The 60,948-nt window shown below is 39.2% G+C and overlaps 3 protein-coding genes across 3 annotated transcripts in view; all 3 read left to right on the top strand.

Moving 5' to 3' along the window:
• Positions 1–284: 284 nt before the first annotated feature.
• On the top strand, positions 285–17,305 carry LOC128608406 (MORC family CW-type zinc finger protein 3-like). The gene is made up of 18 exons (XM_053626066.1): positions 285–377; positions 2,507–2,579; positions 3,188–3,320; positions 3,500–3,723; positions 4,371–4,524; positions 4,811–4,958; positions 5,903–6,031; positions 6,156–6,275; positions 10,827–10,924; positions 11,123–11,218; positions 11,630–11,752; positions 11,874–11,948; positions 12,097–12,136; positions 13,095–13,160; positions 13,236–13,325; positions 16,652–16,730; positions 16,814–16,871; positions 16,957–17,305. The coding sequence occupies exons 1-18, from the start codon at positions 339–341 to the stop codon at positions 17,303–17,305; spliced, it is 2,094 nt and encodes a 697-aa protein (XP_053482041.1). The 5' UTR covers positions 285–338.
• Positions 17,306–22,745: 5,440 nt separating this feature from the next.
• LOC128609189 (MORC family CW-type zinc finger protein 3-like) lies at positions 22,746–48,417 on the top strand. The gene is made up of 29 exons (XM_053627656.1): positions 22,746–22,822; positions 26,440–26,539; positions 31,859–31,931; positions 32,536–32,668; positions 32,858–33,081; positions 33,786–33,939; positions 34,228–34,375; positions 35,318–35,446; positions 35,571–35,690; positions 38,543–38,640; positions 38,839–38,937; positions 39,388–39,516; positions 39,653–39,730; positions 39,921–39,960; positions 40,234–40,300; positions 40,382–40,436; positions 40,520–40,901; positions 44,016–44,134; positions 44,263–44,308; positions 45,076–45,178; positions 45,272–45,345; positions 45,456–45,522; positions 45,690–45,774; positions 46,040–46,150; positions 46,378–46,480; positions 46,613–46,729; positions 46,828–46,882; positions 47,052–47,140; positions 47,530–48,417. The coding sequence occupies exons 2-29, from the start codon at positions 26,501–26,503 to the stop codon at positions 47,659–47,661; spliced, it is 3,069 nt and encodes a 1,022-aa protein (XP_053483631.1). The 5' UTR covers positions 22,746–22,822; positions 26,440–26,500; the 3' UTR covers positions 47,662–48,417.
• Positions 48,418–56,747: 8,330 nt separating this feature from the next.
• LOC128609192 (MORC family CW-type zinc finger protein 3-like) overlaps positions 56,748–60,948 on the top strand; it is a 17,026-nt gene continuing 12,825 nt past the window's right edge. The window contains exons 1-3 of the mRNA XM_053627661.1: positions 56,748–56,833; positions 59,981–60,053; positions 60,664–60,796. Coding sequence (XP_053483636.1) covers positions 56,795–56,833; positions 59,981–60,053; positions 60,664–60,796 — 245 coding nt within the window. The 5' untranslated portion in view covers positions 56,748–56,794. The remainder of the gene's footprint in view (positions 56,834–59,980; positions 60,054–60,663; positions 60,797–60,948) is intronic.

Here is a 60,948-nt window from a genome sequence, read left to right as displayed (position 1 = left end):
AGTCTGAAGGTTAAGGGTTACTTAGATTTTTGCTTCTTCAGCATCAAAAAAAAGTCTAAACATTAATCTTATTATTAAACTCAGAAACAATATAACTGTCTGGTTGTGATCATAATAAAAGGCAACGTGAAAGGTGACTTAATTCCCAATGAGATTTCTAACCAATCACTGACTGTAGAATTAGCATCCACTCTTTGTGGTGAGTCATAGGGGTGGAGTTTCATTAAAGTCAGTAAAAAAGTTGATGCCTATTTCCTGTATTTCAAAACTGCTGAAGAGTCTCCTGATCCTTCATCAGAAGCTCACTTTGGAACTGTTGACAGCAGATTCATATAAAGATGGAAACAGTAACAAGTAGAGGAATACCTTTAAGCTCGGTAAGTCCTTATTTAATTAGGTTAAACTATAACCAGCTATCTTTTTGTGTACTGTAGCAATAAATGTTGAAATTAATTCATATAAAACAGGTGTAATTTTAATTTCATATTAAACAGGTGTATTTTTCCATTAATTCCCCTGCACATTTAATTTGAGATGTGAAAACTTCAGCACTATGACATCAAGATAAATAATTGAGTTAATTAATGATAAATAAGTGAATTTTGTTAAGTAAAATGGTTTGAATTGAACAACTGAAGCATACCTGTCAGGTTACAGTTTCCTTTCTCTAAACCTTGTTTTGCATAGGATAACTTTCACTTTCATTTCATCATTACTGTACTTGGGAAGTGTGATTGTTGTTCAGACAGGAACAATCAGCAGAAGCTATGTGGTGGGCTTTTAAAGTCTAGATGCAGTATGTATGCAAAGCATATCTGCAATGTAAGAGTGCGCTGGTCCATTTAAAGCTTTTAAAACCAACAAAAAAAAATATCTTCTCAATCATTCAATTAACTAGAGATAATGAATGGAAACTGAAACTGGAATAATATGATTCTTCTTCTTTGTACCTGAAAATAAATGAGCTACAGAATTTTGAACTGGTTGTAGATGTACAACAGATGACAAATGGCAGATGTCAGAATATTTTTTTCTAGTTCACAAAAGAAAGGGTTTTGAGCCGAAGCTGCTTTTAACAAACTGATTTACTTGTCAAATTTTAGTTCTTAGTTAAACCTTAAGGTTGACTCCCAAGTGGGACAACAGAAAAGTGTTTGCCCTGTTCATCAGAATTCATGAGTTTGAATCCTGAGGATGCTACAGTCGTCTGTGGCTGGAAGCCTCTCTCTCCTCTGTCAATCACAGTGATACTAGCTAATCATGGGCATCTGTGAGCTCATGTTTGCAGAAGAGGACAGACACACTCTCCTCCAAGTGTGTTACGTTGTCCTGTGATGCAGCATGAGAGGCAGTTTACAGATATGGCTAGATAACTTCAATTGTCTCAGAGGAAGCAGATGTTAGCCTTCTCCTTCCATTGGTTGGCAGCTGTTGTGTGATGGACGAAGCTGGTTGATGGGTGGGATTTGGTAAGTGACCAAATTGTGAAGAAAATGGAGAAAAATAAGGTTTTTTGCTTGGTATGTGACAAAGTGTATGAGAACCCAAGTTTCCTAAAAAGTACATTTGGGCAGACTGAACAATGTGACCTGTTTTGTTTTCATTTAGAAAAAAAATACTTTTAAAATTACAATTTTTAACATTGACTACTCACTGAGCATCTTTAGAAAGTAGAGGCCACCAGAGATGTCAGAGAAAGATACAGCTGTATGTTTATGTACAGTGTAATGATATCATGTTTATGTATAGTTTGTTCCAGTGAGAGCATGTACAAGAAAAAAAAAAAAAACACGTGGGAACCTCAGAAGTGACCATGGTGGTTAAGGAAAAGTGGTTGCCTATGTTGAGACAGGAAAATTAAATTGAGTACACTGCTCCAGGCACTCGCTGAGTAGAGTATGACCTACATTGTCAAAAGTGGCACTTGAATAGAGTAAAACCAGAATGGTGCGACGAGTAACAGGTCATAGGTCACATTTTAAGTTTCTGTACTTTAAAAAACAGACTGGAAAACTTCATTATTTCATTATTTTTCATTATTTAAAAATTATATAAATTGATTATTGATTATGTGGAGTTGTACTAGACTTCATATGAGAAACTGTATATTATCTGAGAAAGAGAGAAAAAAAATTAAATCAAAGACTATAGTGCATAATTAACCAAAGGAAAGGTCAATAGTTAAAGGTTTAATGTAGGATCTACAGTATTTCAATCTTCATCATTCACTCATCTTCCACCTTTGATCAGTTCTCATGTAAAACAAAGAAAAAAAGAAGAAAATCCACATGCTTTCACTATCATTTTGTCATTTTTTAAGCAGGTTAACTTATATATTTTTCTCAAAACATTTTGAGACTTTGTAAAAGAAATGAAAAATGCTACTAATTGCCCTTTATAAATCTGTAAATCTAGAGCACTAAACAAATATTGGAACATTTATTCATCATTTATAGCAGCTTTATGTGTCATGGTACTTAATTATCATATTTGTTTCCTCCTAAAGATCAGTCCACGGTACTTGCACACAAACTCCACTAGCCACACCTGGCCCTTCAGTGCTATAGCAGAACTGATCGGTGAGTCAAAACTGCTTCTTTATTCTTCTTTCCTTCATCCAACTGATTACTGAACCCTTTTTCATAAAGAGTTGAAATCTTCTACTGGCAACGTTCTAGCTGCTTGACAAGGACAGTTCTAGAGATTAACCCTTAGGGAGGATGTACAATATGCAGAAAACAAGGAAATAAAAATACTTTTGCATATGAATACAAGAAGAAGTAATTTGTGCATATGCTTGTGCGTGCACATACATATGTGTATGTGTGTGTGTGTGTGTGTGTGTGTGTGTGTGTGTGTGTAAAGTTAACTGGTATTGTGGGTAAACATCAGTCACTTACCCCCAACAATGAAACACTGAAAATGGGGTCATGCAATAGACTGGCATTTGTTCCAGCGTGTATCCCGGCCTCGTTACCAGTGTTCCCAGGATAGGCTGTGGATCTACCACTACCCTGAACAGAATAAAGAGGTTATGGAAGATGAAATGAATATTAATTATTTTGTTTTTGTTCAAGGTTAACTTAGGTTTATGCTTTTTAGAGCTAAAACATGTAAACAGAAAGGCAAACTGTGCCTTAGTAACATTGGATAGTATCAGATTTGTCCTGTTTTGTTTTGTTGACAGACAATGCTTATGACCCAGATGTCAGTGCAGAACAACTCTGGATTGATAAATCAGTGATCAAAGACCAGGACTGCCTCATCTTCATGGATAATGGAAATGGCATGGATTGTGACAAGATGCACAAAATGCTCAGGTAGGAGTGTGTTCATGAAGCCTGTGTTATCCTTTAGAGGGGAATTAGATCATCTAGCAATTCACTTTAACTACAAATTTGTTGATGTGTAAACAGTGTATAGTTTCTCCTTTTACTGACAAAGCCCTCTCTCTCTCTCTCTCTCTCTCTCTCTCTCTCTCTCTCTCTCTCTCTCTCAGTTTTGGCTTCAGTGATAAGCAGACAATAAAAGGCCATGTTCCGGTGGGTCTTTATGGTAACGGTTTTAAGTCGGGCTCCATGCGCTTGGGGAAGGATGCCATCGTGTTCTCAAAGAAAGACGACACCATGTGTGTGGGTCTCCTGTCACAGACTTACCTCAAGAAGATAAAAACACAGAATGTCCTAGTGCCTACTGTCATGTTCACCAACACCGGACAGACTGATATCCTTTACTTAGAACCAGAGAGATAGATGGCTATATTTAATAGGAATGGTGGATAGAAGCATTGAATATAAAATTGAATATAAAATTATATATATATATATATATATATATATATATATATATATATATATATATATATATAACTCTGGCACTGACACCTCTACTCTGCGCACTTTGCTTCATCTGGAACTCAATTAATGGATCTTGAATGGTAGCACTACTTGTATTGTTCTCTGCTTGATATATCACTTTGCTTGTATTTTCTCATTTGTAAGTCGCTTCGGATAAAAGCGTCTGCTAAATGAATGAATGTAAATGTAAAATTTATAATGCATTTATAACTGCAAGAGATAAGATTATTAAAAAAAATAAATTAAACAATGTATAGTCAACCACATAACCACTTAAACTGTTACATTGTTCTTCATTTTCTTCATTTTATATTATAGCATATTATGCAGTAACTGCGATGACTTGTTCAGTGTATATAGTAAAACTAATATGAAATATATGTAGTTATGAGGGTGAGGAATGTGCAGGAAATACTGGGCCTGCCCGTGGGATAGGAGTATAAAGGTAAATTGATGCTTTCTGAGAATTTAAAGGATCCTCTGTGTAGTTTGGTCCTTAACCTCGCTGCTCACTCAGTGCTTCACCGGAGCATGCAGAGTGTCTTCATGATATCCTGACACATTCTCTGTTTAACACCAAGGAAGAACTGCTGTCTGAGTTCAGTGTCATTGACGGATTGTGCACCAACTCAAGCGGAACCCGCATCATCATCTGGAACCTACGCAGGTGAACATGCCGAGAGCTTGATTTCTTCACTTCTTCCTAAGGATGTGATGGAATACAACATTTTAAAGTAGTAAGGAAGTCTAATATAGTTATACAGCTAACATTATGCAATAACATTATAGTTTTCATATCATATCATTATTATAGTATGATATAAACGTGTCATGTCACTTGAAATGTGCTGCAAAAATGTTTAGACAGCGTAGCCTACCTTATTTTGCTGAGGACCACGGGCAATATTGTGGGTTGTCAGAAATGATATACATCACCAATTATTCTGCTACAGAACACCTTCAGAAGAATTAGAATTTGATTTCATGAAGAACCGTCACGACATCCGGATCCCTGTTGATGTGTACGGGAGAACCGGGGAGACAAACAAGCGGCAGGCAGCAGGTGGTGTGTCAGTGCCTGAGAGTGAATATTCACTGCGGGTGAGAATTTTAACAGGAAATATTACATATATTATATATGACTATTATATATGACAATACGAATATTGAGTTATTGGAGATCACTGGCTGAGTTCACTAAGGTAAGAGGGGTCATTTCAGAAAGCAGGATTTCAGACTTGCTAGCATTAAAATAGATATGTCTTAATTAGGCAAAAAATACTTGTGTCCTGGTTGTACACATGGATCTAAGTGCAAGTTGCTATTAGCAATTAAAATCATAAGGCAAACTGTGGTCAAACAGAAAGATTGAACATCAGACAAACATTTCAATTCAGGTCAATAAATGTCAAAGTGAAAGGAGAAGTCAGAAACAATACTCAAATCACACAGAAAAGGCAAAATGTCATAAGGAGAGAAACTCACAAGGAGTTATGGAAACCGGTCAAGTATACAGTGGGTATAAAAAGGGTACACACCCCTGTTAAAATTGCATGAAGTAAAATTTTATGAAGTAAAAAAACAACAAGATGTATCGTGTCAGACCATTAATTTGGTGAAACAATGTGAAGGCCATTATGACCAAGTGGAGAAAATGTGGCACTACAGTGACCTTACCAAGAACAGGATGGTGCTCCAAAATTTATGAAAAGTAATCAGGGAAGCTGCCAAGAGTCCTATACTATTATTAAAGAAGCTACAGGAACATCTGTCAAATACTGGTCACTCGTTGCATGTGACAACAATCTGTCATATTCTTCACTTGTCTGGGCTAAGGGTTAAGGTGGTTAAATGGAAGCCCTTTATTCAAAGAAAAAAAATGCGTGATTTGATATGCAGGTGAGTGAGAATGTGTTAATATCTGAACTGAATTGAGATTTTGCAGCAGCTCCTCCTCAAATCTCCAGGTGCAGTTTAACTCAGGAGTCAAGAGTAAGTTTAAACACTAATCAAGTCTGTTTGTTAATTTTTTTTTCTTGATTCAGGCATACTGCAGTATCTTGTACCTGAAGCCAAGAATGCAGATTATCATTCAAGGGAAGAAGGTGGAAACTCAGTTTCTCACTAAGAGTCTAGCAAACATCTGGACGGACACATACAAACCTGATTCTGTTGTATCCTTATGCCAAATATTACAGCACCAGAATGTAAAAATATACCCAATGATGCACAAGTACGAGCTACTTATTAAATTATTCAAATATTTTAAATGCCCTGATCCTTAAGTCTTTGTCTCAGAATAAGGCAATAACAATCAGATTTGGCTACAACACCAAGAGCAGAGAGCACTACGGATTGATGATGTACCACAACAACCGTCTCATCAAAGCCTATGAGCGTGTCGCCTGTCAGCGCAAGGTGAGGATTATACATTTTATTTAATGCTTAATGTATTTTATATTCTTAAATCATTTGCATACAGGAACAGAATAGAGAGAGAACAAATCAAGAATAGAGAAATAAACACATATTCAGTGGGGGAAATAAGTAGTGAATGCATCAACATTTTTTTCAGTAAATATATTTTAAATGAGGCTATTCACATGAAATGTTCAACAGACATCAGTATTCACTCAAGAAATCCATAAATATTAAGAATTCACAACATTAAAGACAACATTACATACAAGACCTTGTCTGGAACAGCACCCTCCTACCTCAACTCTCTCCTGAAGGCTTACGTTCCCTCACGCAATCTGCGATCGATTAGCAACCGACGCTTAGTAGTGCCTACTCAGCGTGGCTCAAGATCCCTTTCCAGAACCTTCACACTAACTGTTCCTCGTGGTGGAATGAACTTCCAACCTCAATCCGGACCGCAGAATCTCTCACCATCTTCAGAAAACAGCTAAAGACCCACCTCTTCTGTGAATACCTAACCAACTCATGAAAAAAATAAACTAAATAAATAATAATAATAAAAAATTGCACTTACACCTCCACTCTGCGCACTTTGCTTCTCTAGAACTTAATTATAAATCTTGTACGGTAGCACTACTTGTATTGTTCTCTGCTTGATATATCGCTTTGCTTGTATTTCCTCATTTGTAAGTCGCTTTGGATAAAAAACATCTGCTAAATCAGGGGTTCCCAAACTTTTCCAGGGCAAGGCCCCCTAAATGGCATTAACATTTGACCGATGCCCCACTTTTGCAAGATGTCTTTAAAACACTCAGCAGACTTCTGAATATACCCCCCCCCCCCTTTTTTTTTATTAGTAATTACATCTTACATCTTTACATTACATTACATCAGGAATTGGTTGATTGTGTGTGTTTGATTGTGTATCTGAGAGTGAGAAAGAGAAAACAAACATTTAGTTATTTTTCACACCAAATTGTTGAGGCCCCCCGGGCGCCCCCAAGGCCCCCAAGGCCCCACTTTGAAAACCACTGTGCTAAATGAATAAATGTAAATGTATGTAAATGTAAAGTCCATAAATAAAGATATGTGTAATAAAGTGGAATGACCCGGGAAAAAAGTATTGAAAATGCCAAGTAAATGCCAGGTCTCCAAGGCAAGGTAAGGCAAGGAACCTATCTGTGCAAATTAATATCAGCTGGGTTAGTAAATTGATGGTCTATAAAAAGGCTTTTTGTTATCAAGGTGTCACACAAGACACATCTCATGATGGGTAAAAGCAAAGAGCTCTCCCAAGACCTTCGCAACCTTATTGTTGTGACACATATTGATGTTTGATTGAGGCTTCCAGTAAACAACATTAGGGCCATTATTTGCAAGTGGATGCAACATCACTCCGTCATCAACCGGCCAAGCACAGGAGCTCCTCGCAGGATTTCTGACCAGGGAGACAGATGAATAGACAGAAGAGTAGCCCAAGAGCCAAGGACCACTTGGAAAGAGCGCCAGAAACACTTGGAGGCAGCATGTACCATCACCACAGAGAAAACAATAGGCAATGCACTCCACGGCACACGCTCACCCCGCAAGACTCCATTACTAAAGAAAAGGCATGTCGAAGCTTGTTTAAAGTTTGCTACAACTTATTAGGACAAGCCTATTGATATACTGGGAGAGTGTAGTCTGGTCAGACGAGAGCAACATTGAACTTTTTGGCTGTCATACTACACGCCATGTTTGGAGAAGAAATGGCACTGCAAATCATTCAAAAAACACTATAACAACAGTGAAGTTTGGAGGTGGAAGCATCATGGTGTGGGGCTGTTTTTTATCACATGGTACTGGCAGACTTCATATAATTGAAGATGAGATGTGGGTGGAGCTTCCAACAGGACAACGATCCAAAGCATACAGCAAAGGAAACTCTCAATTGGTTTCAGAGGAAAAAAAAAACAAGGTTTTAAAATGGCCCAGTCAATCACCTGACTCGAATCAAACTGAACAAGATTTAAAGACAATATGTTTAGAAGAACGGGTCAAAATCACACCTGAATACTGCAGCCGATTAATTTCTTCATACAGGAAGCGTCTTGAAGCCGTCATTACAAACAAAGGCTTCTCCACTAAGTATTAAATAAATTTCAGTTAACGTGTTCAATACTTTTTTCCCTGTGTCATTTCACTTTATTGCATATAACTTCATTTATGGACTGTAATGTTTAGATTTCTTTATATGTGTGGATTTCGTGAGTTAATACCAAAGTCTGGTGAAAATTTCATGTGAATAATCTCATTGGAAATATATTTACAGATTTTTTTTTTTTGATGCGTTCAATACTTATTTCCCCTGCAGTATTTACTTTATATTTGATGAACTTCAAAATTAGCGAAAAAAATTGTAATTGTTTGTGTGCTAAAGTGGACACCCTTCAAAACAATCTCAGAATCTAATAACTCATTAGACATTAATTGACTCATTTGGCAAGCCAAGAATTTTCATTAGAAATAACAAATCCAGAACATAACAAATGTGCTGACTCTTTAAACATAGTACTAACACTAAACAAGTAAAACTCCCAAATGACAGCAGGGACCTGCATGAAAGAGTCATCAGAAGAAAACCGTACATACGACTTAATTGCAGAAGTCAATGTCTGAAGTATGCAAAACCACATCTATATAGATAAGCCAGAGGCATTCTGTAAACATGTGCTGTAGATTGATGAAGTAAAAATGTAGTTCTTTGACCACAATCAGTAAAAGGTATGTTTGGAGAAAAAAGGATTAGCATTTAATGAAAAGAACGCTTTGCCAACTGTTGATATGTGTTTATTATGTTTTAGAGTTGTGTGGCAGCCAGTTGCACAGAAAATTCCAGTAAATTCATTCCAGTAAATATAAGAAAATTCTGGAAACAAATGTGACCCAGACTGAAATCTGAAGCTGAAAAGAGATTGACTTCCACAACATAACTGATCCAAAACATACCTCGAAATTCACCATGAACTACTTTAAGAAATGCAAACTGAAGCTTTTGGAATGGCCTTCATAAAGCACTGAATTAACCATTATTGAAGATCTGTGAAAAGATCTTAAACGGGCAATCAATGTCTGCCAAGGGGGGTATTACTAAATACTGACTTTGTAGGGTGTCCAAAATTTTGAAGAATAAAAAAAGTAGACCCTTTTAGAATAAGGGGTTTAGAACCCTGTTTAGAATATGGGTGGTGGCTTCTGCCCTATTCTTGATCTGACAGGACTGAATTGTTTAATGAAAGTCCTCTAAGTTTGCAAGCTAAAGTTGTTGGACATTGCTCCTTCCATGTAGCCATGAGACTGGTTCACAGCTTCAGCTCTGAGATGTTGGTGGGTTTCCTCACATGAACTGTTTGCTTCAGGTTCTTCCACAACATTTCTATTGGATTAAGGTTAGGACTTTGACTTGGCCATTCCAAAACATTAACTTTATTCTTCTTTAAATGCTCTTCGGTAGAATGACTTGTGTGCTTAGGGCATTGACTTGACTTGCTGCATGACCCACTTTCTCCCAAGAGTTTCCGTGTATATTTTGCTGGTATAATTCAGAATTCATTGTTCCATCAATGATGGAAAACCGTTCAGGTCCAGATGAAGCAAAACAGGCCCAAACCATGATACTACCACCACCATGTTTCAAAGATGGGATAAGGTTCTTATGCTCTAATGCGGTGTTTTCCTTTCTCGAAACATAGCTCGTCTCATTTTAACAAAAATGTTCTATATTTGTCTTATCTATCCACAAAACATTTTTCCTGTAGCCTTCTGGCTTGTCCACATGATCTTTAGTAAACTGAAGAGGGGCAGCAATATTCTTTTTCAAGGGAAGTGGCTTTCTCCTTGCAACCCTGCCTTGTACATTATTGTTGTTCAGTGTTCTCCGGATGGTGGACTCATGAACATTAACATTAGCCAATGTGAGAGAGGCCTTTAGTTACTTAAAGGTCACCATGGGTTCCATTGTGACCTCATGGTCTATTACATGACTTGCCTTTGAGTGATCTTTGTTGGTCTCCACTCCTAACAATGGAGGGTAACAGTGGTCTTCAATTTCCCCCATTTGTACACAATCTGTCTGAAAGTGGATTGGTGGAGTCCAAACTTTTTAGAAATGGTTTTGTAAACTTGTCCAGCCTGATGAGAATCAACAACTCTTTCTCTGAGGGCCTCAGAAATCTGCTTTATGCCATGATACACAAACAAATCTGATGATGTTTTAGGTTATATTTATGCAGATATATAGAAAATTCTGCTCAGCTGACTAATCAGAGGTTGGGCCACTGCACATACTTGCACAAGATGAAAACCTATTATGGGTAATTACAGATTATAGCTAATTGTGCTTGAGCACATGTAGACCAATATGCAAGACTACTTACTGTATATCAGGGCCTTTCATCATGCAAGAAAATACATAATCAGATTCAGTTCAGGGGTAATTTTATGAAGTAAACAAAACAAAATTGTCTTTTATTCATGATATTTAGAGTGGTTGTTATGTTCTATTACCAGGCTGACGGAAGAGCAGTGGGAGTTATCGGGGTAATTGAGTGTAACCACCTCACACCAGTTCACAACAAGCAGGACTTTGATAATACTGAAGACTACAGGTGTGTTTGAGTAACATGTCCAGATGACCTATGACTTTCAGGAGTGCAGGAATTAATTATCTATATACAAATGCTTGAATATAGAATGTATACAGTATGAGTATTATCTTAATTATCTTAAGACCACTGATATTTTAGATTGATAGATTTTTTTTAAATCATTGACATAGTAAAGTATGCTATTTTGTGTCTGTGCAGGAAAACCTTAAAGAATGTAGGTAATAAGCTCGAGGAATATTGGAAGCAACAGGTATATGTATATGAGCTTAAAGCTAACTTCACTGAGGATACTGTGTAAGTTTAAAAGTCTCTCTCTCTCTCTTACTCACTCACTCACATGGCCAGGTATTAGTTTGCTGGCCAGAACTATGAACCTCAGGTATTTTCTTTTTGGTTGTGTCCATAATTTGAGTCACAAAGTTGCTGGAAAATATTAATGGTAATTTGGACACATTTTGAATATACTGTCAGACAGGTGGGAGCAGTAGTCAGATATAAAATACATTTCTAATAATATTCAATATAACTTTGTTAAAGTCTTAAACTGCTATGGGCACAGATCAGATATTACAGGTTTCCGGGTTGCGACCATTAAAACAGAAGCAACACTGTTTGTGCGCTGACACATCCTGTGTAAAAGGCCACATTCATTAACATGGGAGCACATTTACATAACTATTAACGCATGATTCTGTGGACTCACAGGCCAGATCAAAGCTGTATTCAGTGTGATAATTGTCTGAAGTGGCGAAAACTTCCAGATGGCATTGATCCTAAAATGCTCCCTAAGAAGTGGTTCTGCCACATGAACTCTGACCCTCAATTCAGGTGTGTTTGTGTATCTCTTTACCTTCTTGCGTGTGTGTGGGTGTTTGTGTGTGTGTGTGTGTGTGTGTGTGTGTGTTTATTTGCTCATGTATGTGCTCATGTATGTGCTTGATTCTCACAGGAGTTGTACAGATGAAGAAGAGCCTGAGGTTTATGATTATGAACAACCCAGAAACCAGAAAACCTACAAACAACGGTGAGAAATGAATCCTCTCATTTCCAATAAATATTTCTACCAAAGTAGACTTCCAGCTTTAATTTGAGGATATTTACATCCAAATCAGGTGAATGTTGAAGGAATTACAGCAGTTTATGTGTAATCTTGTGTATATGTTTTGAAACAGTGAGCGAAACCAGAAGTTGCAGCAGGAGAACATGAAGCAGGTGATGACATACTGTTTTAACAAGGATTGAGAAAAAAACACTACTTGATAGTGATGACTATGTACTTGGTAGTACACAGGCTATCTAGTTTTTTGCTATAAATCATCTGAAGTAAAAAAAGAGAGACTATTTCCAAAAGATTATTTTGTGTTGTATGTGATTCCAGAGCTTTGCAAAAGGATGTGAAACAGAACAATGTTCTCAACCTCCTTTTCTGTATTCTTGGTTAACCATTGTGGTTGTTTAAATATATGAGATTGGTATGATTACCTGAGAAGACAATTAATCCCTAAACTCCACCAAATTATGTCTTTGCTAATGATAGGAATAATTGTGTGGGTTGTTGTGCATTGATTTTACAAGATGAGCCCCAGGAATTATTTTCTTTATTAAGTCAGCTTGTGTATATCTCACACTAAATTGTTTCAGAAATTGAAACAAAATCTAAGATAAAAACAAAGGTAACCTGAGTAAACACAAAATACAGTTCCCTTTTAAAGTTAACTCCACATTACTTTAGCTGAATGCCATGGGAAACGCCCTCGCGCGTGTCTGGTATCTGAAGCTTATGTAACCTGCCATGATGAGGTGATGTTGCAATGAAGCACGCCGCATGATATATATATGGCACCTGTGAACCATGCCGTCAGCCTTATTATTGTCAACTGCATGTCAGTCGTTTGTGTAACGCTCTGAAAAAGACATTTCATTACCTCTTTTTCTTTAAAAAAAAGATAAAGAAAAATCTCAATTTCTGTCCCTTTAGAATAAGAGATGAAAAAAGAATGAGCATGAGAGAATTCATGAAGTGTGATACACCTTGCTCCCGTTTCATCGGGGTTATACTTTCTGTGTGAAGTGTTTAGAGGTGGAGCATGCCAAGCATGCCACAAGTAAGGCATTGTGAACGCTTTACAATTAGGCAGCTCCACTCGTGACTTGCCCTCTTCTCGGCCAGAGTCAGATGGGTTTCAGAGCCTCGCCGATCTGGGTGAGCCGCTACCAAGGCAGCCAGCCGGCTCAGGTCCTGGAGATCTTGTATGGATCTGGAAGAGGGCCATAGAGGAATGCTGCTCTATCTCTTGCTCTGTCTTCCAAGTCTGGGTCTCTGCCGGACTTTGGAGCTCGCAGCGCGACTCCTCTTTCCTCTATGGAAAGCCAAAACACCATCTCTGACACCAAAGAGCCAGTAGGAGGAGCCATTGCACCAAAAACAGAGAGCAGCTCTCAAGCATTTAAAGAGCTGCTTGAGGTGATTACTAGGGCACTTGAAAAACTAAATCTAGACTGGGCCAGGGAAGAGGAAGTGGCTCATAGCAGGCTGGATTAGTGCTTCCTCCCCAGTGAAAATAAATCTCCCTCACACCAAAGAAAACTCCCCTTTTTTCCAGAAGTGCATGATGAAATATCACGCTTCTGGGGAAACCCATGCACTAGCCGTGTTTATAACCCCACGGTGTCTGATTATTCTGCCATCGTGGGGAGTGAACAGCACAGCTACTTAGCTATGCCGAAGGTGGAGGAGGTGCTTGCGAACCATCTCTCTCCATTGACAGCAGGTAATTTAGGGGGATCGGCTCTGCCTTCCAAGCCATGTAAGGCCACCTCAGCATTGGTGGGCAAAGCCTATGTGGCAGCGGGTTTTACTTGTGGTTCACTGCGTACAATGGCAGTGTTGCAGGCCTACCAAGCAGACCTGTGGAGTGAGCTCAACAGTGGGGATGGAATTGGGAGTCTTAAATATCAACTACCAGGGAGGGTTACGTTCACACCCCCTGTTCAGGCAGGCATAACTAATTCTTCTGTGGGCAGAGGGAAGGTTCTTGTCAGTGAGTGCAATGTACATTCTGGGCAACTGGAATGTGGGGGCAGACATCCTGTCAAGGCAGGGGCTGAGGCCTGGGGGTTGGAGGCTCCACCCAGAAGTGGTGGAGTCCATATCACGGAGGTTCAGCCAAGCAGAAGTGGATGTGTTCGCCTCTGAGGTGACAACACTGCCTGCTGTGGTTCACCCTCACTCCTCCTGCACCATTTGGGCTGGACACCATGGTGCACGTGTGGCCGAGGTCGCATCTAAATGCTTTTTCCCCGATCGCTTTGCTCCCACAAGTTCTAGCGAGAGTTCGCCAAAACCATCTACGTCTGCTGCTAGTAGCACCTTATTGGCCAGCTCGAATATGGTTCTCAGAGATAATGTCCATGCTAGATGTCACTCCCTGGGAGATTCCCATCTGCAGGGGTCTACTGTCTCAAGCCGGAGGGCTGATTTATCATTTATAACTATGTAAACTGTGGGTCTGGCCCCTGAGGGGCACCAACTCATAAATTCTGGTCTCACAACTGAGGTTGTAGAGATCATGTTGAACACTAGAGCACCATCCACGAGGAAATTGTATGCACTCAAGTGGGTTACTTGCGGCTTTTTGACTTGTGGTGTGAGGAACATCAGCTAGACCCAGTGAACTGCGCAATAGGTACAATCCTGAAGTTCTTATAAGGACGTTTCTCAGCTGGGTGGGCTCCTTCTACAATCAGGGTTTATGTGACCAACATTTCAGCCAGCCATGCCCTTGTTGATGGAACCTCTTTGGGGCAACATCCTCTAACTTTGAGGTTCATGCGTGGTATCAGGCAGCTGAGGCCTATCTGCAGGCCGCACATACCTTCCTGGGACCTTCCTGTGGGCCTGGAAGGTCTGTCAGGGGTCCCATTTGAGCCCTTAGAGTCAGCCTCTGAGAAGCTTCTGACTTTAAAGGTAGCTTTTCTGCTGGCCCTAACATCTCTCAAGCGAGTAGGAGATCTACAAGCTATCTCTGTTGCCCTTTACTGCCTTGACTTTACCTCTTGAATAGTCAAGGCCTTCCTGTATCCTAGGCTGGATTATATTCCTTAAGTGCCTACATCTGCTGCCCAGCCAGTAGTGTTGCAGGCTTTCTGCCCTCCTCCGTTCCTCACACCAGAACAAGAGAGAATGCACCTGCTGTGTCCAGTAAGGGCTCTCTGTACTGCTGGTCTGCTTTGGCGGTGACAGTAGTGTTGATGCTCTGTCAAAGCAGCACATCTCTAATTGGACAGTGGAAGCAATCTCTATCGCTTATGAGGTACACAGTCTCGATATGCCTCTGTGCATAAGGGCTCATTCCACTAGGGCAGTCGCCTCCTCGAGGGCTTTGTCCAACAGAGTATCCTTACAGGTCATGTGTTCTGCTGCAGGGTGGTCTACGCCACACACATTCATTCAATATTACAGCCTGGATATTCATTCCACCCCGGGCACGAGTGTCTTTCCATGACCCTGGGGCTTGAGTCTTTTTGAACAGGCCGTACCCTCGGTATGACGGAGTGGGTATTCTCGTTCCCATAATGTTATGCTAAACACAATGTGGAGTTCCCTTTGAAAGGTAACGTCTGGGTTACGCATGTAACACTGTTCCCTGAGAAGGGAACGAGGCATTGTGTAGCTTTGTCATACCAGGGCATGCCTGTGAATTGAGTCTTTGCTTCAGATAATTGAGGCTGATGGCGCGGTTCACTGGTGCCATATATATATATATATATATATATATATATATATATATATATATATATACACATACATAAACATACATATATGTATCACGCAACACACTTAATTGTCACGTCACCTGAACACGGCATGATTTTACACAAGCTTCAGATGCCTGTCGCGTGTGAGGCTGATCTCATAGTGTTATGCTAAACGTAGTGTCTCGTTCACTTCTCAGGGAACAGGGTTACATGCGTAACTGAGACGTTTTTTTGAAAAGCTAGCCTAGTATCAAAGACAGACTATTTCCATGGGTGCAAAATGACTAAAGTGTATGTCTTTGCCTAGATTTAGAACTAATTAGGTGAGGTGTTGTGTATTGCTTTAGAAAGATGAACCTCTATCTTTTCTTTTAATTAGTCAGCTCTAGTTATTTATTGATTGTAGAGGACTGAAGCTATGAACAAGGAGGATGCTCTGCTGTTGAGGAAAGTTCAGGGCCTTGTGTGTCAGCTGTTATATAGCAGCATTAATTTCATTTGAAAATACTACTACTACTGCAGCACTTCCCTCAGTTCATAGCAGGGCATCATGCACCCACACATTCACACAAACATGGAGAACATGCACAGAAACTCCTCCCTGAACTCAGGATCTAGCCTGGAGCTAGAGCTGTGACATTGTGCTGCCAAGCATAAAGATTTTCTGAGGTTGTGCATTATCCCTATATTAGCTAGGCTTTGAAATAAATTCACTTAAACATTATATAGAACGGTCATGGTGGATCTACAATGTGGTATGATTTTAGTGAACGTGGTGATAGAAATATGCACAGTTAAAAGGAAAATATGCATAATAAGCATCACTGTGTATAGAGATAATGTGTTAAGGATCTTTATGGATTCATAATTACAGAATCTATGAATTACAGTGTGAGAATTGCTTGATTAATCAAATATTCACAGTTTTCGATAATTCCATATCCTTCATCTGCATGTTTTTCCGCTCAGCAGAGGCCGTCTAGTCCCAAGTCATCCTACCAAAAGAAACCCAGCTCTGCCCTTATTTCCTCTTCTCACACAGGGGCAGGTAAAGACCTATTTTATCTACATGTGTATCCGTCTGTATTTATTGTTTACAATTTTATTGTAACTTGTGTTCTAATCCTTTAGGCTCCAGACCTTCTGTTAACACTTTAGTTGACACTCAGCTCCCTTCTACTCCTGCAAGGTACTCTGTCACTCCCTCTCATGCACCTTCACAATAGCGAGGCATTATGAGTATCCTGAATGATTTAATTTCTCCTTCAATTCAGGCAGAAGAGAGCCCTGGACTCAAATCAAGAGAATCCAGATAAAAAGAAAGCCAGAAGAATAAATTCTGGTCACATTCCAGATAGTCTGCCAACATCCACAGTCTCATCTGAGACTTTTTGTTCACCTGCCATGTTCCCCCCTGATAGTGGTGCTAATGAAGCAGAAAGGAAGGATGTTGAAAAAGTACTGAAGGATGATGGTAATGGTGTGATTGACAAGAGTACAGTGATGAAGCAGCAGAGCAATGAAATCACACAGCCCACCTTTGAAATTAAGTACCTGCAGGCCATGCAGAAAATAAAGCAGCTCCAATCTCTGGTGAGAGACCAAGAAAAAGAACAAGACTAGCTAATGGATATACTAATGTTGTAAATGTTAGAAGGGAAAATGCAACCTAAACCTAAATGCATATAACCTAAGTAAGTCAAAATAAAATGCATTACCAGATGAGGTGTGAGTTTGTTTCATGTCCTATTACTGAAATTCTGATCTTGTCCTTCCCTCACACTCAGGTGGAGAATCTAAAAAATGAGAAGTGCAGTTTATTGACCCGCTGTGAGAGCCTGGAGAAAGGTTTAGAGAGGATAAAGAGAGAAACTGAAAAGGTGATTGTACGTGTAGAAGATCAAGGGGTCCTATTTCCTATTTCCTATCATGAAAAAAGTGCTGCAACTTCATCGGGAGCCTCCAACTCAGGAAGAAGAACAGACTTTGGTACACAGCAGCATGAGACACAGGACAGACCAAAAATAGGACAAGAAACCAGTAACCCACAATTACTGTTTGCAGGTAAGATATCTAGAAATTCTAGCACTATGCAAAACAGTCCAATTATAATACAATCTGTATTATATTTCTGTACGACGAGACAGTTTGCGCAGTTCAAAATGATATAAAACTGTAGATTATCTGGCATTTGAGACAGAAGCCATAGTCTTGGTCTATAACACAAGAACTCAAATAGAGTTTCCCTCTTTCACAAGAACTCAAATACATTTCCCCTCTTTCAGAAGAACTCAAATAGAGTTTCTCTCTTTCACAAGAACTTAAATAGAGTTTTCCTGTTTCACAACAACTCAAATTCTTTCTTTTAGCCCCAGATCAAGAGAACGTCTCCTGGTCACCTTAGTCCCTGCGCTGGACCTACAGCAGGTGAATTATGACTACAAAGCCATCGATGAAATTCTCACTCAGTTTGTAGATGAGAAAGAGTCAACGTCTGCATAGCAGAAGAGCAAAACCTTTTAAAGCACATTAATCATTTGGTTGGTTAATGCAAAATTACTTAACACCCAAGTTCTTAATATGCCTGACTCTTACATATACTTTTGTTTTGAATTATTCTTGACTAGTCATGAAGATTTCAGCAGCTACTATCACTTCAGAAATGTTTCTTATTAATCATTTACAACATTTATCTTTGTTTAGTTTTTATTTCTTGTATTTAAACGTAAACATTGGTATTTTATAAAAATGTGCAAACTATATTTTTAGATATACAGCTCATGTGTAGGCTTTAAGACTTCCTTTTTTTCTATTTCTTTTGAATCAGCAATTGTTTTCAAATTCTATGCTTAAAATGCTTAGAGCAAATTCTATGCTGTGTGTGTATATATAGTGTCTGTATATAACATTGCATGCAAAGTAGGGACAAGAAACAACATGTAAATGAGACTTTAGTGGTTTCTCAATAGCACTAACAAGTTCAGATCTCGTACACAGCACACATGTAATTATGTCTCAAACAGAAACACAAATTAAAGGTGATAAGACTCTTTTAATCAAAAATGCAAATAGTTACATTTGAAAGCTCTCATTAATAATACAAACATAATGAAAACTACAAAAGCAACTTTACATAACATATATTTCTCAGTATTTTGAGGATATTGAGACAAAACCTTGAGGAATAATTATTAAAATAATAATATAATAGAATGGGCTTATTCAATTTTACTCAAATTTAGCAATTTTAATATCTGGCCTTTGGTTGTATTCATTTGCACATGCAGTCACTGTTATTGGAGTAATTCTCAGGCTTATTAAATCACACTGACAATGCTGAATTAATCCATTTGTAGTTTGCACCACTCTGTATTTGACCTTTTTAGTTAGCACTCAAATAGCATATTCATTAAGGCAAACAGAGGTGGTATTCTGCTCATGTTAGACATAATCCTCCACTGACTCCTGTTAAAAAAAATCAGTGTGCACATTTTTTAGGTGTTAGCAAGTTTACACACGTTTTTACACAAGCAAATTTTTCTATATCAGAGTCTCAGTATACCGCATTAAGATTATGATGTTCTATGTGCTCTTTGTCTGTTGGTTTCTTTTCTGTTTTCTGGTTGTTTTTTTGTAACTCAGTGCAACTTTGGTACTTTGAGGTTTTGCTGTCAATGTGTTTTCCACAAATTAAATCAATGAAGTATGGCAAGATAAATGAGTGCCTTAGAAATAATAATAATAATAATAATAATAATAATAATAATAATAAATTACATCTTACAAATCAAATGCTCTTACTCACTCTTACAGTAAAAACTTTCAATTAGGATTAATGCACAGCAATGGCTCTAATGGATTTATTGCCCCCTAGTGGTTGATACAAGAATATCAGCAAAGAATGTGTGCTTATTATGTGATTGTCTCTAATATATATTTTATGTAATGGATATTTAGAAGTGCAAGGGGATGAATTGGCAATAATATTTGACTCAACATATATTATAATAGCATAAACGTTTATACAAGATGAAATAATATTGTCTAGTGATATTAAATAGTGTAGAGGTCGTTTTATTATTCTTATACTTATACTTATACTTATTATTATTATTATTATTATTATTTGATGGTGAAAAATCCTTGCAGTTTTTTATGATCTCTGTTATTTTTTCTAAATACACTATAAATGATTATCTTACACCTGTGTTTTGTCATTTTTAATGGAAAAATCATTACCTTATCACAATAACATTTTGATACTACTCAGAGAAAAGGTACCATATTGGTTCAAAAACTGTATTTTAATAACTCTATCTGCATTTCATTGTGCTTTTCTTTATTTCTGAATTTGCACTGTTTGCAGATTTTTTTTCAGATGGATTGATTACAGCATTAAAAAACCAAAAACAAACAAACAAAAAAACAGTGACATAGGACAGAAGAAAATACATGCTGCCCATAGTCAGAAAACAGTCCAAGAGTATATTAAGTGAGTATATAGAACTTCTTACATAATCAGGTGGCTTCCCAAGGGTCAGCACTATGTTTGTTTATTGTAAGAGTATAGTATCTACATTAAATACACTATTAGTTAACCCCTGCATGTCTTGCAATGTTTAAAATGCGTTATAAACTGTGTGTGTGCAGTGTGTGATGAGTTGAGATCTTGGAATTACACATGTGATAATTCTGTGAATGTTTAGAAAATTTATAAGGAAGGCAATCCAAAATGAAACATTTTGGGCAGTATTAGTCGATTAGTGTTAGTGTAGAATTATATAAATGTTTATTTATTGTGCATATATTTACATTTCGAAACTAGACGTTTTCTGTTTAAATGGTCATGTTGATGTTAATAATTTGTGCATTCAGCTGAGGGGTGAAACAGTTTTAATCCCAACAGTAGGGGGTGTGAATGTCTCCTTTTGCAACTCCTAGAACTTCAATATGAAAAGTATTTACTTTCCTGCTATTATAGCTTTAGGACTGCAATTACCGTAAACAGTTCTGCACTCAAGTCTCCATCAGTGAACAGTGGAGAAGTTCAACAAAACAGACTTCATGTAAAAACTGTAATGAATTTTCCTGGTTACACAATTGCATTATTTGACCATGTAATATTAGGACATTTATAGAAGGGATTTATTTATTTTTAATCGCACTATCCGGTGTCACCCAGATGAGGACCTGTTCCCTTTTGAGTCTGGTTCCTCTCAAGGTTTCTTCCTCATATCGTCTCAAGCAGTTTTTCATCACCCCTGTCGCCTCTGGCTCGCTCATTAGGGATAAATTTATACATTTAAAATCTATCCTGAATTTATATATTTCTGTAAAGCTGCTTTGGGACAATGTCCATTGTTAAAAGCGCTATACAGATAAAACTGAATTGAATTGAACATAGGTCGCTGGAACGTGCATCAACGTCGCCGCCATATTGGTCCAGGCAACTTACGATACAGCAACTCGCCTATTATTATTAATATGTTTATATTATTATTATTGTTATTATTATTATTATTATTATTATTATTATTATCATCATCAGCAGCAGCACATAAATGTTTTAATACTGTAACTGTAAATGTTTTACCGGATCCATAAACTGGATTATCTTTGTAATTGTCTGTTTTGGAGTGTATCTGTATGCTTTTATTGCTATACATATATAGAAAGCAGACTGACTGCCAGTGCCTCACTATTTCATTTGTATTTGCCAATTTTGCTTCATTTTCTCAATGATGGTCAATTATTAGTACTTAAAGATTCACGATATTTTATAAGAATTAATAATTTTCCAAGTCTAACTATAGAGATTCTAAGTAACTGGAGACAGAAGTATTTTGTATTCCACGCAGATCATAAACCATTGAAATTGGTTGAGAATTGTAAACGTTATTGTGCTTTTTATCCAGAAAAACCGTTCACTTGTGTTTGTTTATAGGGAAGTCTTGCCCGGATCAATATGGCGGACGCGTTGACGTATCGAACCAACGGGCCGAAGCAGCCAATCAGGCGTCTGTGTATTTATATGTCTATTTGGCACGTTCATCACTTGGGACAAACCATTTCATGGGGGCGCTAAAATTATATGTAATTTGTCTTACGTTTTATTTTTTTCTTGGGTGTAACGCGTTACTGTAAACTAATTACTTTTCCTGATAACGCAGTAATGTAACGCATTACATTTTAAATGTATGGAATTTGATTACAGTTACTGATGTCAATAAAATTATTGTTAAGAAAACAATATTAAGTAAGATGCATTTTTAAAATAAATCACGTTTTGCTCGAAGATTTTTTCTTGAGCCACGAATAATTCTCCACTCGGAGCGGTTCGTTGCTACGTAACTGAACGTCAGTAAAAGAAGACGGTGGAGTTGTAATTTTATATCTTCAGTGAACAGAGGCGAGACCAATCAGACAGGGTTTACAGGAAAATACACATGTAGACATACTCGTGTCTTCTTGGCTGACGGATCTCGATGGATATACGCTGATTTTTATTTAAGCAGTAAGAGTTGAAACTGAAACAGAAACATCCTCTGATGCTGAGCAGGAAAACAAGGCGTGTAAATGTCTAGATGAGTTCCAGTTTACGTGAACATGATCTGAGCGGAGCAGAAGGAAAGATAATGTACTCTACATGGCGCTGTAGCAGCTAAACCCATACAGTGATAGCTTAGCTGTGCCTCCTCTCAGCTAGCGACACCAAACTAGCCTAGTGAGAAAAGTTTATATTTTATCGGTCCGGTAGTCAAGCACACAGGGGCTTAGTAGTTAGCATGTTCGCCTTGCACCTCCAGGGTTGGGGGTTTGATTCCCACTGCTCCCTGGTGCGTATGGAGTTTGCATGTTCTCCCTGTGCTGTGGGGGTTTCCTCCAGGTACTCTGGTTTCCTCCCCCAGTGCATAGTGTATGAATGGGTGTGTGAAATCACTCAACACTGTTGTGAATACAATTCAAGTTTTTTGTTCTTCTTTTTTTAATGTAAAACCTCGCGATCTGGCATCCCAGTGAAAGCGGAAATAGTCATGTAGTGTGTAAACGCGCGCGGGAAAAGCGTCAGTGTTTTGGTGGAAGTAAGTCTGGAGAAAGCGGGAGACTTTTCACTACATTATCCTTCTTTTAATCTGTTCGGTAAATGAGCTTTATTTATTTTAAATGTTTGTAGGGAAGGATTCCGGGTATATTTATCACTTAATCTGGTCAGAGTGCGGGTTTTAGGGTGTAGAAGTGTAGTGAACCGTGATGTTGACTAATCCCGGGCCTGCTGAGCAGATTATTATTATTATTATTATTATTATTATTATTATTATTATTATTATTAACACACATAACAGGAGTCTTTGTGCAGAATGTCTATCCTTTTTTATTTATTTATGCACAAATATACACTTAAATTTTTGAGGGTGAAATCTTAACATTATGGCTATTGTCCTTGTTTATATAAATAAATAATCTTGGTTTGGTTTGTTAATGCCACGTGTTTAGTTTTTGGGCTTAGTTTTGTTGCTGTTTAATTCTTATATTCTTATTTTATCGCCATTAAGTTGTTACTGTATTTAGTTAATCTTGTATAGTCAAAAAATGGTTATGTTGTGACACGTTTCTTATTAAAAATATATGCTAAAGCTTACCTAACTACTTATCATGAAAGATATATATATATATATAAGTTAGCCTACATACATGTTCAGTGTTGTTAGCTGTTTTCAGGGAAAGTAGCTAGTACTTCCTCTCCAAACCGCTAGATGGTGTCGCGGGCTAATTTGCATATTAGTTGTAGTTCATGCTCATTTGCTTATCAAGTCGTGCAGCATGAAGAAGGTAGATATTGTGAAGATGTAATTGAATAGAGAAGAGTTTTATCAATAGAGCAAATAATAGGTTTTAAGGTTTTATACGTGTAACCAGGAAACATACATTCAGGACAACATTTACATGGACAATGGTAATCCGGTATTAAGACGATATTCTGATTAAGAAACTAACATGTAAACAGTGATTATTGTTGACTTTACTCTACTAAAGTCATACTCGAAGTAAACAAAAATCGAATTAAGACGTGAAGCATTCCTGTTTTAGTTGCGTTATCGATGTGTGTTACAGACATGTACACACCTTAATCACACTATTAACGTCGTGTGAGAGTTTTCACCGCATTGTGCAACAGGACACGTACACACACGGCAGCGCTCAACCGTTTAACGGCAAACGAGAGCACGGCTGCGTCCCAAACCGCATACTTACTTACTTACACGTATTTAGGTAAGTATGCAGTTTGGGACGCAGCCCACGGCTTCAAGTAGTCATCCACTTGCATGTATAGCATGACTAATAATTAACCGCACTTGAAATAAGCTTTCGTAAAAATAAAAATGAAACACACAGAACTGTATACGGTACCATAACGAAGACCAACTGTATGTCAATATGTGAAATTCTGGAGGGAACGTCGGACAGCGTGGCGTCGGGACGTAGCGACGTGTACCGTTAATCGCTCTATGTTCTATAACACATAAAACCTGAACATGAAAGGAATATTCTAAAAGCGACTCGTGTAAACACTTTAAACAGAATATTATACGTCTTATTCAGAATAAGGTCAATAATTAGATTATTACTGTCCACGTAAACGTAGATTGGTCAATGGAAACATTAAGTTCACTCAAATACAACTCGGTCAGGCTTTATACACTGGAAATGAGTCGACTGAACCAGCAGTTATGATACGAGGTGGAGAGCCATATCAAGTGCAGGATAGTCACAAACATACAAATTCTGTGTGGACAACTTAACCATCATATAATATACCATCAAACAAAGCATATAATTTCTCCCTTTGCTGTTCTAATAACCTCTGGGAAGGCTTCCACTAGATTTTGGGTGTGCTCTATAGGTGCGCTCTACCACCTGAGCCACAGCCGCCCTGTGAAGGCCCCTCGAGTTCTTCTACTCTAAACTTGGTAGCAAGTCATTGGTCATTGTCATGCTGGAACAAGGTTTGGGCTCCTTAGTTCCAGTGAAGAGGAAATCTTAATGCTACAGCATACAAGGCCATTCTAGACAATGCTATGCTTCCTGCTTTGTCGTATCAGTTTGGAGAAGGTCTGCGAGGTTTGATGGTCATCACAGGTGCATCACAAAAAAAAAAACTAGCTGACCTCGCTGTTTCTCTTTTCCCATTATTACACACATATGTAGTGCCTATGAACGCTTTCAGATTCTTAATCCTAAAATAGTGGCCATTGTGCAGGTACAAGAACACTGTCTTGTGATGAGGTATGTCATTGGACGTATACTTCAACATACCATTGCACCATCTATGGAAGACCACTATTTTTATGTGTAACAACCGCTCCAACTGTGTGATATCATTAAAACCTATCTTATGCTTTTCTGAACATGCGGCGGTCTTCTGCAGTCTCCACTATAGGTTCTAGATCACGTATGTTTCGATAAGCACCACCGTGTTTACCACGTGCTATAGACACATATAGATCCAAGATGTCATCAACCTGTAAATTAGATTTACTTTGCATAATCTTCTCAAGCTGATTTGTGAATACATCCGCACGGTAATCATTGTTAGGTGCCAAGACAGTGTTAACATCAGAGGTTAGACTAGGACCTCTCAATGTTCTGTTGATTAAACCCCCATCGCCAGCTAACAGTCTGAAAAACGACACTGTTTCGGCCGTAATATCATGCAGGTATATAGTGTAGGTCGCCAAGTCTGTGGTGGATATCGCACACATATGTATACAACGCTGTATCTCCAAACTATTGAATCTAAGTCTCTGTACCACTGTATAACCACCAATATCACCACCCTCTCTTACAATAATGTCAGTATCAACTGGGGTTAATCCCATATTTGGTGACGCAGGATTAAATGAATTTGATTGTCTGACATTGATCTCACATTGTTTAATAATTCCAACAAGCACTAGCACACACCCAAATATACCCCACCCGACCCCCCCCCCCCCCGCCCCACACACACACACACGTCACACCATAGACTAAATATTTAGTATTTCTCTTTATTGTAGTCTAAGTATCCACGCTGACAAGTCATTTTACATAGCACACACACCCTACACACACCTCTACATATTGAGATCCACAGGAGTTACCAGTAGTCAAACATTATGTGCACCTACAGAACTGTCAGTCAGGGGAACACAGAGGGTCATAACTCATAGAGTCATTAATCAATCATTTTGACAGTTTGACAGAAAGTGCGTGTTATTACTATTGTCCTGAAAAGCCTAGCCCTAAGCAAAGTACTGCATAATTTTCCTTTCGCTGTAGTAGAGTTCCTGTCAAATATAAAAAGACACATATAAATAAATGTGGTTCGCTCCTTATCAAGTTCAGATCTCACAAATGTTTTGTTGTCTGCTCATGTTCCTAGAGAACTGCTATTTTAATTTCTATTTTATTTCTGCTTATAATCTAACATACCCGATCAAGATGTTCAACATTTTCACCAATAATATAGCCAGAGGTGCTTAATTAGGGTTGGATATGAACTCTGCAATACCTGTATACTCTCAGAAATGAAATACACAGAAGTCATATGCATTTAAAGAAAAACAAACACACACACACACAAAAACCCTACAAAACTAACCAATCACTGACTGTAGAATGAGCATCCACTCTTTGTGGTGAGTCATAGGGGTGGAGTTTCATTAAAGTCAGTAGAAAAGTTGATGCCTATTTCCTGTATTTCAAAACTGCTGAAGAGTCTCCTGATCCTTCATCAGAAGCTCACTTTGGAACTGTCGACAGCAGATTCATATAAAGATGGCAGCAGTAACAAGTAGAGGAATACCTTTAAGCTCGGTAAGTCCTTATTTAATTAGGTTAAACTATAACCAGCTATCTTTTTGCATACTGTAGCAATAAATGTTGAAAATAATTCATATAAAACAGGTGTATTTTTAATTTCATATCAAACAGGTGTATTTTTAATTTCATATAAAACAGGTATATTTTTAATTTCATATTAAACAGGTGTATTTTTCCATTAATTCCCCCTGCACATTTAATTTGAGATGTGAAAACTTCAGCACTGTGACATCAAGATAAATAATTAATGAGTTAATTAATGATAAATAAGTGAATTTTGTTAAGTAAAAATGGTTTGAATTGAACAACTGAAGTATACCTGTCAGGTTACAGTTTCCTTTCTCAAAACCTTGTTTCGCGTAGGATAACTTTCAGTTTCATTTCATCATTACTGTACACAGGAAGTGTGATTGTTGCTCAGACAGGAACAATCAGCAGTAGCTATGTGGTGGGCTTTTAACGTCTAGAAGCAGTATGTATGCAAAGCATATCTGCAATGTAAGAGTGCGCTGGTCCATTTAAAGCTTTTAAAACCAACAACCCAAATATGTTGTCGGGTCCAGGAGGCGGTGCAGACGGAGGAGGGAGAGGAAGCAGAAGCGGGGATGCAGGTCCGGTGTTATGTTAAGGCTAAGAAAACAACCACACAAGCCACCTTTATCGAGCCTGTTTCTCTCCAATGCCAGATCCCTAGTGCATAAAATGGACGATTTGGAATTACAACTAGCTGGAAATCGCTACGTTCGTGATTGTTGTGTTTTGATTATTACTGAAACTGGCTTCATCTGAGGATACCCGATGCTAGCCTGCAGCTAGCATGTCGTACTTTGCTCCGCTGGGACAGGACTGGGGGGGAGGGGTGGGGGGTTATCTATCAATGATAGATAAACAAACCCTGACCTCGAGTGCATGTCTGTAAGATGTCGGCCCTTTTTTCTACCGAGAGCTAACAGTAGTGATTATCACGGCTGTGTATATTCCACCCGACGCCAATGTGAACACGGCGCTCTCTCTCCTGTTGAGCATCATAAACGAACAGCAGCGGGCTTACCCCGACGGTGTTCACATAATTGCAGGAGATTTTAATAAGGCGAACTTGAAGTCTGTACTCCCGAAATTTTATCAACATAAGTGTTTTACTAGAGGGGAGAACACTCTGGATCATGTTTACTCCAACATTAAGCATGCGTATAGAGCCATACCTCTCCCCCACCTCGGCCAATCAGACCATCACTCCCTCCTGCTCTCCCCCACCTCGGCCAATCAGACCATCTCTTCCTCCTGCTCTCCCCCACCTCGGCCAATCAGACCATCTCTCCCTGCTGTTCTCCCCCACCTCGGCCAATCAGACCATCTCTCCCTCCTGCTCTCCCCTGCCTACACCCCCCTCAGACGCAGTGTCACGACCACTATAAAGACTGTTGCCACCTGGCCTGACGATGCATTCTCCAAACTACAGGACTGCTTCGAACAGACAGACTGGGATTTATTTGAACATCAGGAGCTAGAAACATTAACAGGAGCGGTACTGGACTATATCAAGTTCTGTATCGGAAATGTGACACTGGACAAAAACATTCGGGTTTTCCCAAACCAGAAACCTTGGATGACCAACCAGGTCCGCACACTCCTCAGAGCCCGCGACGCTGCCTTCAGGTCTGGTAATAGAGCTCTGTATAGAGCCGCTCGTGCCAACCTGAAAGGTGGTATTAAGGAAGCTAAGGCGGACCATAAGAGGAGCATAGAGTCCCACCTGTCCAGTAAAAATAAGCGGGAGGTGTGGCAGGGTATACAAGACATCACAAACTACAGAGGCCGCGATGCGACAACAGGAGACCTGAGTGCGATGCTGGCAGAAGAGCTAAATTGCTTCTTTGCTCGCTTTGAAACATCACAACAACAGCACTCATCTGCTCCAGCCTTGCCTCCACCCTCATCTGGCTCCCGCACCAGTCCAGCCCTGACTCCATCCCCTCCTGGTTCCTGCACCACTCTACTTACTGTGAGGGAACACGATGTTAGACGGATGTTTCAAGCAGTGAACCCCAGGAAGGCTGCTGGCCCAGACGGAGTACCTGGTAAGGTGCTCAGATCGTGTGCCCACCAGCTTGCCCACATCTTTACCAGAATCTTCAATCTCTCCCTGGCCCAAGCAGTCATCCCGCCCTGCCTAAAATCAGCCACAATCATTCCAGTGCCAAAGAAGTCTCCCACCACTAGCCTAAATGATTATTGTCCTGTGGCCCTCACTCCAGTTATCATGAAGTGCTTTGAGAGATTGGTTCTTCAGCACATCAAGGACTACCTCTCCCCAGACTTCGATCCTTATCAGTTTGCATATCGCACAAATAGATCCACAGAGGATGCTATCGCCGTAGCTCTCCACTCCATGTTGAGACATCCAGAGCAGCAGCAGAGCTACGTCCGGATGCTTTTTGTGGATTACAGTTCGGCTTTTAATACAATCATTCCGGATATTCTCATCACCAAATTGGTCACTCTTGGCCTTTCCCCCCCCCCCTCACATGTGCCTGGATAAAGGACTTTCTCACTAACCGGTCTCAGACAGTGAGACTCGGACCCCACCTCTCCTCCACTCGCACGTTGAGCACCGGTTCTCCACAGGGCTGTGTGCTGAGCCCCCTCCTGTACCGTCTCTACACGTACGACTGTAGTCCGGTCCACAGTAATAATCTTATCGTCAAGTTTGCTGACGACACCACAGTGGTCGGACTCATCTCAAAGGGAGATGAGGTAGCCTACAGAGAGGAGGACCTGAACTTGGCAGCCTGGTGTTCAGAGAACAATCTGGCTCTAAACATTAAGAAAACCAAGGAGATCATTGTAGACTTCAGGAAGCACAACACTGAGCTAGCCCCCCTTTTCATCAATGGTGAGTGTGTGGAGAGGGTCCACACCTTCCGGTTTCTTGGCGTCCTTATCTCTGCTGACATCTCCTGGACAGACAACATCACAGCGGTTATTAAGAAGGCTCAAACGCGGCTACACTTCCTGAGGGTTCTCGGGAAGTACAATCTGGACCCCAGTCTGCTGCTGACCTTCTACCGCTCGTCCGTCGAGAGCCTGCTGACATACTGTATCAAGGTGTGGTACGGTAGCTGCACCGCGGCAGACAGGGAGAGGCTTCAGAGAGGAATAAGAGCAGCACAGAAGATCATTGGCTGCCCTCTCCCCTCCCTGATGGATACTTACACCTCCCGTTGCCTCAGCAGAGGAAAAACCATCATTAAGGACAGCTCTCACCCTGGCTCTGATCTGTTTAATCTGTTGCCCTCAGGGAGACGTTACAGGTGCATCAGAACAAGGACTAATAGATTTAAGAATAGTTTTTTCCCAACAGCTATAACCATTCTAAACACATACATGATACAGGTACTGATTTCACAGTATAGATATATAGTGTCTCAGAACTGTGCATTTTATAGTACCCCTCCCCCCCCGTACTATTCATTTATTTATTTATTATTTACTTATTTCGTGTTGTTATTTTTATTTTATTTTATTTTATTTTATTCTATCTTGTTTATTTTATGTACATGTTGGCACAGAACAAAAAGGAGTGGCTCTCAATTTCATTGTACATGTGTATAGTGACAATAAAAGGCATTCATTCATCTTCTCAATCCTTCAATTAACTGGAGATAATGAATGGAAACTGAAACTGGAGTAATATGATTCCTTTCTTTGTACCTGAAAATAAATGAGCTACAGAATTTTGAACTGGTTGTAGATGTGCAACAGATGACAAATGGCAGATGTCAGAATATTTTTTTCTAGTTCACGTGATGAAAGAAATGGTTTGAGTTTGTGATTGTTTTGAACTGAAGCTACTTTTAACAAACTGATTTGCTTGTCAAATTTTAGCTCTTAGTTAAACCCTAAGGTTGACTCCCAAGTGGCACAACAGAAAAGTGTTTGCCCTGTTCATCAGAATTCATGAGTTTGAATCCTGAGGATGCTACAGTCGTCTGTGGCTGGAGCCTCTCTCTCCCCTGTCAATCACAGTGACACTAGCTAATCATGGGCATCTGTGAGCTCATGTTTGCAGAAGAGGACAGACACACTCTCCTCCAAGTGTGTTACGTTGTCCTGTGATGCAGCATGAGAGACAGTTTAAAGATATGGCTGGAGAACTTCAATTGTTTCAGAGGGAGAGGATGTTAGCCTTCTCCCTCCCTTCACTGGCAGCTGTCGTGTGATGGAGGGAAGCTGGTTGATGGGTGGGATTTGGCAAGTGACCAAATTGTGAAGAAAATGGAGAAAAATAAAAGCAAAATATTACCTCAAGTTTTTTGCATGTGTGTGACATGAAGTGTATGAGAACCCAAGTTTCCCTTAAAAGTACATTTGGGCAGACTGAACAATGTGACCTGTTTTGTTTTCATTTAGAAAAAAAATACTTTTAAAATTACAATTTTTAACATTGACTACTCACTGAGCATCGTTAAAAAGTAGAGGTCACCAGAGATGTCAGAGAAAGATACAGCTGTATGTTTATGTACAGTATAATGATATCATGTTTATGTAAAGTTTGTCCCTGTAAGAGCATGTACAAGAAAAAAAAAACACGTGGGAACCTCAGAAGTGACCATGGTGGTTAAGGAAAAATGTTTGCCTATGTTGAGACAGGAAAATTAAATTGAGTACACTGCTCCAGGCACTCGCTGAGTAGAGTATGACCTACATTGTCAAAAGTGGCACTTGAATAGAGTAAAACCAGAATGGTGCGACGAGTAACAGGTCATAGGTCACATTTTAAGATTCTGTACTGTAAAAAAACAGACTGGAAAACTTCATTAATTCATTATTTTTCATTATTTAAAAATTATATAAATTGATTATTGATTATGTGGAGTTGTACTAGACTTCATATGAGAAACTGTATATTATCTGAGAAAGAGAAAAAAAAATTAAATCAAAGACTATAGTGCATAATTAACCAAAGGAAAGGTCAATAGTTAAAGGTTTAATGTAGGATCTACAGTATTTCAATCTTCATCATTCACTCATCTTCCACCTTTGATCAGTTATCCTGTAAAACAAAGAAAAAAAAGAAGAAGAAGAAAATCCACATGCTTTCACTATCATTTTGTCATTTTTTAAGCAGGTTAACTTATATCTTTTTCTCAAAACATTGTGAGAATTTGTAAAAGAAATGAAAAATGCTACTTTTTTTGCCCTTTATAAATCTGTAAATCTAGAGCACTAAACAAATATTGAAACATTTATTCATCATTTATAGCAGACTTATGTGTCATGGTACTGGATTATCATATTTGTTTCCTCCTAAAGGTCAGTCCACAGTTCCTGCACACAAACTCCACTAGCCACACCTGGCCATTCAGTGCTATAGCAGAACTGATCGGTGAGTCAAAACTGCTTCTTTATTCTTCTTTCCTTCATCCAACTGATTACTGGACCCTTTTTCATAAAAAGTTGAAATCTTCCACATTCTGAGCTACTGGCAATGTTCTAGCTGCTTGACAAGGACAGTTCTAGAGCTTAACCCTTAGGGAGGATGTACAATATGCAGACAACAAGGAAATAAAAATACTTTTGCATATGAATACAAGAAGAAGTAATTTGTGCATATGCTTGTGTGTGCGCATAAATGTGTGTGTGTGTGTGTGTGTGTGTGTGTGTAATGTTAACTGGTATTGTGGGTAAACATCAGTTACTTACCCCCAACAATGAAACACTGAAAATGGGGTCATGCAATAGACTGGCATTTGTTCCAGCGTGTATCCCGGCCTCGTTACCAGTGTTCCCAGGATAGGCTGTGGATCTACCACTACCCTGAACAGAATAAAGAGGTTATGGAAGATGAAATGAATATTAATTATTTTGTTTTTGTTCAAGGTTAACTTAGGTTTATGCTTTTTAGAGCTAAAACATGTAAACAGAAAGGCAAACTGTGCCTTAGTAACATTGGATAGTATCAGATTTGTCCTGTTTTGTTTTGTTGACAGACAATGCTTATGACCCGGATGTCAGTGCAGAACAACTCTGGATTGATAAATCAGTGATCAAAGACCAGGACTGCCTCATCTTCATGGATAATGGAAATGGCATGGATTGTGACAAGATGCACAAAATGCTCAGGTAGGAGTGTGTTCATGAAGCCTGTGTTATCCTTTAGAGGGGAATTAGATCATCCAGCAATTCACTTTAACTACAAATTTGTTGATGTGTAAACAGTGTATAGTTTCTCCTTTTACTGACAAAGCCCTCTCTCTCTCTCTCTCTCTCTCTCTCTCTCTCTCTCTCTCTCTCTGTCTCTCTCTCTCTCAGTTTTGGCTTCAGTGATAAGCAGACAATAAGAGGCCATGTTCCGGTGGGTCTTTATGGTAACGGTTTTAAGTCGGGCTCCATGCGCTTGGGGAAGGATGCCATTGTGTTCTCAAAGAAAGACGACACCATGTGTGTGGGTCTCCTGTCACAGACTTACCTCAAGGATACAGGAGCACAAAATGTCATAGTGCCTATTGTCATGTTCACCAACACCGGACAGACTGATATCCTTTACATAGAAACAGAGAGATAGATGGCTATATTTAATAGGAATGGTGGATAGAAGCATTGAATATAAAATTATTATATACACATATATATATATATATATATATATATATATATATATATATATATATATATATATATATATATATATATATGTATGTATATATATATATATATATATATATATATATATATATATATATAAATAACTCTGGCACTTACACCTCTACTCTGCGCACTTTGCTTCTTCTGGAACTCAATTAATGGGTCTTGTATGGTAGCACTACTTGTATTGTTCTCTGCTTGACATATCACTTTGCTTGTATTTTCTCATTTGTAAGTCGCTTCGGATAAAAGCGTCTGCTAAACGAATGAATGTAAATGTAAAATTTATAATGCATTTATAACTGCAAGAGATAAGATTATAAAAAAAATAAATTAAACAATGTATAGTCAACCACATAACCACTTAAATTGTTACATTTTTCTTCATTTTATATTATAGCATAGTATGCAGTCACTACGATGCCTTGTTCAGTGTATATAGTAAATCAAATATGAAATATATGTAGTTATGAGGGTGAGGAATGTGCAGGAAATACTGGGCCTGCCAGTGGGATAGGAGTATGAAGGTAAATTGATGCTTTCTGAGAATTTAAAGGATCCTCTGTGTAGTTTGGTCCTTAACCTCGCTGTTCACTCAGTGCTTCACCGGAGCATGCAGAGAGTCTCCATGATATCCTGAAACATTCTCTGTTTAACACCAAGGAAGAACTTCTGTCTGAGTTCAGTGTCATTGACGCGTTGTGCACCAACTCAAGTGGAACCCGCATCATCATCTGGAACCTACGCAGGTGAACATGCAGAGAGCTTGATTTCTTCACTTCTTCCTAAGGATTTGATGAAATACAACATTTTAATGTAGTAAGGAAGTCTAATATAGTTATACAGCTAACATTATGCAATAACATTTTAGTTTTCATATAATATATCATTATTATAGTATGATATAAACGTGTCATGTCACTTGAAATGTGCTGCAAAAATGTTTAGACAGCGTAGCCTACCTTATTTTGCTGAGGACCACGGGCGATATTGTGGGTTGTCAGAAATGATATACATCACCAATTATTCTGCTACAGAACACCTTCAGAAGAATTAGAATTTGATTTCATGAAGAACCGTCACGACATCCGGATCCCTGTTGATGTGTACGGGAGAACCGGGGAGACAAACAAGCGGCAGGCAGCAGGTGGCGTGTCAGTGCCTGAGAGTGAATATTCACTGCGGGTGAGAATTTTAACAGGAAATATTACATATATTATATATGACTATTATATATGACAATATGAATATTGAGTTATTGGAGATCACTGGCTGAGTTCACTAAGGTAAGAGGGGTCATTTCAGAAAGCAGGATTTCAGACTTGCTAGCATTAAAATAGATATGTCTTAATTAGGCAAAAAATACTTGTGTCCTGGTTGAAAACATGGATCTAAGTGCAAGTTGTTATTAGGAATTGAAATCATAAGGCAAAATGTGGTCAAACAGAAAGATGGAACCTCAGACAAACATTTCAATTCAGGTCAATAAATGTCAAAGTGAAAGGAGAAAACAGAAACAATACTCAAATCACACAAAAATGGCAAAATGTCATAAGGAGTTATGGAGAGGCCAGGTATACAGTGGGTATAAAAAGGGTACACACCCCTGTTAAAATTGCATGAAGTAAAATTTTATGAAGTAAAAAAACCAAGATGTATCGTGTCAAACCATTAATTTGGTGAAACAATGTGAAGGCCATTATGAACAAGTGGAGAAAATGGGGCACTACAGTGACATTACCAAGAACAGGATGTCCCTCCAAAATTAATGAAAAGTAATCAGGGAAGCTGCCAAGAGTCCTATACTATCATTAAAGAAGCTACAGGAACATCTGGCAAGTACTGGTCACTCGTTGCATGTGACAACAATCTGTCATATTCTTCACTTGTCTGGGCTAAGGGTTAAGGTGGTTAGATGGAAGCCCTTTATTCAAAAAAAAAAAAAAAGCATGAATTGATATGCACATGAGTGAGAATGTGTTAATATATGAACTGAATTGAATTGAGATTTTGCAGCAGCTCCTCCTCAAATCTGCAAGTGCAGTTTAAGTCAGGAGTAAAGATTAAATTAAACACTAATCAGTGTAGTCAAGTCTGTTTGTTCTTCTTTTTTTTTTCTTGATTCAGGCATACTGCAGTATCCTGTACCTGAAGCCAAGAATGCAAATTATCATTAAAGGGAAGAAGGTGGAAACTGTGTTGGTCACTAAAACATTAGCAAATGTCTCGAAGGACACATACAAACCTGATTCTGTTGTATCCTTATGCCAAATATTACAGCACCAGAATGTAAAAATATACCCAATGATGCACAAGTACGAGCTACTTATTAAATTATTCAAATATTTTAAATGCCATGATCCTTAAGTCTTTGTCTCAGAAAAAGGCAATAACAATCAGATTTGGCTACAACACCAAGAGCAAAGAGCACTACGGATTGATGATGTACCACAAAAACCGTCTCATCAAAGCCTATGAGCGTGTCGCCTGTCAGCGCAAGGTGAGGATTATACATTTTATTTAATGCTTAATGTATTTTATATTCTTAAATCATTTGCATACAGGAACAGAATAGAGAGAGAACAGATGAAGAATAGACAGATAAACACATATTCAGTGGGGGAAATAAGTAGTGAATGCATCAACATTTTTTTTCAGTAAATATATTTTAAATGAGGCTATTCACATGAAATGTTCACCAGACATCAGTATTAACCCAAGAAATCCATAAATATTAAGAATTCACAACATTAAAGTTCATAAATAAATATGTGTAATAAAGTGGAATGACCCGGGAAAAAAGTATTGAAAATGCCAAGAAAATGCCAGGTCTCCAAGTGCAAAATTAATATCAGCTGGGTTAATAAATTAATGGTCTATAAAAAGGCTTTTCGTTATCAAGGTGTCACACAAGACACATCTCATGATGGGTAAAAGCAAAGACCTTTCCCAAGACCTTCACAACCTTATTGTTGTGACACATATTGATGGAATTGGATACAAACATATTTCAAAACTTCTGAATCTTCCAGTATGCACCATTGGGGCCATTATTTGGAATCCATTTAAATGGAAGCAACATCACTCCGTCACCAACCGGCCATGCACAGGAGCTCCTCGCACTCCACTGCTCACGCTCACCCCACAAGACTCCATTACTAAAGAAAAGGCATGTCGAAGCTCGTTTAAAGTTTGCTACAACTCATTTGGACAAGCCTATGAAATACTGGGAGAGTGTAGTCTGGTCAGATGAGAGCAAAATTGAACTTTTTGGCTGTGATACTACACACCATGTTTGGAGAAGAAATGGCACATGAATCTGCTGCCATCCACCAGGATGATGAAGATGAGACGTGAGTGGAGCTTCCAGCAGGACAATGATCCAAAGCATACAGCAAAGGAAACTCTCAGTTGGTTGGAAACTCTCAGGAAACTCTCAGACCCAGTCAATCACCTAAGCCAAAGGCACTCTGGAAACAAGTGCTGTAGACTGATGAAGTAAAAATGTAGTTCTTTGACCACAATCAGTAAAAGGTATGTTTGTAGAAAAATGGATTAGCATTTAATGAAAAGAACACCTTTCCAACTGTGGATCTGTATATATTATGCTTTGGAGTTGTGTGGGGGCCAGTGGCACAGACAACATTGAAAAGGGAGGTGAAAGAATGAATTCCAGTAAATATAAGAAAATTCTGGGATTAAATGTGACCCAGACTGAAATCTGAAGCTGAAAAGAGATTGAATTCCACAACATAACTGATCCAAAACATACCTCAAAATTCACCATGAACTACTTTAAGAAATGCAAGATGAAGCTTTTGGAATGGCCTTCATAATCCACTGAATTAACTATTATTGAAGATCTGTGAAAAGATCTTAAATGGTGCTGTGCAAGCAATGTCTGCCAAGGCGGGTATTACTAAATACTGATTTTGTAGGGTGTCCAAAATTTTGTGGAATCAAAAAAGTCGACCCTTTTAGAATAAGGGGTTTAGATCCCTGTTTAGAAAATGGGGTTCCTCTCAACTTTTTTGTGTTGAGGACAAGGGTGGTGGCTTCTGCCCTGTTCTTGATCTGACAGGACTGAATTGTTTTATGAAAGTCCTCTAAGTTTGCAAGCTAAAGTTGTTGGACATTGCTTCTTCCATGCAGCCACGAGACAGCTTCGACTCTGGGATGTTGGTGGGTTTCCTCACATGAACTGGTTGCTTCAGGTTCACAACATTTCTTTTGGATTAAGGTCAGGACTTTGACTTGGCCATTCCAAAACATTAACTTTATTCTTCTTTAACCATTCTTTTGTAGAATGACTTGTGTGCTTAGGGCATTGACTTGACTTGCTGCATGACCCACTTTCTCCCGAGTTTCCGTGTATATTTTGCTGGTATAATTCAGAATTCATTGTTCCATCAATGATGGCAAGTCGTTCAGGCCCAGATGAAGCAAAACAGGCCCAAACCATGGTATTACCACCAGCATGTTTCACACATGGGATAAGGTTCTTATGCTCTAATGCAGGGTTTTCCTTTCTCCAAACATAGCACATCTCATTTTAACCAAAATGTTCTATATTTGTCTTATCTGTCCACAAAACATTTTTCCAGTAGACTTCTGGCTTGTCCACGTGATCTTTAGTAAACTGAAGAGGGGCAGCAATGTTCTTTTTCAAGGGCAGTGGCTTTTTCCTTGCAACCCTGCACACCATTGTTGTTCAGTGTTCTCCTGATGGTGGACTCATGAACATTAACATTAGCCAATGTGAGAGAGGCCTTTAGTTACTTAGAAGTCACCATGGGTTCCATTGTGACCTCATGGTCTATTACATGACCCACCTTTGAGTGATCTTTGTTGGTCTCCACTCCTAACAATGGAGGGTAACAGTGGTCTTCAATTTCCCCCATTTGTACACAATCTGTCTGAAAGTGGATTGGTGGAGTCCAAACTTTTTAGAAATGGTTTTGTAAACTTGTCCAGCCTGATGAGAATCAACAACTCTTTCTCTGAGGGCCTCAGAAATCTCCTTTGTGCCATGATGCACATACAAATCTGATGATGTTTTAGGTCATATTTATGCAGATATATAGAAAATTCTGCTCAGCTGACTAATCAGAGGTTGGGCCACTGCACATACTTGCACAAGATGAAAACCTATTATGGGTAATTACAGATTATAGCTAATTGTTCTTGAGCACATGTAGACCAATATGCAAGACTACTTACTGTATATCAGGGCCTTTCATCATGCAAGAAAATACATAATCAGATTCAGTTCAGGGGTATTTTATGAAGAAAACAAATCAAAATTATCTTTTATTCATGATATTTAGAGTGGTTGTTATGTTCTGTTACCAGGCCGACGGAAGAGCAGTGGGAGTTATTGGGGTAATTGAGTGTAACCACCTCACACCAGTTCACAACAAGCAGGACTTTGATGATACTGAAGATTACAGGTGTGTTTGAGTAACATGTTCAAATGACCTATGACTTTCAGGAGTGCATGAATTAATTATCTATATACAAAGGGTTGAATATAGTAATTATACAGTATGAGTATTATCTTAATTATCTTAAGACCACTGATATTTTAGATTGACAGATTTTTTAAAAAACATTGATATAGTAAAGTATGCTATTTTGTGTCTGTGCAGGAAAATCTTAAAGAATGTAGGTAAGAAGCTCGAGGAATATTGGAAGCAACAGGTATATGATGCACCTGAGCTTAAACCTAACTGCACTGAGGATACTGTGTAAGTTTAAAAGTGTCTCTCTCTCTCTCTCTCTCTCTCTCTCTCTCTCTCTCTCTCTCTCTCACTCACTCACTCACTCACATGGCCAGGTATTAGTTTACTGGCCAAAATTATGAACCTCAGATATTTTCTTTTTGGTTGTGTCCATAATTTGAGTCACAAAGTTGCTGGAAAAATATTAATAGTAACTTGGACACATTTTGAATATACTGTCAGTCAGGCGGGAGCAGTAGTCAGATATAAAATACATTTCTAATAATATTCAATATAACTTTGTTAAAGTCTTAAACTGCTATGGGCACAAGTCAGATATTACAGGTTTCCAGGTTGCGACCATTACAACAGAAGCAACACTGTTTGTGCGCTGACACATCCTGTGTAAAAGGCCACATTCATTAACATGGGAGCATATTTACATGAACATTAACACATGATTGTGTGGACTCACAGGAAGCAACCAGATCAAAACTGTATTCAGTGTGATAATTGTCAGAAGCGGCGAAAACTTCCAGATGGCATTGATCGTAAAATGCTCCCTGAGAAGTGGTTCTGCTACATGAACTCTGACCCTCAATTCAGGTGTGTTGTCTATCTCTTTACCTTCCTGTGTTTGTTTGTGTGTGTGTGTGTGTGTGTTTGCGTGTGTGCATGTGTGTGCATGTGTGTGTGTCTGTGTGTGTGTTTGTGTGCTCATGTAAGTGCTTGATTCTCACAGGAGTTGTACAGATGATGAAGAAGTGCCTGAGGTTTCTGATAATGAACAACCCAGAAACCAGAAAACCTACAAGCAACAGTGAGAAATGAATCCTCTCATTTCCAATAAATATTTCTACCACAGTATACTGGAGGTGGATTTAAGTAATGAATATGATGTCAAAGTGTAGACTTCCAGCCTTAATTTGAGGATATGTACATCCAAACGGGTGAATGTTGAAGGAATTACAGCAGTTTTTGTGTAATCTTGTGTATATGTTTTGAAACAGTGAGCGAAACCAGAAGCTGCAGCAGGAGAACAGGAAGCAGGTGATGACATGATGTTTTAACAAGGATTGAGAAAAAACACTACTTGGTAGTGATAATATGCACTTTGTACATAGGCTAGATAGGGTTTTGTTTTTTTTTTCTAAAGATTGTGCATTAATTTATCCTCTGCAACCACTTTATCCTGGTTAGTGTGTATACCATGGATTGGATATCAGCCTATTGCAAGGGATCATACAGCCACACATTCACACCTATTAAGGTCACTAATGTCTGCCTTTAGCCTTCATCCACATGTGTTTTTTCTTTCAACAGAGCCCTTCTACACCCTGCCACCCAACACGCAGTTCTGCTCATATTTCCTCTCCTCTCACACTTGCAGGTAAGGACCTACTTCATCCGTGTGTATTCCTTTGCGTTTATTATTTACAAGTTTGTTGTAACCTGTGTTTTGTCTCTTTAGGCTCCAGGCCTTCAGTTGACACTCAGCAGACTTCTCTCCCTATTACTCCTATAAGGTGCTGTCATCATTCTATCACTCCATCTGTTTCATGCACCTTAATTATGACATGTTAATGATTTAATTTCACCTTTATTTCAGAATTAAGAGAGCCCCGGGCCAGAGTCAAGAGAACACGGAGAAGAAGAAAGCTAGAAGAGACGTTTTTGATAACAGCATACCAGATAGTCCGTCAACATCCTCAGCCTCACCTGACACTGTTTGTTCATCTTCCATGTGCAGCTCTGGTAATGATGCTAATAAAGCAGAAAGGATAACTACTGAAACAGCACCAATGGATAATGGTGATGATGTGATTGACAAGAGCACGGTGAACAAGGAGCAAAGGAATCAATTCACACAGAACAGCTCTGAGGACCAGCAGAATTACAAAGTGCTGTACCTGCAGGCCAAAGCGGAGATAAAGCAGCTCCAACATAAGCTCAGAGAGCTAGAAAAAGCAGACGAAGAGCTAAAGGAAAAGGTAGGAGATTAAATGAATTCATAAATGTTAGTAAGGAAAATGCAACCTAGAATTTATTAAGTTATATATATATATATATATATATATATATATATATATATATATATATATATATATATATATATACACACACACACACACACACAGTAGGAAAGGTGTTCTTTTCATTAAATGTTAATCCTTTTTCTCCAAACATACCTTTTACTGATTGTGGTCAAAGAACTACATTTTTACTTCATCAGACTACAGCACTTGTTTCTAGAATGCCTCTGGCTTATCTACAGTATCTCACAAAAGTGAGTACACCCCTCACATTTTTGTAAATATTTGATTATATATTTTCATGTGACAACACTGAAGAAATGACACTTTGCTACAATGTAAAGTAGTGAGTGTACAGCTTGTGTAACAGTGTAAATTTGCTGTCCCCTCAAAATAACTCAACACACAGCCATTAATGTCTAAACCGCTGGCAACAACAGTGAGTACACCCTTAAGTGAAAATGTCCAAATTGGGCCCAAAGTGTAAATATTTTGTGTGGCCACCATTATTTTCCAGCACTGACTTAACCCTCTTGGGCATGGAGTTCACCAGAGCTTCACAGGTTGCCACTGGAGTCCTCTTCCACTCCTCCATGAGGACATCACGGAGCTGGTGAATGTTAGAGACCTTGTGCTCCACCACCTTCCGTTTGAGGATGCCCCACAGATGCTCAATAGGGTTTAGGTCTGGATACATGCTTGGCCAGTCCATCACCTTCACCCTCAGCTTCTTTAGCAAGGCAGTGGTCGTTATCATGCTGAAATACTGCCCTGCGGCCCAGTCTTCGAAGGGAGGGGATCATGCTCTGCTTCATGTTGGCATTCATGGTTCCCTCAATGAACTGTAGCTCCCCAGACCATGACACTCCCCCCACCATGCTTGACTCTAGGCAAGACACACTTGTCTTTGTACTTTTCACCTGGTTGCCACCAAACACGCTTGACACCATCTGAACCAAATAAGTTTATCTTGGTCTCATCAGACCACAGGACATGGTTCCAGTAATCCATGTCCTTAGTCTGCTCATCTTCAGCAAACTGTTTGTGGGCTTTATTGTGCATCATCTTTAGAAGAGCCTTCCTTCTGGGATGACAGCCATGCAGACCAATTTGATGCACTGCACGGCGTATGGTCTGAGCACTGACAGGCTGACCCCCCACCCCTTCAACCTCTGCAGCAATGCTGGCAGCACTCATACGTCTATTTCCCAAAGACAACCTCTGGATATGACGCTGAGTACGTGCACTCAACTTCTTTGGTCTAACATGGCGAGGCCTGTTCTGAGTGGAACCTGTCCTGTTAAACCGCTGTATGGTCTTGGCCACCGTGCTGCAGCTCAGTGACAGGGTCTTGGCAATCTTCTTATAGCCTAGGCCATCTTTATGTAGAGCAACTATTCTTTTTTTCAGATCCTCAGAGAGTTCTTTGTTGAACTTCCAGCGACCAGTATGAGGGAGTGTGAGAGCAATGACACCAAATTTAACACACCTGCTCCTCATTCACACCTTTTGTGTATGAGCCCATGCAGTAATAAAATACATGGCTATTTTTATATATGATTTAATTGTTTATTTTATTAAATATCAGTGTAACCCCTTCCTGGCGCTGGTAGTGTAATATTAGATAAGGTTACTACTGTAAAAGCTTTTAATTAACAGGATCCTGAGTACTTAGCAGTTGATGGTGAATTGGCTAAACTCTAGTTACCAGTAAATGATGTTATCCCAGGCATAAATGTATAGAAATGACTTAATCAAGAAAATAACAATGCGGTGCCTCCACTGAAGAATTACCTCACTCACACACTATGAGCTATATGAGTATTCCCCAGATATAAAATATCAAATATAAATATGTCAAATATATACAGACCTTATTAAATGAAAAAGAAAAGTTCAATGCAGCCAAGTAATGTGTATAACAAAAATAAATTTATTTTCCTTATGCTTTAACTTAAAAAAAAAAACCCTCAAACTGTATGAATGTATATTAGACAAATTTAGACAAGTAAACTCAAATACTCATTTCTTCCTCATTAAACACCACTAGAGATAACCAATGCGTCCGATGGTTTTAACTTAACAAACATTAAACACCCCAAACAATATAGTTTGGATTTAACAACTTAAACCCTTTTTGTTAAATGTTCAAAACCTTTACCAGGCACTTCGGTTTTCTGTTGGGGCCCGTGAATTGGTGCACATACAAAAAAACCTCCTTGGTTCCTTTAATGAACAGCTACTAAAACCTCTCCATTACTCACGCCTCTCGAAGAAAATAATTAGCTGACTTGGAGATGAGCTAAGAGAATGAATCCGCTGCAGGTGAGGTTCCAGCAGGCCATAGTCGAGTCAGCGATGCAGGTTTGGCGGTAGAGTACCTCCTTACACAGGCGTAGTTACCGTGCTACTTAGCACAGTTCTCCACAGTCCTCGTCCCTTCAGTTTCACAGTGAAAACTACAGCTGGCAGTTACAGCTGTCCGTCTCTCACGACGACATTAGCTTTAACGTCCACGGGTTACAGTTTGTACTTAGCTTTTTTATTCAAGCTAGTGAAAAACAACAAACGCAGATCACCTAGCTGCACTTCACTTAAACCTACGATTCACAAATTTACCAAACTGCTAGTTGCTCACGACTTTTAGCTGAAGAAAATGATATTTGTGCCACTACTGTAACAGAAGTTTAGTCTACGAACATCCCAAATATGTAACAAGCACGCCATTTATTCAGCTGCATTTTTGGGAGGTACCTACATCAGAAATCTAAAAGGTGTGCATCATACCTGACACCTAGATGAACACTTTACAGTTGGTTATATGACTGAAAATCATTCCCTTCAAATGCTATTGAAGTTAGAAACGTGTATAACAATGTCATATGTAACTTTTGAGACAGTCCCTTAATTTCCGCATATCTGCAAATATCGAATGTCCCACGTCAAACCAACTTTATGCCAGTGCTGAACACGTTCATGCAGAGTGTGGCCCAGTGTGAAGTTTCATAACGCACTCAGTAATGCGTGATAAACGTGTATACATTGATAAACAAGTTAATTGTTTGTTGTCAGGTGTTGGCAATGGACCCACGGAAAGATGCCGAGTTGAAATGCTTTGTGCAGAAGTGTAAGGAGAACCCAGGTGTGCTGCACCTGCCCGAGATGGAGTTCTTCCGGACCTGGCTGCATGGGTTAGCAAATTAGTCATAATCACAATCACGCTTACATATTACTCATTCCTCACTGCTACATTACTCATTCCTCCTCTGTCTGTGTGTATGTGTGTGTGTGTGTGTGTGTGTGTGTGTGTGTGTTTCAGATTGGGAGCGACTATTCCACCCCTGCCTAAAAACTCAGGCTTCCAGGTGATCCACAGTGTTGATGTGTGAGATGTGAACAGATTCTAAACCAGACACCTCCACCTGTCGAGTTCTAACACACTCTAACCCTTCGCTCACACACTCACATGACAAAGCAGCAACAGTTCACGTCGCATGTCACGTGTGTGTGTGTGTGTGTGTGCCACAATTTCAGCCACGAAGCACCATTTGAAGTAAAATGTTCCTTATTCTGTGCAAATTCAAACGAATCATGTCGAACTATTCGACGTTTCTCCAGTTATTTCCAGCAAAAATGGGAGAAAGACTTATAACTGTTCGTTTCGTATACGACCACGTGTTAAATATGTATACAGTTAGATGTTACGGATAAAGCTCGGGAGGTTTTGGTGCCTCTGGTGCGTGTACAACGCTAGCACGGTTAGCTTGGGTTTTTTTTTCTAATCTTATCTGAGAACATAGCCGAGCACGAAACACGTGAACCATGAATACGTGATTTTCACTCTGTTCGGTGCATTATTTAAATAGTTTTTTGACTAGTTATTTAGCTTTAAAAGCTATTTATAGCTACGACCATTTCTCATCAGAACTAAAAATGCTGGATAAGCCACGCCCCCAAGCAACTGTAGCTAGAGACCAACTGTAAGTGATTTGTCACTTGTTAGCGTGAACGCCAGGTCAGCGTGGGGTCGTGTTTGTGCTGGTGAGTCGATCACACGTCTGACTGCGCAGTGTAAGTAAAGAAAACATGCTCACACACTAAATACTCAAAATGGCTGCTCTCTTCCACACAGGGAAGCTATCCATGTGATGCAGCTCCGCCTCCTAAAACAGTCCCGCCCCCTCAGGCAGAGCCTGCTCCAGCCCTCCCCTCCGAGAGCGAGGAGAGTGAATTAGGTAACTGTGTAGTGTGAATGTGGCAGTGAAGCACCTGGTGATAATATAATCTCATGATGTGGTTAAAGGAGGTGAGATGTTTCTCCTCTACAGAGATAGAAAATGATGGAGTGAATGATCCAGACACGGACGAGGTTCAGGAAATGGGCAACTATGAGAACCTGGAGGTGCTCGGTTTTATGTCTTATAGGGGTGCTATTACTTTTTCTGTAGATGTGAAGACCAGAGCGTGACCCAGAAGGTCTAATCTGATGCTCTTTCCTCTTCAAAATTTCAGGTGACTGAGGAGATGATGGACCAGGCCAACGAGAAGAAGATGGAGGCCATCGACGCACTGGGAGTGGGTGAGGATCACATACACATACCTCACACAACCACTACTGATGATATTACAGTTAGTTCAGTTACTGTATCAGTGTAACAGAACTGAATAAAGTAATATAGTAAGATAACGTATGTGTGTGTGTATGTGTGTGTGTGTGTGTGTGTGTGTGTGTGTGTGTGTGTGTAGGAGAGCTGCAGAAAAGTCTGGATCTGTTCACTGATGCCATCAAACTGAATCCACGATCAGCTATACTCTATGCCAAGAGAGCCAGGTAACACACACACACACACACACACACACACACACACACACAGGTAATATAAGTTAGTATAAGCATAAGTATGTTTTAGAACCTTTTTTTCTTTTTTACTTTAATCGTTTATAGAATTTATTTCTTATACATTTCTATAATATGTACATATTTTCTATTTAAGCATAGATGTGTATGTTTCTAATTGTTTTACATTGTTGTACAGTATGTTCTATGTGAATAAGTTGTGTGTGTGTGTGTGTGTGTGTGTGTGTGTGTGGGGCAGTGTGTACATCATGATGCAGAAGCTGAACACTGCGATTCAAGACTGTGACAGAGCAATAGATATAAACCCCGACTCAGCACAGCCGTATAAGTGGAGAGGGAAAGCACACAGGTGAACACGTTCACTCAATCACTGCTCAGTAACCCTGTGTGAGTGTGTGCGAGTGTGTGCGCACGAGTGTGATCATCACTTTCAAACACTTTTGAAGTGGGGGTGGGTGTAATGTGGATGATGTACATAAAGCCTCAGAGATGACTATTAAATTTTTATAAGGTTTTAACTTCTCTCCCTCCCTCCCTCTCTCCCTCCCTCTCTCCCTCTCTCCCTCTCTCTCTCAGGTTACTTGGTCACTGGGAAGAAGCAGCTAAAGATTTGGCCACAGCCTGCAAACTGGACTATGATGAAGATACCAGTGCCATGCTGAAGGAGGTTCAACCTGAAGTGCGTACACACACACACACACACACACACACTTCAATATGTCCCACTTTTTGTCTGTCTGCATTTGGTATCTCACTGACTAAGTGTCCCGTGTATGTGTGTGTGTGTGTGTGTGTGTGTGTTCCTTCACAGGTCAACAAGATCCAGGAGCACCGGCGTAAATACGAGTGTAAACAAGAGGAGAGAGAGATCAGAGAGCGGCAGGAGCGAGTGAAGAAAGAGAGGGAGGAGCATGAGAAAGCACAGAGGGTGAGACAGAGCGGTGTAGCGCCTTTACACTGGATCTGATAGAGTACTGTTAACACAAGTGTGTGTGTGTGTGTGTGTGTGTGTGTGTGTGGGAGCAGGAAGCCAGGCAGCAGGCAGGAGGAGGAGCACAAGGAGGCTTCCCAGGATTCCCAGGTGTGTGTGTGTGTGATAATAATAAACACAGAGGTGTGTTTGTGTGCACGTGTGTGAGATAATAATAAACACAGAGGTGTGTGCGCGTGTGTGATGCGATGCAGCATGAATAAGAAGCTGGTCGGGTGTTAATGTTGTGCTCTGGTGTGTATGTTCCGTGCTCATGTAGGTGCAGGAGGTTTTCCAGGCGGAGCTCCGTTCGGCATGCCCAGCCTGCAGGAGCTCTTTAACAACCCCGAGGTGCTCATGGCCATGAAGGTGTGGAACCAATCCCAAAGCAGTTCAAAATGCCGTTATAGTGCCGTTAAATCAACCTTGTGCTTCATCTGTAGCTACTTAAAATGCTTGTTAAATCAAGCAACGAATAAAAAGGGTTTTTATGCCGTTAAAGGAGAAAAATCCTTTAATGATGTGCATATTAATCTTCATAAACAAAATCTTACCTTCAGAGTTGCCCAGGTTCTGATTTGAACCTCGTGTTCAATGTAGTTAATGGGTTTCTACGTTACCCACAATGCCGTACAACTACCCGTGGAAATCGAAGCATGTGGATCTCGCAAACGATCGTTGAGGTATTTTATAATCGATGCAATCAATATAATCGGTCGTCTGTGTGTGTGTGTGTGTGTGTGTGTGTGTGTGTGTAGGAACCTGAAGTGATGGCAGCCTTCCAGGATGTGGCTCAGAATCCAGCCAACATCTCCAAATACCAGGGCAACCCGAAGATCATGGCTCTCATCAACAAACTGAGCCCCAAGTTCAGCAACCCTCAGGCCTAGGCGGCCGAACGACATGTGTTTAGTGATGAGGTCAATGCTCTGAAATAGCGCTTACTGCCCCTCTCTCTCTGTCTCTCTCTCTTGCTTACATGATGTAGTTCTTCCTCTGCACTAACACATGTGGTGACTGGATGGAGGTGAGACAAACATGTAGTAAATGCTTTTTAACTCGCACACTAGATAGATTTCAGGACTATTTAAGAGCATTGGAACACCACCATGAAGGAGTTAGGCATAGGGAACAGCTAATCAGTGTAAACCATTAAAGAGGAAAAAAGAAAGGGGGAGACCACACGGTCTCAGTTTAACACTTCCTGGAACAGTCCTGAATCGCACTGTAAACAGAACCGGGCTGTGATTGGTGTTTGAAATGGTCCAGTCACTGCCTTTGATACTGAACCTGACTGATTTCAATGTCTTTTCACCCTGACTGTGTACCAATCTTTTACCACACTTAACCCAAACTGTCACGGAGATTATTCTAAAAGAGTTAAACTGATCATTATTCCATCCAGTCAGGTCTTAACTAAAGTTTTCTGGATTGTTGTTGGGTTTTTTTCTATTCTGTAAACAAGAAAATCACATGGCAAAATGTTTTTTTTTTTCTTACCCCCTTGATCCAGGAGCATTTATTTCTATCTCTGAACGACAATTTCAATCAATAAAGGTTTTGGTTGTTGCAGATCTGACACCTTGTTGGTTTTTAATATTGGAGGAGAATGCATCATGAAACAAATTCAGTCATGCTGTGTTCATATAAAAAAGTGGTTCTCAACCAGGAGGGCGTGGAGAGATGGGAAGGAGGGGGTGCGAATTTTTTCAAGAAAAACACAGACAGGGCATCATTTGGGTACTTGGTGTATTTTATTGCTTTTTCAAATAGAATGATATATTTTATATAGAATGGATAATCATTATACCTTTTGTTGGATTTTCATGTATCCCAGGAATCTCAGATTATGCCTGTCAGATCGTCCGTCATGCCTTCCAGCCTGTTTTACCATTAACTTCTATTAACTTTTAGAAAGTGTGGTTTACCACAGAGAGTCAGGCACGCCTGGAGAGTCCGAATGAACACACACACTGACACATATGAATGTTCACAGAGACTTCTCGTTTATTTCATGCAAAACAAGAGTATTTATACACATTGATAAGAAGCAGTGTCACACTGTGATGGGATTGAACATTATTTTATTCCTCAATGTAGACAATAAACAAGTAACATGTGTTGTTGTTGGTGAACCAATGCAGAGCGACTGTTTCCACCCTGAAGTTGATTATTTTCCCATAACAGCATGGACCAAAATGCTTTTGACTTTTTGACTTCAAAACGCTTCTTACTGGCACCTCAGTTTGTCCCGCTCGGGGTGTCGACATCCATCGATGTTGTTTGAGTGACGGATTCCAAAATGGCGAGAGGAAGCGCAGTTTATACGAGGCTTCGCGAGATTTCGCTCAAGTCATATGCTCTTCCGGGTCATTTTCAGCCTGTTTGGGTTTAATCTGAGACTGGAATAAAGTTGGTTTAATGTTGGACGTTCGATATTCGCAGATATGCGGAAATTAAGGGACCGTCTCTAAAGTTACATACCACATTGTTAAACACGTTTCTAACTTCAGTAGCATTTGAAGGGAATGACAGTCACGCAGCCAACTGTAAAGTGTTCATCTAGGTGTCAGGTATGATGCACACATTTTAGATTTCTGATATTTAATAAAATAAACTATTAAATCATATATAAATATTGTCATGCATTTTATTACTGCATGGGCTCATACACAAAATATACCATTATTTAAAGCTCAATAGCATTTGAAGGGAATGACTTACAGTCACAAAACCAACTGTAAAGTGTTTGACTAGGTGTCAGGTATAATGCACACCTTTTAGATTTTTGACATTTATTAAAATAAACTATTAAATCATATTTCAATTAGGCATGAATTTCACTGCAGAATGGGCTCATACACAAAATATACCATAATTTAAAGCTCAATAGCATTTGAAGGGAATGATGTACAGTCACACAACCAACTGTAAAGTGTTCGACTAGGTGTCAGGTATGACACACACCTTTTAGATATATATAAAATATACATATGTGTATGTGTATATTCATACATATATATATTATTTTTTTAAAATCCATATGTGTTTTCCTCTCAACAGTGTCCGTCAACACCCAGGTCATCCATCCAAGCAACACCCAGCTCCACCCTTATTTCTCTGTCTCCCACAAGTATGGGTGAAGAAATATTTTGCCTCAGTGTGTATCCCTCTGTATTTGTTGTTTACAAGCTTCTTTTAATCAATGTTTTAAGTCTTTAGGCTCCAGGCCTTCTGATGATACGCAGGACATTTCTGTCTCCACTACTCCTACGAAGTACTGTCATCACTCTTTCACTCCCTCTGTCTAATGCTCCTTCGCAATAACACCGCATTAAAAACACCTGAATGATTTAATTTCACCTTTAGGAAGAAGAGAACCCTGAGCCAGATTCAGGAGAACACAGAGAAGAAGAAGAAAGCCAGACGAAACAATTTTGACAACAACATACCAGTTAGTCTGTCAACATCCACAGCCTCACCTGTGGCTTTTTGTTTAACTGCCATGTGTAGCCAGGATAGCCATGATAATAAAGCAGAAAGGAAAGACATTAAAACAGCACAGAAGGATGACATGACTGACAAGAGCACAGTGAAGAAGGAGCAGAGTGATCAAATCACACAGGCCAGCTCTGAAGACCATGAAGTTCAGTACCTGTGGCCAAGGAGGAGATAAATCAGCTCTGACATAAGGTGAGAGAGCAATAAATAGAACAAGAAGGAGAACTGCAACCGTAACAGACTAAATCAGTCAAAAGGAATTGAAATTGAGTTTGTTTCATGTCCTGTCACTGCAATTATTATCATGTCCTTCGTTGTTTTTGTACAAAACAAATCCTCACACAGGTGGATCATCTAGAAGATGAGAAGTGCAATTTGTTGACCTGCTCTGAGATCCTTAAGAAAGATTTAGAGGAAATAAAGAAAGAGCGTGAAAAGGTGAAGATAAGTGTAGAAGATCGAGGGGTTCAGACAGATTTTCCTATTTCCTCACATGAAGAAAGTGCAGCAGCTTCAGAAGAAGCCTCCAACCCAGGAAGAGTGAGAGACTCACACTTTGGTACTCAGCAGAATGAGGCACATGACAGGCAAGTGGACAAGGAAACAGTAACATGCAGTTATGCATGTAAGATCTCTATTCTAGAAATATGCAAATCAGAAGAATATCAATAAAATCTGTATTATACATACACTACCATTCAAAAGTTTGGAATGATTAAGAAAGTGCATAGTTCCCTTTCAAAGGGATCTCCATGTTCCGTTTAGCATAACACTATGGGAGTGCCTTTGTGCGTGTGACCGGCATCTGAAGCTTGTGTAAAATCATGCCTATTTATAGGCGTGCTGTGATCAGGTGACGTGGCAATTAAGCGCATCGCGTGATATATATATATATATATATATATATATATATATATATATATATATATATATATATATATATATATATATATATATATATGGCACCTGTGAACTGCGCCATCAGTCTTTATTATCTTTAGTGAGACTGCATGTAGGTCGTTTGTGTGAAGAAACAAAAAGACGCTTCATTTCCTCTCTATCTGTTCTCAAACTCTGGACTTTTCTATCCCTTAAAAAAAAAAAAAAAAAAAAAAAAAAAAAAGAGAGAGAAGAAAAAAAAAGAATGAGCAAGAAAGAAAAGTATGAGTGAGAGAATTTAGGAAGTGTGTTACAACTTGCTCCCATTTCATCACGGGGAGGAGTGCACACTTTCTGTGTGAAGTGTCCAGAGATGGAGCATGCCAAGGCAGCCCTCGAGAGGTCTGACTGTCCGCATTGTAACGCCTTACAACATTGAAATGTTGTTCTCACTCACATGAAGAGCTTGGGGCTCAGGTTGAACCTCAGAAAAGTATGCTTTCTCCAGTGTAGTGGACAACTTTTCTAGGGGTTATAAGGATTCTACTACGATGAGGGCGTTTCTATCCCCAACATGCGTAGGGTCAATCCTTTCAACATAGAGCAAGATAAAGCTGGATTTTGGCATCCCCTCCAGTCTCTATGGGAGACTATTGGAGCTTATGGCAGCAGCAGCCAACATCATACTGTTGGGCCTATTGCACAGGAGACCATTTCAGTGGTGGCTGAGAAGTTGGGGGTTTCGACCGAGGACGAAACTGTCACGCAGCGATGCCTACGTGCTCTGAGAATTTGAATGTGTCCCCAGTTTCTAGCCTTGGGTCACACTCTAGAGATGTCACTTTAGTGCAAGACGGTAATGACAGACACCTCCCAAGACGGTAATGACAGAGCACGGTCTTAGACAGCTGTCCAGCTCACGGTCTCTGGAGCGGCCCTCATCTGGAGTGGCATATAAATTGCCTAGAAATGTGGGCCATGTTTCTAGCACTGAAATTCCTTCTTCATCAATTTGGAGGTCACCATGTGTTTACAGACAACACAGCGGTGGTCTCATATATTGACCACCAGGGAGAATTATGTCCGTTCCCCCTGTTCAGGCAGGCGCAACTTATTCTTCTCTGGGCATAGGGAAAGTTTTGTCAGTGAGTTCAATGTACATTATGGGCAACTGGAATGTGGGGGCAGACATCCTGTTGAGGCAGGGGCTGAGGCCCAGGGATTGGTGGCAGTGACCCTCGGGCTTGGGTCTTTTTGAACAGGCCGTACCCTCGGTATGACAGAGTGGGGATTCTTGTTCGAATAGTGTTATGCTAAACATAAGAAGGGAAAGAGACGTTGTGTAGCTTTGTCACACCAGGGCAGGCTTGTGAATTGCGTCTTCGCTTCAGATAATAGAGGCTGATGGCGCGGTTCACAGGTGCAATAAATTGCCACGTCACCTGATCACGGCAGGCCTATAAATAGGCATGATTTTACACAAGCTTCAGATGCCGTGCGTGTGAGGGTGCTCCCATGGTATTATGTTAAATGCAATGACTCGTTCCCTTCTCAGGGAACAGGGTTACATGCGTAACCCAGACATTTTTGAAAGACAATCACTATTTTAAAAATTAAAATAGCATTAGATTAATCAGAAATACAGTCTAGATTTTTAATGGAATATCTGCATAGGCATACAAAGGTGCATTTTCAGCAACCCTTACTCCTGCTGTCCAATGGCACATAGTGTTAGCTAATATTAAGTTATCCTGTTAAAAGGATCATTTATCATTAGAAAACCCTTGTGCAGTGATTTTCACCAAAGTTGAAAATCACTGTGCTATAAAATAAAACTTAATAAATAAAACTGGCCTTCTTTGGGCTACTTTATAATCTGAAGCATCAGCATTTGTTGGTTTGATTATGGTCTCAAAATGGCCAGAAAAAGCAAGCTTTCTTCAGAAATTTATCAGTCTGTTGTTGTTTTGATAAATGAAGGCTATTCTGTGCAAGGAATTGCCAAGAAATTGAAGAAATCGCACAAAGATGTGTAGTACTCCATTCACAGAACAGTGCAAGCTGTCTCTAACATCAGAGTGCCTCACAGGTCCTATGCTAGCAACGTTTTAAAATAGTACCCCAAAACCACTAATCTCATCTCCAATAGTGAAGATATGACAAGGCAGAGTCTGTTCTTCTAGGCAGTGTTTCAAAGAAAAAGCCATATTGGTGACTGGCCAATAAACAGAAAAGTATAAAATAGGCAAAAGAAGACAGACACTGGACAGAGGATAAGTGGGAAAAAAGTGTTATTGACAGACAAATATAAGTTTGAGGTATGTGGATCATAGCGAAGAACATTTGTAAGGTGCAGTACAAATGAAAAGATGCTTGACGCTATGTGACAAGGATGGTGGAGGAAATATAATGGTCAGGGGGTGCTTTGGTGCAGGTAAAGTGGGAAAGTTGTATAGGGTAAAAGAAATTTGAGCACTCCGTTTTGCAATGCCCATGTAGCCTACACCATACTCTTCATTAGTAGTAATTCTTCTAATTCTTATATTCACTCAATGAGCAATAGAGGCTGCTCCTGCTGAAGAGCTACAAGAAAAAGTTTGATACATAAACATGAACTGTGGTTTGTTTAGACAACATTGTTTTGCACGGCTGCTAGCATCTTGCACTGCTCCAAACTAGCTTAACGTTAGCTTACCGGTCATCTCATTGTTCTCATTTGGTGTGCTGGTGAAAAGCTGCTCAGTTTTGTACTTTTGGCCGCGTCAGTTGAAGAGCTTTCTTTTTTTTTAATCTTGCCTCATCATTATTAAACTCATCATTAAACTGCAGGCTGCACTCTTCAAGTAGGCTGTGGTAAAATAATAAATAAACTGAGTGGGGCTGCGGTAAAATAATAAATAAAAACAGTGGGGCTGTGGTAAAATAATAGATAAAAAGAGTGGGGCTGCGGTAAAATAGTGCAGGCAGCCTAGGGACATTATTCATATTTCAACGTAGTACCATGACAACACCGGCCCTCGGGGCCCAAAAAACAGACCGGCCCACCGGGAATTCTCCCGGTGCTCACGATTAGCCAATCTGGGCCTGATCCTGGTTCTTCCAAGAGGAACTCTTGGCATCCCCCAAATGAGCCTCTCATGAAGAAGGAAAGAATTGATGCATCTACTCAGATATGCTTTAAAGTGTCTCGTGGTACACAGACTCCCACGTACCCTTCTGCATCTAAGTGTACTCAGGCCACCCAGATTCCCTGGAAGGTTAACAAGAAAATGATGTGTCCTATGAAATCTTATGTGAAACCATTCCTTGTAAAAAAGGAATGTTCTTTTGTTTACCTCTTTGTCAATACACAAATCCTACTGAAACATCAGTGCCTGTTTCCACCAAGTCTTGCTGCAGGTCTTTAGCAGTCACTCAGGGGTTTTTCACAAACTTCCTTCTCAGAAATCTGGTTGCAGCTGATGGCTTCCTTTTTCTTCCCTGTCCAAGTATTTCATAAGTTTTCTGCCCCTAGCCAGTTCAGGTATTTCATGTGTTCCAGCTCAAGCACACCTGGTGCAGCTGATGAAGTCCTTGATTATTTGAATCAGGTGTGCTTGAGACAACACCTGTTTTGCATATTTGTGCTGTTGTGAGGGATTCTATTCAGGGAGTTGAAAAATTGAGACTGGAGAAATCATTATAAGTTGCATTTGGGGAAACCACTTAAAGCATTCGTTGTGTTGAACTATTTCAATTGCTTTTGTTTGATTTGTCATTACAAACAGCTGAAAGTCCATTTTGACCATAAACCGGCGATTCAATGGGGGTTGAATCATTTTGATATAACAATATCAATATTGTTATAACAATAGTCAGATTTGCATTACCACAAACATTTGTGACATTGACTCATTCGTGACAGGATATTTAAAGCAATCAGGGCCTTTACAAATATCAGAAATGTGTTTACACTGATGGTCTCTACATCTAGTAAAACTTTGGTAGCAGTAGTCACACACATGTAGTGCCTATGAACGCTTTCAGATTCTTAATCCTAAAATAGTGGCCATTGTGCAGGTACAAGAACACTGTCTTGTGATGAGGTATGTCATTCCACATATACTTCAACATACCATTGCACCATCTATGGAAGACCACTATTTTTATGTGTAACAACCGCTCCAACTGTGTGATATCATTAAAACCTATCTTATGCTTTTCTGAACATGCGGCGGTCTTCTGCAGTCTCCACTATAGGTTCTAGATCACGTATGTTTCGATAAGCACCCCCATGTTTACTACGTGCTATAGACACATATAGATCCAAGATGTCATCAACCTGTAAATTAGATTTACTTTGCATAATCTTCTCAAGCTGATTTGTGAATACATCCGCACGGTAATCATTGTTAGGTGCCAAGACAATGTTAACATCAGAGGTTAGACTAGGACCTCTCAATGTTCTGTTGATTAAACCCCCATCGCCGGATAACAGTCTGAAAAATGACACTGTTTCGGCCATAATATCATACAGGTATATAGCGTAGGTTTCCAAGTCTGTGGTAGATATCATACGCATATTTATATGATGCTGTATCTCCAAACTATTGAATCTGAGTCCCAGTACCACTGTATAACCACCAATATCACCACCCTCTCTTACAATAATGTCAGTATTAGCTGGGGTTAATCCCATATTTGGTGACGCAGCATTAAATGAATTTGATTGTCTGACATTGATCTCATGTTGTTTAATAATTCCAACAATGTGCAAGTGATAGACTCAGGTCTATTCATATCCTCCATTGTCTGAATTAAATAGAGCACTAGCACACACCCAAATACACCCCCCCCCCCGCCCCCCCCCCCACACACACGTCACACCACAGACTAAATATTTAATATTTCTCTTTATTGTAGTCTAAGTATCCACGCTGACAAGTCATTTTACATAGCACACACACCCATACATATTGAGATTGACAGGAATTACCAGTACTCAAAAATTAGGTGTGCCTACAGAACTGTCAGTCAGGGGAACACAGAGGGTCATAAATCATAGTCATTAATCAATCATTTTGACAGTTTGACAGAAAGTGCGTGTTATTACTATTGTCCTGAAAAGCCTAGCCCTAAGCAAAGTACTGCATAATTTTACTTTCGCTGTAGTACAGTTCCTGTCAAATATAAAAAGACACATATAAATAAATGTGGTTCGCTCCTTATCAAGTTCAGATCTCACAAATGTTTTGTTGTCTGCTCATGTTCCTAGAGAACTGCGATTTTAATTTATATTTTATTTCTGCTTATAATCTAACATACCTGATCAAGATGTTCAACATTTTTCACCAATAATATAGCCAGAGGTGCTTAATTAGGGTTGGATATGAACTCTGCAATACCTGTATACTCACAGAAATGAAATATACAGAAGTCATACGCATTTAAACAAAACAAACACACACACAAAACCTACAAAACTAACCAATCACTGACTGTAGAAAGAGCATCCACTCTCTGTGGTGAGTCATAGGGGTGGAGTTTCATTAAAGTCAGTATAAAAGTTGATGCCTATTTCCTGTATTTCAAAACTCCTGAAGAATCTGCTGCTCCTTCATCAGAAGCTCACTTTGGAACTGTCGACAGCAGATTCATATAAAGATGGCAGCAGTAACAAGTAGAGGAATACCTTTAAGCTCGGTAAGTCCTTATTTAATTAGGTTAAACTATAACCAGCTATCTTTTTGCATACTGTAGCAATAAATGTTGTAATGAATTCAAATAAAACAGGTGTATTTTTAATTTCATATTAAACAGGTGTATTTTTAGTTTCATATAAAACAGGTGATTTTTTTATTCATTCCCCTGCACATTTAATTTGAGATGTGAGAACTTCAGCACTATGACATCAAGATAAATGACTGAGTTAATTAATGATAAATAAGTGAATTTTATGAAGTAAAATTGTTTGAATTGAACAACTGAAGTATACCTGTCAGGTTACAGTTTCATTTCTCAGAACCTTTTTTTTTGGGTAGGATAACTTTCACTTTCATTTCATCATTACTGTACATGTACTCAGAAAGTGTGATTGTTGTTCAGACGAACAATCAGCAGTAGCTATGTGGTGGGCTTTTAATGTCTAGAAGCAGTATGTATACAAAGCATATCTGCAATGTAAGAGTGCGCTGGTCCATTTAAAGCTTTTAAAACCAACAAACAAAACTATCTTCTCAATCCTTCAATTAACTGGAGATAACGAATGGAAACTGAAACTGGAGTAATATGATTCCACTTCTTTGTACCTGACAATATGTTACGGCCCAGTCTAGGTACAAAGAATTTAAGTTTGAACTAGCTGTAGATGGGTTAGGGTTAGATGACAAATGGCAGATCTTAGAATCTCTCTTTTTTTTTTTATTCATGTGATGAAAGAAATGGTTTGAGTTTGTGATTGTTTTGAGCTGAAGCTGCTTTTAACAAACTGATTTGCTTGTCAAATTTTAGCTCTTAGTTAAACCCTAAGGTTGACTCCCAAGTGGAACAAAAGAAAAGTGTTTGCCCTGTTTGTCAGAATTCATGAGTTTGAATCCTGAGGATGCTACAGTCGTCTGTGGCTGGAAGCCTCTCTCTCCCCTGTCAATCACAGTGATACTAGCTAATCATGGGCATCTGTGAGCTCATGTTTGCAGAAGAGGATAGACACACTGTCCTCCAAGTGTGTTACGTTGTCCTGTGATGCAGCATGAGAGGCAGTTTAAAGATATGGCTGGATAACTTCAATTGTTTCAGAGGAAGCAGATGTTAGCCTTCTCCCTCCCTTGGTTGGCAGTGGTCGTGTGATGGAGGGAAGCTGGGTGATGGGTGGGATTTGGCAAGTGACCAAATTGTGAAGAAAATGGAGAAAAATAAATGCAAAATATTACCCCAAGGTATTTTGCATGATATGGGACAAAGTATATGAGAACCCAAGTTTCCTAAAAAGTACATTTGGGCAGACTGAACAATATGACCGGTTGTGTTTTCATTTAGAAGAAAATTACTTGCCATCCAATTTTTAACACTGACTACTTACTGAGCATCTTCAAAAAGTAGAGGCCACCAGCGATGTCAGAGAAAGATACAGCTGTATGTTTATGTACAGTATAATGATATCAGGTTTATGTATAGTTTGTCCCTGTGAGAGCATGTGCAAAAAAAAACATGTGGGAACCCCAGAAGTGACCATGGTGGTTGAGGAAAAGTGTTTGCCTATGTTGAAAGAGAAAAATTAAACCGAGTAGAGTATGACCTACATTGTCAAAAGTGGCACTTGAATAGAGTAAAGCCAGAATGGTGCAATGAGTAACAGGTCATTGGTCACATTTTAAGATTCTGTACTGTAAAAAAACAGACTGGAAAACTTCATTAATTCATTATTTTTCATTATTTAAACATTATATGAATTGAGAAAGAACAGCCTTTTTCAAAATGTAAATAAAAATAAAAGACGTTTTGAGATGGCTCAGGTGTTACTCAATACTCTAGAATCCAGATTATGCTTTAAAAAAAGAGGGGGAAAAAAGAGATTGGACCACTGCATGCTTAAAATGTGCTGGCAATGTGCCAGTGATTAAGCTTGAATTATTTGCTAAAACATCAATAAATCGAGTTTTTTTCAACCAGAAGGATGGACCATCATTATGTGGTGTTGTATTGGACTTCATATGAGAAACTGTATATTATCTGAGAAAGATATATATATATATAAATATAAATATTAATGGTTAAAGGTTTAATGTAGGATCTTCAGTATTTCAATCTTCAATCTTCATCATTCATTCATCTTTAATAACTGTTTTATTCTGATTTAATGGTCTTCACAGGTTTGACAGAGAGGTGGAACGAATGCAGCATTAATTCCACAAAAAAAAAAAATTGCTCTGAGACAATGTTTTCAAAATAATGTTCAATAAATATTCAGGATCCTAGAACTTGAAGAGCCAAGTTTTTGAGATCTTAAATGGCAGTTGCCTTTCTTCCACCTTTGAATAGTTCTCCTGTAAAACAAAGAAAAAAAAGATCAACATTTTTGCAACTTTTCCTATCATTTTGTCATTTTTAAGCAGGTTAGCTTATCTATTTTTCTGTGAGAATTTGTAAAAGAAAAAAATGGTGGTTGAGGAAAAGTGGTTGCCTATGTTGAGAGAGAAAAATTAAATTGAGTACACTGCTCCAGGCACTCGCTGAGTAGAGTATGACCTACATTGTCAAAAGTGGCACTTGAATAGAGTAAAACCAGAATGGTGCAACGAGTAACAGGTCATAGGTCACATTTTAAGATTCTGTACTGTAAAAAAAAACAGACTGGAAAACTTCATTATTTCATTATTTTTCATTATTTAAAAATTATATAAATTGATTGTTGATTATGTGGAGTTGTACTAGACTTCATATGAGAAACTGTATATTATCTGAGAAAGAGAAAAAAAAAATTAAATCAAAGGCTATAGTGCATAATTAACCAAAGGAAAGGTCAATAGTTAAAGGTTTAATGTAGGATCTACAGTATTTCAATCTTCATCATTCATTCATCTTCCACCTTTGATCAGTTATCCTGTAAAACAAAGAAAAAAAAGAAGAAGAAGAAAATCCACATGCTTTCACTATCATTTTTTTAAGCAGGTTAACTTATATCTTTTTCTCAAAACATTGTGAGAATTTGTGAAAGAAATGAAAAATGCTACTAATTGCCCTTTATAAATCTGTAAATCTAGAGCACTAAACAAATATTGGAACATTTATTCATCATTTATAGCAGCCTTATGTGTCATGGTACTTAATTATCATATTTGTTTCCTCCTAAAGGTCAGTCCACAGTACCTGCATGCAAACTCCACTAGCCACACCTGGCCATTCAGTGCTATAGCAGAACTGATCGGTGAGTCAAAACTGCTTCTTTATTCTTCTTTCCTTCATCCAACTGATTACTAGACCCTTTTTCATAAAGAGTTGAAATCTTCCACATTCTGAGCTACTGGCAATGTTCTAGCTGCTTGACAAGGACAGTTCTAGAGATTAACCCTTAGGGAGGATGTACAATATGCAGACAACAAGGAAATAAAAATACTTTTGCAAATGAATGCAAGAAGAACTAATTTGTGCATATGCTTGTGCGTGTGCATACATACGTGTGTGTGTGTGTGTGTGTGTGTGTGTGTGTGTGTAATGTTAACTGGTATTGTGGGTAAACATCAGTTACTTACCCCCAACAATGAAACACTGAAAATGGGGCCATGCAATAGACTGGCATTTGTTCCGGCGTGTATCCCGGCCTCGTTACCAGTGTTCCCAGGATAGGCTGTGGATCTACCACTACCCTGAACAGAATAAAGAGGTTACTGAAGATGAAATGAATATTAATTCTTTTGTTTTTCAAGGTTAACTTAGGTTTATGCTTTTTAGAGCTAAAAACATGCAAACAGAAAGGCACACTGTGCCTTAGTAACATTGGATAGTATCAGATTTGTCCTGTTTTGTTTTATTGACAGACAATGCTTATGACCCAGATGTCAGTGCAAAACAACTCTGGATTGATAAATCAGTGATCAAAGGCCAGGACTGCCTCATCTTCATGGATAATGGAAAAGGCATGGACTATGACAAGATGCACAAAATGCTCAGGTAGGAGTGTGTTCATGAAGCATGTGTTAGCCTTCAGAGGGGAATTAGATCATCCAGCAATTCACTTTAACTACAAATTTGTTGATGTGCAAACAGTGTATAGTTTCTCTTTTTACTGACAAAGCCCTCTCTCTCTCTCTCTCTCTCTCTCT

Source organism: Ictalurus furcatus, chromosome 6 (assembly GCF_023375685.1).
Source record: "Ictalurus furcatus strain D&B chromosome 6, Billie_1.0, whole genome shotgun sequence".
Lineage (NCBI taxonomy): Eukaryota > Metazoa > Chordata > Actinopteri > Siluriformes > Ictaluridae > Ictalurus > Ictalurus furcatus.
This window is presented reverse-complemented; position numbering and strand designations above follow the sequence as displayed.

What these genes read in the sequence shown, in the direction of transcription:
- LOC128609189 (XM_053627656.1), top strand. Translation starts at nt 26,501, where the DNA reads ATGGCAGCAGTAACAAGTAGAGGAATACCTTTAAGCTCG. An exon ending in AGAGTGAATATTCACTGCGG is followed by an intron (nt 34,376 to 35,317) that starts GTGAGAATTTTA and finishes TTCTTGATTCAG; the next exon opens with GCATACTGCAGTATCCTGTA. An exon ending in AGGCTTCCCAGGATTCCCAG is followed by an intron (nt 46,883 to 47,051) that starts GTGTGTGTGTGT and finishes GTGCTCATGTAG; the next exon opens with GTGCAGGAGGTTTTCCAGGC.
- LOC128608406 (XM_053626066.1), top strand. Translation starts at nt 339, where the DNA reads ATGGAAACAGTAACAAGTAGAGGAATACCTTTAAGCTCG. An exon ending in AACTCTGACCCTCAATTCAG is followed by an intron (nt 11,753 to 11,873) that starts GTGTGTTTGTGT and finishes TGATTCTCACAG; the next exon opens with GAGTTGTACAGATGAAGAAG. An exon ending in CTCTTCTCACACAGGGGCAG is followed by an intron (nt 16,731 to 16,813) that starts GTAAAGACCTAT and finishes CTAATCCTTTAG; the next exon opens with GCTCCAGACCTTCTGTTAAC.